The sequence below is a fragment of the Solanum lycopersicum genome, chromosome 1 (genome assembly GCF_036512215.1).
Source record: "Solanum lycopersicum chromosome 1, SLM_r2.1".
Lineage (NCBI taxonomy): Eukaryota > Viridiplantae > Streptophyta > Magnoliopsida > Solanales > Solanaceae > Solanum > Solanum lycopersicum.
In genome coordinates this window covers 73,147,572-73,219,660 of record NC_090800.1, presented here as the reverse complement: position 1 = coordinate 73,219,660, position 72,089 = coordinate 73,147,572, and the positions used below count along the sequence as shown (strand labels likewise).

At 33.4% G+C, this 72,089-nt stretch overlaps 3 protein-coding genes and 1 long non-coding RNA gene across 4 annotated transcripts; 2 read left to right on the top strand and 2 right to left on the bottom strand.

Annotated features, from left to right (window-relative positions):
* Positions 1-6,475: 6,475 nt before the first annotated feature.
* Positions 6,476-9,099, bottom strand: LOC101262652 (xyloglucan 6-xylosyltransferase 2). Its single transcript, XM_004229139.5, has one exon. It carries the CDS (start codon positions 8,084-8,086, stop codon positions 6,692-6,694), a length of 1,395 nt encoding a protein of 464 aa, XP_004229187.1. The 5' UTR covers positions 8,087-9,099; the 3' UTR covers positions 6,476-6,691.
* Positions 9,100-20,897: 11,798 nt separating this feature from the next.
* LOC101262952 (heat shock factor-binding protein-like) lies at positions 20,898-24,335 on the top strand. Its single transcript, XM_004229140.5, has 5 exons — positions 20,898-21,257; positions 22,940-22,993; positions 23,651-23,674; positions 23,760-23,802; positions 23,989-24,335. The coding sequence occupies exons 1-5, from the start codon at positions 21,255-21,257 to the stop codon at positions 24,129-24,131; spliced, it is 267 nt and encodes an 88-aa protein (XP_004229188.1). The 5' UTR covers positions 20,898-21,254; the 3' UTR covers positions 24,132-24,335.
* A 1,650-nt stretch (positions 24,336-25,985) lies between these two features.
* Positions 25,986-26,393, bottom strand: LOC101263243 (rapid alkalinization factor). The gene has a single exon (XM_004229141.5). The coding sequence runs from the start codon at positions 26,391-26,393 to the stop codon at positions 25,986-25,988; it is 408 nt and encodes a 135-aa protein (XP_004229189.1).
* A 10,133-nt stretch (positions 26,394-36,526) lies between these two features.
* On the top strand, positions 36,527-57,081 carry LOC112941373 (uncharacterized). The gene is made up of 2 exons (XR_003246553.2): positions 36,527-39,699; positions 55,542-57,081. It is a non-coding gene; the product is annotated as an uncharacterized lncRNA (long non-coding RNA).
* The last annotated feature ends 15,008 nt before the right edge of the window (positions 57,082-72,089 follow it).

Sequence of the window (72,089 nt, the reverse complement as noted above, 5' to 3'; positions counted from 1 at the left end):
AAATGGAAGGTTGAGCGAAGAGAATGTGAGATATCTAGAAAAGGGAAGGAGAAGGTTGTAGAAGAGGCCCCTAGGAGAAGACCTACCACTAGGTATGCTGCTCAAAAGTTGATGGTCGATGCCTTGAAGGCCAGTGCACGTTCTACTGCTGCAGTTAGAAGTGCCAGAACCTTCAAGGTATCAAATTTCAAAATGCCTGAGACTAATGTTGTTGAGTTGTCTGGTGAGAAAGTGGAAAAGAAAACTAAGAAGAAGAGGTCAGAGAAGAAAAAGGGAAAGGTTACAAAAAAAGGTTGAAAACACAAAGTCGAAAAAGAAGAGTTCTGAGGGAAAAGGGAAGAGGTCACAGGGACCTGGTTCCCAAGCCAGGAGAGATGAGAGTGTCAACATGCAGGAAGTTGTTGACAGCCTGAGAAACCAAGTCGTCTTGGCAGGGAGAGTTTTTGATATGGGAATCATAACTCTTCCTGGCATGGACTCTCTTCACGATATGGTAGAGATCCAATCTTGGCTACACTTGTTCAACAAAAAATCCCCCATCCTCCATGAAGAATAAGTGCGCGAATTTTACTATAATGTTCAATTCAAGGAAGATGAGAGCATCCTCACACGGGTAAATGACATTGTTGTACATCTAGATGAGGGTGTGTTGAGCAAAATTCTCAGGGTGCCTAGAGAGGGGACCCGGTCTGTACTGGGAAGAACTTGCTCTACTGAATTTGCTTCTGTGATTTCTAAGACACCCACAACCAAGATTGCTGGGATTTATAAGAAAATCATGAAGAGCGAGTACCAGTTGGTCTTTGAGTTCATCAACAAAGTTCTCCTTCCTCGCACTGAAAAGAGGACAGTAGCAACTGCTCCTGACTTGTTTGTAATGGAGATGTTGTGTAGCTTCGAAGCCCTGAACCTCCCAGGTCTAATGGTTGAGCATATCCACAAAACAGTCATTGAGAGGAAAGGTGTTCATGGAATGGGCTACGGATACTTTCTCACGGAGGTATTCAAACATTTTCAAATTCCTCTCAGTGTTGGAAAGGTTGGGAAGGTTAAACAGACTATCTCCGAGAGTACCTTGGTTGAGTGCGAGTGCATTGAAGGGAGAGGCTACCCAAAGAGCAAGATTGCTCAACTTATCAAAGATCAGGATCAGCTTAAGCACGAGGTTGAGGAGCTCACTGTGCATTTGAGTGGTAAAGAGACCGAGATTGCTATACTTAAAGCAGAACTGCTTACTGCACAGAGTGAGGGACCTGGTTCTTCAATGGTACAAGCTCTGGAGAGAGAGAATGCAGAGTTGAAGGCAAAGATCACTGTCTTGCATGAAAAGGCTATCAAAGATAATGATGTTGCCAATGCACGACTCACTCTTGTCATCCAGTCCCTGTCTCATCCTCCCCCCTCTTCCTAGCCTGTTAAACAATCTTCCCCTGTGTCATTTTTTTTGTGTGGCTTATCTTTGTGTTGATGGATATTCAGTTTGATTTTAATGTATTAATGTTATGATGGCTTGTTGGTTAACTTATTCCTCTGTTGTTCTGATTATCCTCTTTTGTGCATGATTTTCCCTTACTGATTGATTGCTCTTTAGCTTTGATCTTGTTCAGTATTTTTATTGACATCATTGGTTTACTGCATATCTTTTTTATGATGCCAAAAGGGGGAAGTAAAACTGTAAGTAGCTAAATGATTAAGTAGCTAAATGATTATTCATGTGGGGGAATACAGTGAGGGGGAATATACAGTTAGGGGGAATATAAAAAGGGGGAACAAAGTTGGAGAAAATCTTAGATCATTGTTTGTCATCATCAAAAATGGGGAAAATGTTATTTGTAGTTTTGATGATTTGACAAACTTAGGGATCTTGTAAAGGAACCAGGTTTCTTACTTGAGTGTTGAAGATGAAACAAACCCAGGGACCTTGTAAAGGTACCAGGCTCTCATGGTGACGAGCCAGTTGACTGCCAGCTAGGGACGGTACAGAAAGTAGGTGCATACTTTCCGATGGCGTCAGAAAGTAAGACTTCTCCAACAATGGCAAAGAGTTTAAGGGAAGTGACTTGTCCATATAAAAGACACTTTCCTAAACATCTTTGGTAGTTTTTGCAACTTGACATAGAACTCTTCAAGAACATTTGCAAAGGCTGCTAGTAAACAAAAGGCAGAATTATTCCAAGAACAACAGTAATCTCTGGAGCTTTTAGTGTAGCTGTTTAGGAATATATTCTCTTGTTCTTATATTGTAAACTATTCCTGAAACTGTAAAGGAATCAGTGGGTAGTGTTAAAAGACTAGGTTGTCCAAGTGGGATAGCTTAGTGGGTAGATTGTTTTCTACTTAGGCTTGTTAAGCAATAGAGACTATTGCTTAAACGTGAGATTAAAAGCTTCTTCTCACATGTGTTGTAATCGTGTTTTACTTTTGCTTTTGAAGATTAGTGAAAACGATTGATAATCCTGTGAGACAGGTCGTGGTTTACTCCCTTAAGCAAGGAGGTTTCCACGTAAAATCATTGTGTTGATTTTACTGCATTTAACTTTCTGGTTTTATTCATTAGTGTAGTAAGGGACCTGATCCATTACTTTGTTAAGTGAAGGCATATATTCTATCAGGAGTCAAATGATGTCTATTTTGATATGTTTTTAGGCCATATTAACATTTACAAAAGAATACAGACGATTCTCAATAAGTTATTTCCTTTTAATGAATCCCATAACCTTAGATTATCCTAAATCTACTCTGTATGATTGATCGTGGCCCGTGGGTATGATGTTGCCAAAAATGCTTATAAGATGGTTACTCTTTCTGATCTTCGGTATGATATGGCTAACGATGATTATAAGATGATTACTCTTTCTGGTTATTTATGATCTTTCGTGTACATTTGTTGATATATACTCTGTGAGATTGGTTTTTGGAGAAGACTTGAGACTGTATCACTTGATGCAGTATTCTGAGATGATGCTATCTATACTCAGCTATTATATCATCTTTTCAATGGTTTCATTCATTTTTCTGTTCCTCGTATTTGGTTCAATAGAATTCTATTGTCCTCCATAGAGTTTTGTGATGGTAATTCTTTGATCCTGTTTCTTGATGTTTTGACAGGAAAATGTGAAAACATTTATCACAATAACTAGGCTGTTGAGTTTCTTCCACTTCTATTATGAAATGAAACGACAATATGTTATGTATTTGGCTCTTTGGATGACTTGTGTTTATATTATTTCTTATATATATATATATACATCCCACAAAAGTGATTACTCTGCTGCAATTTTGATCAATTTACTTGAAGTCATGAAGAGCTCTAGTTTCTTAGTGTGTTGCTTCTATCATCCTCAAACTGGATTTAACCCAGTTAATACCTAATGAGGCTAAAGTAAGGTGATTTTTATTTCTGTGTCCAAGGATAATCACTCTCAATAACCGCTAGATCTTTGCTGACTTGCTTCTCTCAGACATTACTCCAGTTCCAGGGTTCTGTCAAGAATGCAAGTTTTCTGTTTGTATATATTAACAGTTCTTTTAAAGTGTCACACTCTTATTGCATGTCAAGAATGCTAGTTAGCGGTGCCTCATATTTTTCATCTTATACTACCAAATCCCAAAGAAGTTCTGTTGATGCAGAAGTATGTTGCTAATTTCTGCTTCATTTATTTGCCAAAATGGGATGATTTGATACTGATCGCGTTGCTTTTGCATAGGAGGGGTGTGGTAACATCTTTGATTAGTAACAGTTTCAGCAGAAGTATTATGAAGGCTACACTTTTAGCCAAATCTATTGCTTATAGTCTACAAAGGTGTTGAGTGTATGCCACAACTAAATTCATTTTCAATCCATTAAAAATTGAGTTGATATGTCAACCAAACTAAAATTAAGTTGACAAGACTATATAAAAAACTAGAGTAATTTTGATAGTTTTCATAACTTATGAGAGCATGTTATGTTTACGAGCAAAAAAAAGAAACATCCAAAGTATATATTGAAACAAAACTTCAACTTCGTTTCGATAATTCTATAAGAGGATTTCAAATTATTAAGAGTATCATTTATAGAGAAATTACCTGTAAAATCTGCAAGAAGCAATGAGCGAAATGCTAGCTGATGAGATCATAGAAGACATAGTGAAGGTGAATACTCTTTTCTTATTATAAAGGTGATCTTTTATGTACTTCTGTTGATGTCTACCCTGTGAGACAGGGCTTTTGGAGAAGACTTTTGAGTGTATATCTCATCTGCAATTTCGGGGTTTTGCGTTGGTTGGCTAGTGAATATTATGATACTCCATCTGCAATTGTTGCTTTTGATCTAAATGATATAGAGAAATTTGTACCTACTACCACTACTCTTGATGATGACGACTTTATGCAACTTTTATGATCTTGTGGCTCTTAGATGGTGTTGAGTATTAGAAGAAGTGGAAACAGAATTGATGTTTGGATAATGAAAGAATATGGGGTTGCAGAGTCTTGGACTATAAGGAACACTTGCCCTTATGGCATCACACCCCTGTGTTCAATACATCTTTGCTGACTTACTTCTCACAAATCTCATTCAAGCTCAAGGATTCCATTTATGTTTCATGGTTCCTAGATTTGTTTCCCCAGGTACTTCTTCAGTTCTAGGAAAAAACTAAACTTTTCAGGGCTTCTCTGGTTACTCCAGATGTCTCTGTACACTAACCATATCTAGTACAATTTGACACTTGTTTTGAGCCTTATGCAGGGATATATATCTGCACTGTATGGAATAATAAATTGTCAAAGAATGTGAATTTAGCCAATCTCAATATATTTTACTTCTTAATCTTTTATTTTTATGATGGATACTATTATAGATCACTTTGATTAGACTTGCATTTGTATACTTACAGGAGAAAGGGACTTTGATAGTTCACATCTCAGTTGAAGTTTGGTGATCTGACTTTAAACTATTTTACATCAAGTCTTCCTTCCAATCTTGTAAACAGATTAATATTTTGCTTTACTTTCAGAGCCTAGAGGCCAATACTAGATAACATGACAGATTAATATTGCTTTACTTTCAGAGCCTAGAGGCCAATACTAGACAACATGTTATCTATGTACATCTAACAAAAGTGGAACTAAGCCCTCCACCAAACTCAATCAACAATACTTTAGTCCCAGACTAGCTGGGGTGCTATATGAACCCTCTGTTTGTAGAGTTGCATCAAATTCATATTTCAAGCCCAATAAAACTTTAAAAGAACAAAAAAGGATGAAACTATATTAAATTTCATGGCAGACATGGAAATATGGACACTAATGCTACTCAAATCTAGCTGAATACTCACTCCATAACAAGATTTCAAATAAATCCAGTATTTGTTAAGAGATATTTAAGCTTCACATTTCCAACAGGTTTAGTGGGTACGAATCATCCTTCTTGCCCCTAGTAGAATGGATCTTCACGATAGATACTTTTCGAACTGTGAAACCTCTAATACCTTTCTCATAATTTGCGAAATGCCTTGTCAGAGAAATAGAGGATCCCTGCATGAAGTTCCTATTAAGCGGCCAAACAAAACTTTGGATATCTGGCTTTGACCTTGTTTGATAGGAGGTGCAGTTCGCATTATAACTACCATCATAGTTACTTCTCCAAGAAAAAAAGATTAGCAGCCTATGAGGGACTCATTAACAGCACACTAAATGGTATTCCAACATACAGGCTATCTCTATTTCGTGTACCTACAAAGATCACTAAACAGAACAATTTTTTTGTGTGAAGAAAAATGCTGATAGAAAGAAGCTACACCTAACTAGGTGATCAACAGTGATGAAACAGTAAATATAGGAGGCCTTGGAGTAAAGAACATTAGGCTCCATAACAAAAGCAACTTAGTTCAAATGGTTATGGAGATTCAACAACGATAAGCAGGTGCTAAGCTATAGAAGGTGCAAACATATATCTAGATGTATATAGTCTAGTGCAGCACTGCTGACTGCTTTAATGCAACTAACTGGAATCTCCATTTCAAAAGAAACCTTCAGGATTGTGAACTAGAGAGTGCAAGAATGATCATACCTAGTTTGGACAGTGTGGTGATAACAGGGGATAGATCTGATTCTTGGAAATGGAATTTTCATAGTTAACTCTATCTATGATTGGCGATCTAAAGCAGTGGAGTTCGTAAGGCAACATTGGTCCTAGAAGTCGGTATGGAGAACTTATGTCCCAACAGAAGTGGCTGACTTTTGATGGATAACGTCAATCAAGCTTGCCTTACACTGTGAGAGAAACTTAATGCAGAATGTGGCAGTATAATAATTGACCATGAAGGTTAATTGAAATGAACTATGTGAAGCACTAAGAAACCATCCTTCAGCGGCATCCAATACAAAATGAGAACAAGCAAAGTTTATAAATTCAAAGAAGGAACAGCGCACCAAAGCCATTGCCTCCAAAATCACAACGACAACCAAATGTGAGCAAGGAGAACATATAATATGAATTAAACTATGCCTTCCATTGAAATTTATATGTAACTTAAAAAGATTATGTCACAAAACACTATGACAAATGAAGGAATACAATAACCAGTGCTCTAAGACAGGCATAATAACAAGTACAGCGTGGCACATATTGTGATCAAATGGTACAAAAATTTAAGGTTAAAAGGGTATCCCAATCTTGACCTTAATGCATGATCCCTTTCATATGCATTCAAGAAGATGGTACCTTGACAGCTTTAAATGGAGGGTGAAGTAATCCAAGCTCATCATTCACTTCAAGTGGATTGCTTGTTTCATTACGTGTTCTCTTCACTCTCCTACTACCAAGTGATTTATGAGTGAATCCATACATCTGCAGGATCTGGTTGTCACCAAAGTTGAATGCACGATCCATTTGCTTCAAGCACCTCTCTACCGAATAATCTCCAAACTTTGCACAAGGCTTGCAACCCACAAAGTGAGTAACAAGTGGCCACCTATGGTCACCAAGACCAGGGTGGTAATTCTCAATCATCTCTTCATATTTATCTACCAGAATTCCCCAGTAACCGTGCAAGTAATAAGCATTCTCAAGATAAACCTTATCACCCCATATCTCCTTCTGTGTTGCCAATATATATACCATTGCAGACTGATCATCAGCTTCAAAAACTGGTCTATCTTTAAGCTCCCGAGTAAGAAGCGCCCCGGCTTCCTCCCTTACCTTTCCCTTTGGTCCCATAGGTGCCAACACATCAAGTAAATCCAATGCCCATTGAGTATTCCTCAATAAGAAGCTACCAGTATTCAAACCAATCCAATTCTTCTGATCATAAACCATCTCATTCCATCCATGCATCACAAGATTAGCATCTTTATACCTCTCCCATGGAAGCTCAAAAGCCATATCAGTAAACATAGCATCACTATCCATCCACCACAAAAACTCAACCTCAGGATGTGATAGCAAAAGCTTCCTAAGCAAAGGCAATTTAGCCCAAAAACCAGCCATTTCAGCATCAAGCAAAGCCATATTATAAAAAATCTCAATCCCATGAAGCCTACAATAATCAATCTTATTCTTTATTGACTTCAACAAGTAATGATCACCAACTGGATTCTCACATGGCTTAGGAGATGAACCAGTAACCAACAACACCCTTGGCTTATTTGTTCCAACAAAATTAGGAAAATTAGGATTTTTTTTCAACCACTCCCCTCTTTGCTCATCCCAATCTATTATCTTTGGACCAAGAGCATAAGGTTGATTTGGATCTCTCTTAAACTCAGGCTCACCATCATCCTCATCAACTAAAATCTTCTTTAAATCAAAAGTAGCATAATTATTACTATCTGATGATGATGCACCACCATCACTTACAGTGCTTGAAGATGATACCTGTTGTGCTTCTTCAAGAACGCGTCTGGGCTCCACGCGCTTCCTGTAATAGCTAAATGTTTCACGAATTTCCTTCAAATCCTGGCCAGGAGTACCAAATCTTCCAGCTCCCAAATTCCCTCTAAGGACAATAACGGTAAGAAACAAACACAAGAACGTAAGCTTCCCATTTCTCATAATTCTCCTGACTTGCCATGCTCTACGAGCACTCAGAAATCGATCTAACATCTTTTCCCTCAATACCCACAAGCTGAAATGGAATAAAAATCAAATCTTTATGATGAAAAATCAAATCTTGGATAGTTTTAGACAAAAAGGGCAAGTTTTGACATTGATTTCATTGTTGGGGTTGTAGAAAAGGGGGGTAAAAATGAGGATTTGGGTGTTGAAAAAATGGAGATTTAGAGAAAGATCTGATGGTGGGTTTATGAAGAAAGAAAAAAAGAAAGGTGTCGGTGGGAGAGTGATGGGAGGAAATTGCCTAAGGTAAGGTAGATGTGTAAGAATGGAGATGAAGATGAAAAAAAATTAGGAAACAATGTGTAATCTTTTTCACATTCAGACATAAAAGTTTGTAATAATTTCTTACATAATAATAATAATAAATGTTTAACTTATATCTTCTATATATTCTAAATTTAGATGTATATAAATAGATATTTAAATACGCATAAAATTAAATAAATAGTTATATGCTTTTACATATTATCTTTAAATATAATTTTTATTTACTACACTTTATTTAATTTATCTATGCACGCTTAAAATTGAAAAACATATTATTATTTTTAATGATGATTTATTAATGAATTACAGACTGGATTATAGTACGCGTAATGGGAAAGTAGTGCTGTGCTGTTTCCATTTTTCATTTTTATATTTTTTTTATTTTACTTTTTAGCTAGTAGACAGAAAAAGGTGTATTAATTAAAAAATTATTCAACATTTAGCATACATAAAACATTTGTCTTGCTAAGATTATGACATGTAGGCTAGCGGGCCTTTTGTAAAAAAATATTAGTTTCTTGCATATAATAATTTCTTTATTTTAGATGAAAATTTCGTGGAAGATATATTAAGTAGTTGGTTTGCGATCTAATATATATATAACTACACTTTTAGACATTAATTATGTAATGAGTGGTAATATTGAGATTACTGTGTTGATCAAATTAATAGATAGATTTTGTTATAATATTATATACTCCAAATAATTTGATTCTCGATAAAATTAATTTTTTATGTTATATTATATTTTTATAATAATATTTTGCATATAATAATAATAATATTCATTATATCATATGCTCTTTGTAAAATTATTTTTCTATTGCAACCATAATCAAATATGTTAAAATCCAATTTTCATTTTGAAGAGTCACAAAAAATTTTGATTCCTGTGTGGCCCACAAATTCATTTTAGTTTATTTTTAAAAATCAATTTGTATTGGTTTAATTATAATAATAATGTGAAAAATATTTTTACTTTTTATATTCTTGATAATTTGAATCGTTCATCTTGTTTATTACTATTACAATGTATTCAGTATAATTCTACGATCGTCCATGTATGTAATTTCCTTTTAAATTATATATAATGTTTTTTAACCATAAGTATTTATATAGTTTTATTTAACCTATTTTATCTCTAAAATAATATTTTATTTTATCTTAATTTTATGTATGTAATTTCCTTTTTTATATTACATATAATGTTTTCTAAACATAAGTATTCACATAATTTTATCAAACCTATTTTATCTCCAACATAATATTTATTTTATCTCTAAAAATTGTGACTTAAATAGCACAATTCTAAAGAGATAAAAAAAAGAATATAGAATTGATAATGTAAGAATTGACAAATAATGATCGCATAATTTTAGTTTAAGAAAATACATAACCAATTAACGGGATAAACTTTGAAATAGTATAATATATGGTACCAAAAATTAATTTGTCATAGAATTATATATTATATACTTAGGAAATTTCCACATTAGATAAACTACAAATTGACCTTCATATAATAGTGAATTGCACTTTTTAGTCTTGATTTCTACTTCTTACAATCTTGAATTATGATAAATTAGTGTCAATCGTCGAGAGTAAAAAACATATTAAATATTAGATTATAAATGCTTTAAAATTTATAAATAAATATTTTCTCAATTAATATCAATACTTGAATTTCAGAATTATATTACTTTATTACATTATTTATATTAAAAATTTTTGGTTATTATCAACTAGATATTGATTAAAAAAAAAACTAAAAAAGCATACTTGTGAAAAAGGTTTCGCATTTTCATTTTAAATTTTGTTATACAGAAAAATAGTTTTTAAAAAAAATTAACTAAAGTTTGTACTCACTCAATTTCGATTTATATAATGTTTATTTGACTTAAAATGAAATATTTTTTTTATAAAAAAAAGTACTTTTAAAACCCGTGGTCTAAACAAACCATGGACGTTCATATGACTATAAATCTTCTTACTAAAAATAAAATGTATATTTTAAAATCAAAATGTTATTAAATATATTAATACATAGTTCTTTTGAAATTGACGGCAGAGAAAAATATCACATAAATTAAAGTTAAAATGACATAAATTTTGATAGTTTTAAGAGTTAATCATTATATCTCTACTCTTTTTCAAATTATAAAAAAAAATCTTAGAATTAAAAAAAAAATTATCAGCAGACATTCAAATATATTGATCATGATACATTGTTATTCAGGAAACTTGTAGACATATTGCTCACGGATGAATTCGAGAGGAGAGAGATATATTTAAGAGGGAATATAAATGTATCCGAGAGGAGAGAAATGTATCAAAGAGACGATAGAGATGTATTCAAAAGGGGATGAACATTTATTCGAGAGAGGATATGTATGTATATGTATGTTTTCGATAGGAGATAGTGATGTATCTAATAGAAGAGAGAGATATTTGATAGAAAATTTTTGTTTAACTAGTAGAAAATTTTAAAAATTATTAGAAAATCATATGTGAATTTAGGTAAAAAAGAACTTAAAATTATACAAATAATTAATTATATTAGTCCCATAAAAATATACAAAATTTAAATATTTATTATAATCATCATCAGTGTTATTCACATAATAAATTGTAAGTAGGAATATTTAAAAGGAAAAAGTTATATTTAAATGATACATATCAGTTAAGTTCATGGTTTCACGAGAAAATGTCACTGGTCTTTGGCTTTTTTTATATTTATATTTTTTAAAACAAATTAAACTAATTTCCAAATGCAATTCTTTTTTTGGCACACAAAGTTATTAATTTAATTTATTGTGTATTTTTATTTATAATTTAAACGTCAAATATTAATATACTTATATAACAATATTGTTAGGACCGAAAATCAGCAGGTGTAAACGCAGAAGCTAGCAACGCAAACCTCAAAATACCATGAGTAAGAACACAACGAGAAATATACCAAAAGACACAGAGTTTTAACGTGGTTCGGTCAATCGACATACGTCCACAAAGGAGATGAGCAATCCACTATAAATATGAGAGTACAAAATACAGAGGGAAACAACCTCACCAATTCACTCAGAATATATGGGAGGTTCACACAAGTGATAACGTATCAAGCTTGTGACCCACAAATTCTCCCTCTAACCAAAACTCTCAAAGCCCTTAAGACTACATTGTGAATGCTGATTAAGTTAGAAGAAACATGCCTCTATTTATAGAGTCCTAAACCTTTTCCTACCAAAAAGGATTAGTCAATTCAAAACCTTTTCCTAAGAGGAAAACTTATTTATAGTAAGAAATCAGGGCAAATAAAGCCCAACAAATCTCCCCCTTGGCCTGAATTTCTGACAAAATAAATTTGTTCACCTTCTTCACTTAATCTTCAACAACTTGCTTCTTCTCTCCATAATCTCCTTTGCAAAATTTATGTCTCAACACAAAGAATCTCTCTGAAACAATTTCTCCAACAAAATCTTCATTACTGTCAAAAAGGTTACTGCTAGAACTACACCGCCAAGATGAACACATCTTTCTAACCTGGTTCAATCATCGATTATCGAACCACTGAACCTGACTCCGTCATTGAATCTGGCTCTGATACCACTTGTTAGGACCGAAAATCAGCAGGTGTAAACGCAGAAGCTAGCAACGCAAACCTCAAAATACCACGAGTAAGAAGACAACGAGAAATATACCAAAAGACACAGAGTTTTAACGTGGTTCGGTCAATCGACCTACGTCCACAAAGGAGATGAGCAATCCACTATAAATATGAGAGTACAAAATACAGAGAGAAACAACCTCAATCAATTCACTCGGAATACATGGGAGATTCACACAAGTGATAACGTATCAAGCTTGTGATCCACAAATTCTCCTTCTAACCAAAACTCTCAAAGCCCTTAAGACTACATTGTGAATTCTAATTAAGTTAGAAGGAACATGTCTCTATTTATAGAATACTAAACCTTTCCCTACAAGAAAAGAATTAGTCAATCCAAAACCTTTTCCTACAAGGAAAACCTATTTATGGTAAAAAATTTAGGGCAAATAAAACCCAACAAATATCTCATTATAATAACCATAAAATTTGAGATAAATAATTGTTCCCATAATTCATTTGACTCTATGATTAATAACAATAACGACCATAAAATTTGAGATAAATAATTTTTCCTCGGAATAGTACGTTTGACTTTACGAATAGAAACAATTTATAGATAATTAAAGAATTTTTTACATGTTACAACTAACTTATGTATATATATTCACCATTAGCAATAAATTAAATGTTTAAAATAATTACTCCTATTTATAGGCACACTTTGTATTTAATAGAAAATTAAAAAAAGTCTTATAATCTAAACCTAACGGTGGTCACCCTTCTTCTTTCTTACCCTACTTTCTCTTTCTGTCTATTTAAAATATCTAATTGAAAATTTATGAGTTTAATCAAATTGTATATATGATATTTATCATATTTTCACGTAAGAACATATATTGTAAATAGATCAATATGAACTGAATAAGATAAAAAAAGTGTCGTATGGATCAAAGGTTAATCAAATTGAAAATGTTATAACTTGTCTATATATAGAAAGATCATAATAAAATAAGAGTTCGGAGCCTAAAGGATATAAAATATTAATAAAATTTTTAAAATTGTATATAAAATTTTATATTAACTAAAACGGTAAAATCGTTGGAACAACAGCGATTTCCTCCACCGAAAGCAAAATCGCTGTAGAAATGTGATTTTTTTAAAAAAAAATAAAAATCGCTGCCTAGATTTTCTTTTTAAAAAAATAGCGATTTTCTAAAAAAAAAATATTTTTTTAAAAAATGGATAATCTCTCATCTGCATATAAAAAATAAAAAAATATTTTTTTTAAAATCTATAATAAAATAAAGAATATGAAGAATGTAGTAAACTCACCAATGAAGCTAATGATTGGTGATGAAAAAATATAAACATTAACATTATATGACATTGTGGAAATATAAATAAGAAAGGTTAAAAAGTTAGAATTTTATTTGAACTCAAACATCATTTAAATTTAAAATTCAATATAATATTTTTTTTAGAAAGAAAATATTTTTGTTACCTTACTTATTCTTAATTTTTTTTAAAACAAAGCATATTTTCTTATAAGCTATATATTTGAATTTCAAAAAAATATTTGAAAATCAATAAAATTTGTTTTTCCTACAATTTTCTTTTAAAAAAAAATCACATTTTGCAAAATCCATGCAGTAGGAACAATTTTGCTTTTTCCGATGGAGGAAATCACTGTTGTTCCAGCGATTTTGCCGTTTTGATTAATATAAAAAAATTTATACCGTTTTGAAATTTTTGTTAATAGTGCCCTTTGGACTCAGAATTCAATAAAATAAAGTAATATACAAGTGTATATTTTATGCATCCTCAATATGAGGACTATTTCAGTCAACGATTGTATTCCTTAATACAACTATTAAAGAGAATAAAATAAATATTCATTAAACTATATGTGAAAGTATATATATTTGAGTCATTTTAAGTATAGTACTTATATCAGAACCAGACAAAGTACAATATAATTAATTATTGTATTTGCTCGATGAAAAATGGAGAATCCTATTGAGTATTAGAATATGAAGATCTTCTACATCATGAAATTTGACTAACTGGTATGTTGATACAATCTGATTGTATATATTGATACTTGCAAAGGTAAGACTTGCTTTTTCTTAGGTCACCGAGTAAATTTAGTATCATTTATATAGATATGGGCTAGAGTTTTAGAGTTGAGTAGCCTCCAAAAGATTCATTACAAGAAAACTGTGAATTACATGAGGATTTTCATGGGAATTAGTATGAAAATTCGCATGAAACTTATTTTTCTGCAAATTTTCATACTAAATTACTAATTCCAAAAAAAATCCCCATGTTACACTCTGCTGATAATGAAATCAAACTAGAACCAAACACACATTCTAAAGTCTCAATTCAAATTAAATAGAGTCCCACGAAATTTCAAATATTTACTATATATATATGGTTGATGGTTATCTTGCAACAATTACATTTCATATATAGAATTACTTGTAAGCTTTGATAAAATTTAAAAGGTTATACATTAAATGTCACAGTCCGTGAATTAGGGGTGGGGGGCCTCACATGCATGGATCTACGCCTATTATCGAACACATGCATAACAACTATGTTAATGTGACATATTGTCTACTATACTCAATCGAATATTCTAATAAAATATTCGTGCAAATATTCGAAACTTGAAAATTAATATAAACAAATTAAAATTTAATATATTAATTAAAAAATAGTTAAAAGACATAATAACGTTCTAGTGTAGGACATATTCTCCACCGTTTAAAACTGACTTAACATTTGGTGGCCCTCCTTTATTATATTAGAGACAATATATTTATATAATTTTTAATAACTAGAGACGATATATATATATATATATATATAAAGCCATTTTTTCTCAAAATGTATTTGTGATTGCTAAGTAGTTTTGTTGATTATGTTAGAGACAAAATATATATATATATATATATATATATATATATATATATATTTATTCTAAAAATAATAATTTATACATATATCTTATTAAAAACGACTTTTAATTTGATAAAGATTGGTCCCAGCATTAATATGTATTTTAATTTGTTCATTTTTTATAAATAAAAATAACAACCGGCGAAGAAGTGGAAGTTTCTGTTTGACATTAAATAGCACACATGCATTGTTTATTTATTTTATGTGGATTGCTGATCCGATTATTTATGTATATCAAATATCTATGGCTTAATAATACAGAGACAATTTTTAAAATTTGTTGAAAAGATTTATTTAGATGTCTAAATTTTAATTTATTCTAGTTGAAGATTGGAATATAGCATTTTTATTGTCAGCAGAGTGTCAGTTAAATAATTTAGTTAATGAAATAAAATATATATGTTATCACATTTATTAGTTATATAGATTAGATTCAATTATAATATGCATGTTTTTCTATGGCTTATTATAATGAACGCGTGTAATTTTTTTTAAAAAAGTGATATACGTGGTTAACTTGTTGATGTAATGATAATTTTTTCAAAAACAAAATTAACCAAAAATGTTCTAATATGAGCACTTTAGCATACGTTGAGGGTTAATATTAAATCAAGTGTCCAAATAAAATTTATTCATAAATTTAAAAGATTTTCTTTTATATATTAAGCCAATATATTTATTATACTAAACACTATTATAACATGAATTTGTTTTAAATACGTCCTCTATAATTTAATTAAAATCCATATATTAAAAAAATCTTATACTTAGACCGCATGTAAGATTATTCATAATTAAGTATATTAAAATATAATTACTATTAAAAATATACTAAAAACATAATAATTTTTAAAAATCTAAAACTAAGACATCGTATGTGAACATATAAATTTCGATAATCAATTTTTAGAAGCTTGTAATTAGCGCACCTATTCGAAGGGCTTGATTGTTATTCGCGCAGACTTAAGCAATTAAATTTAGTTTAATTAATAGATACGATATGACATGTATTTACTTTTATATAATCAGTTGATTCTTGTTTATATTCTTGTATTTGGAATATAAGAAAAGAAAAATATGTACTACGGTGTATATGCATAAATATATGTATTTGATATTAAAGATGCATTGATATATCCAATATATCTATAGATACATACATAAAAAGAAGATTTTTAGATGCAATAAGTTCTTTCGCATATATAATTTGTTCAAAAGGAATTGTTTCATCTTTAATTTCATTGTTGACATTTTTTTCGGTGAATCTTGAACATATATTATTTTTATCCTGAACATGTATCATTTTCACCCAAGTAAACTAACATGTTATTGAAGTTCATTTTATTGTGGCAATCAAGATTATTAATCATGACCTCAACTTCAGAAATGACATTTTCACAAGCGGTTCATTCAAATTTCTCTGAGATTTCATCTCCCAAACAAAATTTGCAGTGTCCAAAAGTATTTGCTATTGTCTCTTATTTAACATTTGTCCAAGCCGTCATTGCAAAATTGACAACATCCAAAACATTAATCTCGTCAACGGATAATTTAACAAAAGTATAATAAATTACAATAAATTATACACACATTGTACTTTATGTATAATTACTTTATTTTGTGTGTGTGAATTCAATAAGTATGATATATAATGTAATATGATACAATGATTAATTATGATATATAATTTAGTATGATACAATGATTTTGATGTATTTATTGTACATTATGTATATTATATTTATTTTTATGTGAATTCAATAAATATGATACATAAATTAGTAAGATATAATTATTTTTGATGTAATCAAATTAATCTTCGTTGAATCTCAAAATATTTTTTAAATTAATAATATTAATTTATAGATTAAATAATATCTCTATATAATAATAATATTTAAAAGTTTCACCTATATAAATTTATTAAGATTTATTGTATTTGATATCAAATATGCATCGATATATTCATGAAAAAAGAGATATAATTCATATATATATGTTCAGTATCAATTATGCACGTATCCATTCATCTCCTTCCAATGTTTGCAGAAGTTTTCATCATCCACTACAAGAAAAAGCTAATTTTGCGGAGGTTTAATTACGGAGGTTGCAATAATCTCCGTAAAAATATATTAATTGTGAGAGTTATCTCAACCCCTTTTGAGAAAATCATTGTCAACAAATATATATGAAGGCATAAAAGAGTAACTAATTCACTATGAATAAAAACATAATCAGCAAAAAAATAAAGCTAAAAATCTGAGTTTACTATGTGTAAACTAAAAAATCTTAAACAAAATATTATGCTATAAACAACCTCTGGATTATATTCTACCAAAAGTAAAACAAAACAAAACTTTGAATAACTGTCTCTCCAGACATCGTTTATAGTGTAAAACTCTACAAACTCCAAGTCAACCAGTAGATTAGAGACCTCTTTGTTATCATTTAGAAATGCATATATGCGACAAATAAATTTAAAATACATACAGATTCAGTAAAGCAAATCCACCATAAATGAGGTGGGATATGAATCAACACGGCCACTTTGCCTTTGAAAAGGTTCCGAATATGCTGAGAATTCCTTAAAATAGAAATGATTAAATAAAAGAAGAATTTGTAGCTAAAAAGAGAATGATGCATAAAGAATAAGTTTTAGTCAAAATTGATATAATTTATCAAATTAAACGCTTACCATTGTAGGATCTGCATTAAAGAATGTTTCACTGCTACTGAATTTCTCTTCGACATTAGTATGTGAACTGCAAATTAAGCAAATAATTGAAACATGTGATTTAGTCAATGAATACGCCTCAAAATTCTAAATTTATTGAAGTAGATTGAGAATTAAACATCGAACTATAAAATTACCTTACTCCATCGCCCTTTTTTATTATTTTGATTTCCCTTTTTGATTTCTGCGAAGAGTTTCTTTTAACCTTCTGAGAACTTTCTAAAACACCTTTTCATTCTCAAAGAATGAGGACGTCCTTTAGTAACCACACATGGAGGGTCAAGCAAACTAAAATTTTCCCTATGTTTACTTGAGTTCAAGTTCATATTTAACTCGTTAACTTGATCATCACATACATTATCATTCACTTCCTCATACAGAAGTTCATCTAGTTCTTTACGTAGCTACAACAATCTTTGATATGTATATTTTATAATGTTTTTCTGATCGAGTAGCTTGTTAAGAAAGCCTACGAGAATGCATCATAATGTTATTAAACCATATGGTGTGGAAGACTTCAGATTATCCACAAATGATCTTACACTTGAAATGTCATTAATTTTTTCTGTGATTGCATACCTTGTCCATCAATCCAATAAATAACATGGTGGAAGTGAGTAATATGTTTCTTTATAAATATCATAAGCACATGTCTACATAATATTTCCATGAACTCAAACTTATGACAAGAACAAGTAGCATTTTTCAATTCAAGATTCAATCTAACAATATATGCCGGTGTTTGTCTTTGAAACAAATGCACTTTGTAAATATGTATGCCATCCTCAACCTCAATTTTTTTTGAAATAAATTTTTGAGATTGAATCAACTCCTCTTGAAATTTTTGAAATACTTTTCTGGTATATATTTTGGCTGCTTCATCCTCCATTGGATATAATGTTTTCAATATAGTCTTTGAATGATTTGTCTTATAATCCTTTTCCCTTACTTAGTCATACGTAGCGTCAACATCTTAATTTATCATATTGTGTCACAAATACACTCATTGGTGTACTAGAGTTAAGATAATCTTTAAATTATTTATTTATACATTTTGAGTTGTTGACATTACAGCACAAAAAGTAGTTCGCACATATGCTGGAATCCATTTCTTGCGATTTGCATATATCCTATGCAACCAGTTATGTTCTTCTAAATTGTATATTTTTATGATATCAATCCAAGCAGTTTCAAATTTCTCGAGAGTCGCTGTACAGTGTAAACACTTACTAAACTCACTTTTAGAATCATCAAATTCGTGAAAAACATGACTTAGATATTCAGGAATCTTCTTCTCAATGTGCCACATACAAAAATGGTGCACACTATTTGGGAGCACCTTAGCAACTACATTTGTTATTGCAGCATCTTGATATGTGATTATTGTACGAGGGAAAATACCAAACATCACTTCTTGCCAAGTGTGAAGTAACCACTGAAAAGTTTCTTCTGTTTCATCCCAAAGAAGAGCACATCCAAATAAAATAGATTGGTGATGGTTATTAACTCCAATAAATGGAACAAAAGACATCTTATATTTGTTTGTCAAGTATTTAGGATAAAATAGGATGACATCTCCAAAATTATTGTAAGCTATTCTAGACCTAGCATCCACCCAAAAATAATTAGCTAAATGACCCTCTACATCTATGTGTATTGCATAAAAGAATTCGGGGCTATCAGATTGTCGCTTTTGAAAGTATTTCAACATTAATTGTGCATCTCCTTTCTAAAGACAATTTTGCCTTTTAGTGTTCAAATAATTCTATATATCTTGTCCAGTTAGATTGAGATTCTCTACATCTCCAGCCTAACTAATGCAATTTTATTCGGACGAATACCAAATTCTTTAAGAGATCAATAAGATTCTTCTGAGCCTCTGATTTTTTTTTTGATCGCAAGAATTTTTGACTATTGAGAGAAGCAAGTTCATGAATATTATTTGAGACAAGTCTAGCTATAACCCACTCTTCGTCCTCTTTCTTTGACATATATATCATTACTTTGCACCCTTCTCTAATCTCATCTCTTTGCTTATTATTTTCAAGATTTTTTTTGAACGAAATCCTTCTTTTGAATAAATGAACTCTTGACCAATAATTTATTTATCTTTTCTTGATCTACTAATTCGATTTTTACGCACACTAAAATCATTATGATGAGCATAACCAAGATAAAATTTAAAACTCATATCAAATGATTGAAATTCTATACCGATGTAAGGCTCTCTTAATTCTTGATCACCTGATTGAGGAATAAAAGGTACAACAACATTCATGTTACTTTCTATATCCTCCAACAATTCTTCAATTCCTTCTGCATTTTGCTCTTCTAAATTAGAGATTTTAAAAGTGTCCTGCAATACAATTATTAGATATTAAACTGATAGGGTAATTAAGTTAGCTTAAAAGTTTAAAATTTTTTCCACGGCTAATGTATTGAACTTTTCCAGTTTGCTGGAAAGTTCTAAAACGTATTCTTTATTAATCCTTGTCACCACAAAACATAAAATTCTTCATACATTGAAATAAGAAATTTTGTTTGAAATATATTTAATTTGTTTTGATATATTAACTTTAAATTGAAGCACATATAGTGATATATGAATAAAAGTCTGTTTCAATTAATTTGTTTGTTGTGTTGTTGATTGAATGAGAAGAGAAAACTAAGCTTCTAAGCTTGAAGCAATGAAAATACCTATATAAACACTTTTTCATGTTGCGAGAAAGACTTAATAAGTTATGAAAAAAAATATGCGAGAAAAAAGAAAGCTAATTTTTTAATTTTGGCAAGAGAAGTAAGAAGTTTAAACAAATTTGTATAATTAATTTAGAGTCCTAGTTACTATATAACACTCTTTTATTATTTTTATTTAATATAAATAATATTTGAACATATTAAAAAAGTTAAGTATTTCTAAAAATGAGGTACCAGTGTAAATCTCTTGTCCACCGTCTGTGCATAGTAGTTAAACTCTAAAAATTTTAAAATTATAATTAGTTTTCATAAATAAGTTGTAATTTTGACTAGTTTCATAATTTTTTCTAAAAAGAATGTCTCGATAGGGAATAGTCCAATATTTTAAAACACCAACGCAATATGAAAAAGTTTTATAGAATTTCTTAGAATACGAATAAGATAAAAAAACGCTATGTCGCCACTCAAGTAGAAGAAGGGATACTTGATCTATCCCGTCAATTTCACCTACAAGCTATTCATTTTAACTTATCTTTGCCTAGCAAAATACGTCTAGTTCTTCCTCCGCTTGCCTATCCCAATAGAAAAATAAACTCTCTTTTTTTAAATAAATAAATAAAAAGAGCTTAGATTATTAGTTCCTTTCTTACACATGAAAGCATAATTTGAGTTTTTAGATATTTTAATAATTGGATCCCTTAATAAAAAAATCTCCCTTTTTTTTCTTACACATGAAAGCATAATTGGTTTGGGGGCCCAGTTTTTGGTTATATCAAATTTCAAATATATTTGTTTCAAATTTTGAACCCTCGCCATTTTTGTGCTCACAATCTCTTCTCTATTCTCTCTGCGCCGATTAACCTGAAGCTTCTCTCGCCGACGAACAAATGGTAAGGATTCATCTCTCTATCGCTCTCAATTTTTTCCAGAAGCAGAATGTTAAGTAAATTCCTACCTCATTTTCTTCAGATTTAGGTCCTTTATTCCTATCGAATTCCTGATTTCCTGTTTTTACATTTCGCATCGCGATCTATATATACTTTATCGCACAACATAAGGTAAAGTTTCACTGTTTAGCTGCTGATTTGTTGTATTTTGTTCACCTTTTTGACATTTGAGACTCAAATCGTGCTTGTGATCAATTATTTTGAAGTATTAATCTAGTCGCAAATTTAGAAAACAAGGACGAGGGATGGATGGAGTACGAGTGTGAAACTGTCTAATTTTTGTCACGAATTGGATATTCATGACAAATAAGGTAGTGGTATAACGTACTGAAACAGTTTCAGTATGTTTAAATGAAGTAGAATGAGGTTCTTATAAGAACATAGGGTTGGGAGATGAATTGAAGTGTTATTAAATGTTTTATATCTTTGATCTGTTGGATTATATGGTAGCAAAATAAGTTAGAACAATGTTTTAGTAACGGCGCATAAAATGTGGCGCATGTATTGCTTTGTTTAAGCAAATAAGAGAGCACTTCTGTGATGTTTGTTAGGTGGGAGTCTGTATAAGAGGAAGGTTTAAGAATACATTGAGGGAGAGGGATATGATAGCTTCTTTTGAAGTTGGAGATATGGATATTTGCTTTTGTTTTAGTATGTAAAATAGAGCTGAATCAGCACAATGTATGAAGATTCATATGCATGTGATAGGATTCACTCTATGTTCTTTGGGTGAGTTGCCTATATTTGGGATTGTTTGACACCCCTAATAACAACTTTTAAACAAACTCCACCTACTTACTCAACACTCTTTTGACTAGATATTACATAACAACTCACATAAAACTGCACCTTTGTTGTGGTGATAACACATAGTTTGGAGGCTAAACTGTGTTACTTTGCATTCTTGACTGATTAAACTTGGATTTATATGATTTTACTAATAAGCTCGGGCTTTGTGTACTTTGAAACAACTATCGTGGTAAACTTTCTTGGCACTTAAGTTGATCTACAATCAGTTGAGTCGAAGCACTAACTTAGAAAATGGCAGCGACTATTAACTCAATAGAACACCAATTGGCGTCAACAACATGCTTTGTTAAGAGCCACTATAGTCAAAGTTTGATTTACATATGGAAGGATGTCCACAGTAACTTTTGTATTAACATCATTAATGTACTAGGTCTGTGCAAAAATAATTTTAGAAACATACATCTCAAAACGTGGTTTTCTCCTTAGCATTTTTGTTAGGTATAAGACAATACCTAGACTCCAATTAAACTTCTTAGTATCTGTATTCAGCAGCATTATCTGTGGGAAATTATATTCACTAATTCGTTAGTTTACATCTTTGTCTGTCAAACATTGATCAGAAATATAATTGATTAAGAGAGGGCAGAGGTTTAGGATTATTGTGCTCTGAGAACTTCTGGTTCTGTTCTTCTAGCTGAAAGCTAGTTTTTCTGGAAAATAAGATAAATAGTACAGTAACAGATATTTGGATTTTAAACAGAATTTGTAATATGGAGGTTTGGAAGATCAGTTACATACATTTCTACTTTTCTTTTGCTTCATAAGCTTCTTAGCTTAGCTCCCTTTTGACCCATAAGAATTGAATCTTCTTGCAGGATGGACATGATGCAGATAACACAAAGCAAAGCACCGCTGATATGACTGTATTTGTAAGTTTATAACTATATGGATTTATTGATTGATGTTAAACACTGGATTTTCCTGTCTTGGAGATTTTTTATATACGAGTAGAAAATATTGAGAACTCTGGCGCCTTTTATTTTTATTTTACATAATATTGGTCTGAGAAAGCTTAAATGTAGTGACATGGACGGTGGGGATTCACATAGTCAATCCCAACTTGGATGGGATTGAGGCGTTGTTGTTAATTTTGTAGGTTATAGATTGAGGTTTTACCTTAGTCGATACTCAATGATAATCTGGAAAGGTTTATTATCCATATCAATCTGCTAACCTCTCTGGTACTGAAGTTTGAGTCTTAAAAGTTGGATCCAAGGAGTCATTAGTTTTCATTGTGATATATTCATCATTAAATGTAATCTTAACATGCTAACCAGGCCACTTATAATCTGTCTAAATTAAAATTTAAATGTGGCTTTATGATGTTAGGACAATGTCATCAAAACCAATTGTGATACGATTCTTGGTGGCTGACACATGATACATTTGGTTGTGTGCTAGTTCTTCCTTTATTGGCCTTATAAACAGCTTAGTGTTATTCGCCAGTGCGATGTTGTGTATGACATCACAAATAAACACATCTATTTTTCTTGCTAACTTTTCCTACTTCCTTTCTGCTCTTGCAGGTACAGAATCTGCTTCAACAAATGGTGAGTCTATCTCTCTGCACTACTAGGGTCCTTAATTAGTTTTTATTTGATATATCTTCTAAAATGGTTTGTTCTCTCTTTGCAGCAAACCAGGTTTCAGACTATGTCTGAATCAATCATCTCAAAAAATATCCTTTTCTGATCTGTTATTCCTTGTTATCTAAGTAACTAATCATTGGTCTTAATCTAGTTTAATTAGTGGGTGCATCAGTGTCATCTAATAAATGAAGTAGGTTGTATATAGCATGTCATATCATACAAAGTATCTGTCTTTGTTTTGTGAGATCAATTTGGAGTCCTTGACAATGCTGCACTAGATGATATGGGAAACCGAATTGATGAATTGGAGCAGAGCATCAATGATTTGAGAATTGAAATGGGCCAAGAAGGTTCTTCATCACCTTCGGCCGCACTGAAGTCAAAGGATGACACAAAATCTGCTGATGATTCTGCCTAAGACGATGCATCCAGGTGGTTTATGTGGTGTTTGTTACGACTGTTTATCTTTAAAAAAGAGTGTTATCCTTTTCTTGGTTGTGTGCTATGACATCTGCTATTGGTCATCGATGCGATTATCAATTTAACAGTAACATTAGCTTTGTTTTAGATATAAATCATATGATACATTTAAAGGGTGTGTAACAAAGGGTTATTTTTCTGAGATTTTAGAAATACATCTTATCCTTGTTCAAAAAGTAAAAAAAGAAGAAAATATTTGCGAATTGTATGAAAAGGAAGTGGGCATAAAAAGAATGAAGGGAAATTGGTTGGATCACAGTTGTGAATGAACTAGTGTATGGAAAAGAAGATAATGACAGGATTCACTTGTGTATTGTCTTGTCTATGAATGAGTAAAAAGTAAAGTGAGTTTACTCGTGAGGTTTGAATTTTGATTATAACACCTGTCCCAACACACACAAATCTTTTTTTCCCCTCTTTTTCTTCTCTTATTAATGTGGTGCACACATTCAGATATTAAATGCATGTCTATGCGTAGATGTGCTATATTCCACATTTTCATCATTTATGTCCCCTTTGAATTATTGGGATCCAAATAAATCTATTTCTCCCTTCTTCCGGTAAAGTAAAATTCACAATTGTGCTCTAGTTATTTCTAGAGTGTATTTAGTCATGGGTATTATATAAAGGGTAAAACTTATCTGTACGATATGTATACACCAAGCTAACATGCTTATTTATTTAAATATGTAATTTATTTTATTTAATCATCATTAATTAATATTTGTTTTATTTTATTAAATCATGTAATAATGAAAATTGCATTAGTTTGATATAAACACTCGATATAGATAAAAAAATTTCATATAAACCCCTCATCAAAATGTAAATAAAATGAACATACAAACTCCTTTTAGGAGCCTTGTGGTAGATGAATAAGAAATGCGTTATAATTTTTGCATAAGTACGTCTGATCATAGAAAGAAAATTAATAAATAATACATAATTCATTCACAACTAATTACAATATTACACAACCCTAACCAGCTACTGAGACTCCATAAATTAAGAGTAGCTAGTAACTTTACCATTCTAATGGATACTTTTCAAAGCTAATAATTCTCAGAGCAAAATAAAAAAATAATATTATTTATATATTCATTTTGAAAAATAATAACAAATATTAAGTTACATAAAGACGTGTAAATAGAAATGGAGTAACTAACAATAGATAACTAGGCTATTTATTAGAGAAATAAATAGAAACGGCAGAGCTATTATTTATATCATAAATTCGATGCTAAACTTATTGACAAACATTTAAAATTGACATAAACATTTCGTTTACGCATCTAAACTTAAGGTTATTCTAATTAAACGTTCAACCTATCAAAAAAAAAAAATCATATCATACATAGAATAATATCAAATATATCTACATATTTGCACATTAATATTTATCAAACAATTGATTTGCTATTCCAACTTAATCTCAAATAGACAATATTATGAAAAATTGCCAAAACAAATAACCACAACTTAATTATTATCCCACCGAAACAATTAAAAAAAATTCCTCAACAAGTGCTAAAACATCATTTATTTCAAATAAATAGTAAAGATTATAGTGAGTGACATGATAAATTAAATACTATTACAACATCATCACACAAAAAGCTACTTCTCTACCACAATTCACAAATACATTAATAATAAGTAACCATACTGGATAATAATGATAGTAGTAAATAGATCACACAAAGCTCAAAAAGAATTTTTTAACTTTTTTACCACTCTGGTAAAAAAAAAATGTAAATACAGTAAATCAAGGAATTTACTGTGTAGAGGGTTTTCAATGACGGCAGCGCGTGATGGCACTGCATCCACGTTGATAAGGATTCGCCTGAGCTCCGGGACGGCAATTGTAGTACGAAGCTCCTCTCCTTGAACACGGCACTCTGTTACTACTAAGCGCGCCGTAGCTAATGTATCTCCGGCGGTATGCTAACATGCGCCGGCTGCTCTCCGATTCCATCCCGAACTCATTCTCGTCTTCTTCAGCCAAACAGTCCCCGATCGAACCGTCGCAGATCGGTGAAGAAGAAGAAGATAATGTCATCGGAAAGTAACTCAGCTGGTGGGACCCAGTAGCAGCTACTGCCGCCGCGGAACCAGCGGCGGCCGGAGATAAAAGCGCTACAATAACGACGGAGAAAATGGATGAGATGAAGAAAATAGAGAGAGATTTCACTTTCGCCATTTTTTGGGGTAGGGGTTAGGGAAAGGAGGAGAAAATTAAAGGAGATTTTTGATAAAGAGAGAGAAAAGTGGGATTGGAGTAAATATATAAGGATTTAAAAGGGTGTTTTCTCCTCTTCTTTTTTGAGATGTGGAATAATAAGGGGAGAGGCATGTGATTTTTGTCATTTTGTTATGTAAATAATGCAAAGGGAAATTTAGGTTGGAGAGGAATAATGATTTTAGTATATGGACAGCTATAAACCTCAAGTTTTATTTATTTCTTTTTTGGTTAATCTAGATTCTCTCCTAAGGTTGTTATACAGTCAATATTATTTATTTATTTATTTATTTATTAATATACAATCCACACATAGATATTCTTGTGATAAAATGCTTCTAATAGAACTTTCAAATTCAAAATAAGATATATATGTCGTGAAAGAAAAACTTAATAATAAGGGAGTATTTGTTAAGTGTTGAAAACAATTTCGATTGTCGAAATTGAATTTATAAGTAGTATAAAAGTATGACATTTGAGCCTAACTTTATTCTAAAAGTTAGCTCACGAGAGAGGTTTATCCAAGTCCATATAAGGAGATCAATTTTTCATCTCTATACTACTGATGTGAGACTTCTTAACACTCTCCTGCATGCTCAGACCTCAACGGGAGCATGAACAATTCTAAATGGGAGCCCAACATCGGTGAATAGCAATTTGGGATAGGCTAAGTCTGATACCATATAAAGATATGACACTTGAACCTCATTCAACCCAAAAGATAAGCTCATGAGAGAGGTTGATTCAAATTCAAATAAGGCGACTAATTTCTCATCCCTCTACTGATGTAGACTTCTTAACAAGTTGTTACGTGTTTGGGTAAAAAATACTAAAATTGATAGTTATAATAGTAATTCTAGTCAGTCGTTTTAAGATGCCCAATATGTTAGAAGAAGAATGAGGGTGGAGTATGATGGTTTTGTAATGCAAGAGTAAGGGTGACATTCAGAATTACAATAACTATGTAGAGTTATCAAGCTGCTATTTAAGTTACATTATAAAGAGTTGAGAGAGAATCGTGGAAACAAAGGTGAGGAAGCATATGTATATTTTAGTTTGAATTTGTGTCAGGGGTGTTTAACTATATAAGCCAATCAACTGAGGTACTAAACTAATGGAGCAATACAAAGAGTAGAAGAAGAAAGACTTCACATGTTTATTGATCTAGAATAGGCTTATGATATAAGTTCAAAAAATAGGTTCTACAGAAATGCTCCTTTCGTATGGCATAAACCTGGGCTATTATGGACATCTACGATGGAGCTAAGACCTGGATAAGGACAATTAATAAGGACTGAGAGCACTTTCGAGTTGTGAAGAGGTTGTACCAAGGATCAATTCTTAGTCTATTTTATTTGCCTTAATGATAAATGGATGACACATGAATTGAAAATGAGGTGTTATGGTGTATATTATCTGTATATGACATAGTATTAATCGATCAAATTGGAATAGAGTTAACACTAAGTTTGAGGTTTGAAGACAAACCTTGAAGTAAATCTTAAGGCAATTAAACAAGACCAAGCCAATATACTTATTGCAAGTTGAGTGAGAAGGAAGGCTTGATGCACAAGTTATCAATACGAAAGGAAGTTTTAAGTATCTTGAATTTATTATCTAAAGTATCTAAGAAGTTGATGATGATATTACACACCATATTGGAGAAGCGTGGACAAAATGAGGACACACATTTGGAGTCTGATGTAATAAAGTGTCACTAAAGGCAAGTTATATAGAATAGTGGTTCCACTGACTATGTTGTGTATTGAGCAAAATGTTACTAGTCAAGAATTCTTATGTTTAGAAAATGAAAGTTACGGAAATGGTAATGATAAGCTTGATGTGTAGGTATATTAGAAAAGAAAATATTAAAAATGAAGATAATCGGGACAAGGTAGGAGTGACCTTGATAGAAAAAAAAATGTAATTAATGAGATTAAAATAATTAAGATAAAAGACTAGTTAGGTAATTGAGAGTTATCTCACTATTCTTTCATACTAGTTGTTTAAGAATTACTCTTCAATTTCTTGTTATTTCATTTGTGTTACTATTTAATGTTTCTTGTACATCAAGCATCATATTATTTTATCTTAGCTATTGTTCCTTTTTAAATATGCATTGTAATGTTCCTTTAGCAATTTGTCTTGGCTTCTTTCAATTTCATTTTTTTTATTGATTTGTTATGCAGTACTTTTAGTTGAGTTAAAGGTCTATTAAAAGTAATTTTTCTATCCCAAAAATACATGTTTCCCTTCAAACACACTTATAATAATTATAATAAGCGGTGAATGTATTTGGTGAAAAAATTGACGATAAACACTTTTTCTATTAAAACAACTAAAATATCCTTAAATTTATTTACACCAAAAGTACTAAAAATGGTAAAGTTATTTCAGCTTAAAATCATAAGAAACTATATAAGCTAATCAAAGATTACGGCACAAGTAAATTTAATCATAGTTATATCTTAATACTACTACTTTATTAATGAGCACATTTGAGTATTTGACCACATTCTGTCACGAATCCGATAGTAATGTGTGACGCTTAAACTGTATCACTTGATAAGAGAATAAAAAACTAACTCAAATTACGCAATACTTTATAAATAAAAACAAATTTAGCTTAAAATAAAATAGTTTGGTTAACTAGAGATTTGAATCCTCATAAACTCAATCAATAGTCAAAACATTTAACGTGTAAATAAATCGCCACGAACTGTAAGTCGTCATAATCAAAACACTAAAATAGTCAAACTAGGGTTGGAAGAACTAACATAAAGCTAAAACTAGTGTGTCTGAAAAGATGGACAAGAAAACTAGAAGAACTCATAGATTCTTGAAAGATGTAGCTCACTCTTGGATTCGAAAATTAGGCGTCTCTCAACTGTGGACCATGCCCGCACGCTTGAGCAGTGTAGCCATGCTGCCTACGGGGGTAGCGCCAAGAAGGCCAAGCCGGATGACTAATTTAGTGGAGCCCGTCCTAGCCTAGGGATACTCAGTGATGGATTGTGTGCACCCATTAACAGTCAATGGACAGTAAGAACAGAGTCAGCATCTACTATACGTCAACAGACCAGGTCCCTTGACTCAGCAAGAACAGTAGCTGAAACAAATTTAGAAAGTAAATGGTTGTAAGTAAAACTTGCACAATGATTTTACGTGGAAGCCTCTTTTGCTCAAGGGAGTAAAGCCACAACCTGTTGCACATGATTTTCAACCGTCTTTACTAATCTTCTCTAGCAAAAGCGAAATTCGGTTACAACTAATGTGAGAAAAAGTTATTAATCTCACGATCAAGTAATCTACCTATTACTTGAAGAGCCTAAGCGCATACAACACCACCCACTAAGCTATCACCCCTTGATAACTTAGACGTTCCTAAGCGGATACCATATCACCCACTAAATCACCACGCTCCGGATGATTTAGAATTTGCTAACCGGATACCACACCACTCACTAAACCACGTAACTCTAGATGACTTAGAATTTGAGTAAGAAACAAAACAATGTTGCCCACTAAATCAGTTAACCTTAACTGATTTAGACTTTTACAAACCCAAAACAGATATCTGAATCCTTTATAAATTAGAAAAAGATTTACAATGTAAGCACGAAAGATATAATACTAAGACAACTAGATAGCTTGCAGCTCTATCAGGTCTCTATTGCTCTTAGGATGACACTTCTTGAAGATGACCTTTGCTTTTTGAGCTTCTGGATTTTCTGAAATCCAAAACTTTATTTGCCAAAACTTAATGTTTGTGTTGTTGGAGAAGAGACTATATTAAAATGAACACAAACCTTAGGACTTGTACACAGAGACTTGTTGGCTCTCCCTCTCTTGAATGAGTGAACATCATATGTTGTTTGTCATGGTGAGAGTATCAACCATAAAGAGTTATCAACAGTCGGACAAACAACCTCTTCCATTCTAATTGATTTGGTACGTTGGTGCCTTACCTACCACTAACAAGACAGCTTTACAATTGTACACCATTATGTATCAGATGGAGAGAACTCTGTCAGAGACCAGGTCCCTGCATTTGTGAGAATCATCAAAACACCTAGAATATAACACTCAAGACTGGTTACGTCAGAGGTTCCAGCCAAGGCAGCTTAGTCACCCATTTCAGGCATCATTGTAGTTATCAAAGGGTGACTAGCACCATCAAGGTGGTTATAGTCCCGATCTGAGTCAGGGTCGAGGTGGATTTCAGAAAGATTTGTTGGTCCCATTTGTACAGAGCTAATATCTAGTGGAGTTTTGAGGATCGGCGCGAAGACGTCTGTGACTTATCTTCGCGAGGCTACATGATGCCCTTAGGGAGTTTTCCTATTTTGTATCATTTTCTTGCGTTGTTGTCCAATTGGTTTCATGGAATCTTACTTGTTTCATTGTATCACACGATGGCTCGCACAAGCAACAGAGGTCGAGGCCGGGCAGGCGTTAAGGTCTCGTAACAACAACTAAAAAATGTCATGTACTCAGCAAGGAAAAGAACAATTATTTGTGTAGAGACAAATGTTAATGTCTAGTTCTTTCACGAAACTCAAACCCAAGTTGTTAGTGTACCAACGTGGTACCAGAGCCAACCAACAATCACAAACAATCATGCACAATTAGATAGCACAATGAACAAGACTGCTTGAAAACCGCAAGTAAAAATCACAAGTTTATTGCATGAGATTACCTACATGATGGCATTCCGTATATTTTCTACCTTGCATTGCACAAATAATATTATGTAGCAATAAATATACATATATGAATAAGTCACAAAACATACAACCATTGCCATCACATACAAGTCCCTTGAAAATTCTAAATAACGCGAGCTAGCTTCCCCTAGAGAAGTGTTGTGGCTTGTTTTTTTTTTTTAATCTAAAACAAACAATGTATATATATACCAACAATCAATCACTACTGACCTATTAATTTACCCGAATTATTAGTAAATTCTTACCTTAGACCAAAATATGATCATCTTCCCCAACTTAGGGCTCCTTCCCACCACGGAATCATGTCAAAACCTTCCCTAATACCAATAACCTAGAAGGCTTCAGAATCAATGCACAAGGTTGGGGAGTCGAATTCTTACCCTTATCGACATGTTTTGTGGGAAAACCGGTGTTAAGTACCCAAAATCGCCCCTCGCAAGTCCAAGAACTTCAAGTGCAACAAATAGGAGTTTTGAGGTTTCTGCACTAAAACTCGATTCGACCCGCTATAGCGACACCAGAATAACAACAACTAACCTCGCTACAACAATCTCTACACTTTTTAACCCCCTCCCGCTATAGTGGGATAGACAAAAGTTCAAAAACTCCAACTTTAGAAAATGTCATTTTTACAACACAAACTCTTTCCTTGATGTCCAGACCTATACCTTTCACGCCATGTTCAACTTCGAGAGTTCTACCTTCCCGAATTTTATTCCGGAAAGCCATATGGACTTCTTAATTTGGCAACAAAAATATACCAATCAAACCTCAAAATCACTCCCTACCCGTTCCAGGATAGCCGTTGACCTCATCTAGCCCGAACTTCATATGAGGTTGGCCTAGTAAAAAATTTTAAGTCACTTTTGGCCAAAGTGTTTAGTTTTCTTGTATAAATAGAGGGCTTTCCCTCATAATAAAATCACCCCTTTCCTCTACATCTCTCTCTCACTCTTAATTCCGCTTCCACTTAAATTGAGGCTTTCCCTCATAATAAAATCATCCCTTTCGTCTACATCTCTCTCACTCTTAATTCCACTTCCACTTAAATTGGAACTCATAACGATCAGTTCAGATCCTTGCACACTATTTTTAATTCTTTTTTTTTTTTTAGAGTTTTATGATCTATATTTTTGATATGGCGTTACATATGTTTTTAGTATCTAAGATAATTATTTTTTTGGAAAGCGACTTTAAGGAACAAATTATATTCCTCCTTGCTTTGTGGAAAATGTTTTTGAAAGCCAGCCATATTACCAACATATAGTAAAAATATATATGATTCAACGTCACTATAATAATCATCTTTTATGACCATATTTCATTAAAAGGATAAAAATATTAAATATAAAAATTGACCATCATATTATGTTTTCAGAATCTAAATATAGAAGTTCAAAAAATTAGAGGCATTAATATTGGGGAGTGGGACACCAATTAATTTAAATGGAAGAAGAGGAGTACAAATAATGAGCTGTGTTTACTAATTAATGAAGCAATTGTTGGTACACGTGTCTTGTACTCAATGCATATATTTATTCTTTATTTATACTTTTAAAAAATGTATATACCTATTCGCCGTTTTAGTCATTGAGTTAATTTCGGCTTTATTTGCGGCATTTTTTTAAAAATAAATAAATATATAATAATAGTAATCTATTACCAAAGACTTTAAAACTAATCTTATCTTGGTTATTAACTAACTTGAGACAATGAAAGTGGAGGTTCAAGATCTATCTCCTCCTATTAGCTTCACATGATCTATCTCCATTTTAACTAATCAATTGGGTGTTTTCAACGTTTGAATATATGATTTTATGTTGATTTCATCTTATGAGATGTGATATCATATTATTTATAAATCATGACATAAAATTATACGAGAATAGTACCATATTATGAAATGAGTTATTTTAATATAAAAATTGATTCATGAATTTATATTTTGTTAAAACAATCTCATATTTACATTTACTAACCACTTATTTCACATGTAAATAACATTTATAATCACATCATTACTTTTTAAAAATATTTCACTGACATAAAATTTATTATTCTCACCAACATATAGTCACAACTCACGCTTCACGATTGTTGAATAATAAAATATTAAGAGTCCGTGAAAGGTATCTCATTTATACTCAAATATATTGATGAAATAATTACTTAAGTGGAGAACAAATAACTTTGTAATGATTTATTATATGATTTTTGTTTATTTGATAATATTGAATAAACAACTGGGGCTATTTTAATAGTTTTAGAATTTATGAAATTTTTATGTTTATGACAAAAATATACAACAACAAAATTTCATATCACATGTCCAAACAAAACTTTAATTTCATTTCATGATACCATATTGCATGGTTAAACGGACTCCAACTATTGAAAGTGGAGGTTCAAGATTTTCTAAAACTATGAAATTTTATTGATAAAATTAGTACTGAATTTTAGAGTAGTATTTAAATTTATGATATGTTGACCAAGTCAGATTGATTAGTCAAATTGAATTAATATTTAAGTTCAAATTATATAACTCAAATGAAGTTTAAATTATATTTGAGTCAGTCTATTAAAGTTAACAAGATAGTTAAATTCATGCTTTTCAAGCCTACGAATTTCTAAAATTTACTTGAGGACCAAAATACCCCAAAATCCTAAAACCTATACAAGTGATCTTTATAAGACCAAAAAGAGAGGAAGAAGAGAAATACATAGAAAAACTCCGCAAATCTTCCACATATATACAAAGGATTCTTTCAAGAACAAGTATTCATTTCAAGAACGAAGTAAAGATTCTTGAGTTGATGATTATTAGGAGAAAAATCATAGTATAACATCTATTTTCGTAGATTTCATAAAGATCGTAATCTTTGCACAATCATTCGAATATAAATATTATTCTTTACTTGTTATTCCCTTTGTAGATTGCTATATTCCAGTAACAAAACTAAATCGCTTATCATAATCACATTAATATCAAACATAAAAATAAAATATATATATCATCAAATGATGTAGCACAAAGGTACTTTAATACAATGAAATGTATTAATATGTAAAACAAAATTGACTATATTATATAGTACACATATATAATAGGCATAATATATAAATGGTATCATTAAGCTTCAAATTATAACTTTAGTTTTTAATTTTGACAGTGCACAAGAAGACACTTTAACTATCCGAATTTTAAACAAAAAACACTTGATTATTTCAGACAAAACGTATGATACACATATGCTCTGATGTGGAAAAGTGAACCACTAATTGCTATTAACTAACTAAAATAAATACACCTAGATTTTAAAAAATAAATTATAATATAGAATAAGGTGAAAGTGAAAACAAATTCATTTTTAGGAAAAAAAATAGTACCTCTTCTCTTCTTCCTCTAAAAAAATCCTAATTTAAATTTCTAAAATTCATGCTCCTTATATTCAAATCAAAGAAAAAATTGTTAAGATATTTGTTGAAATTTCATATTTGGTTATTAATTCTTCTTTCTCAATTTAGTCAAGATATCAAGCTTGCAACATTTTACAAACAAGAATTTGCATATTGTTGGTCAAATGTTCAAACTAATATGAAAATCTCTAGAGGAAACTAATGTTTCAATTTCAAAATTATTTAAGAGCAGCCCATAAATATGGGAAAACATGAGAATCAATGAACTTCTCCTTCTTTTATTCAGTTTGAAGTATATTTATACTTTAAGTTGTCAACTAATTAATGAAAAAAACAGGGTGTTTTGTGTATTGTGATTGTCATAGTGAAGAGAACTACAATTATGAATTTTTGAAGGCCAAAAAAAAATTTACAGTGCTAAAAAATGTTATGTAAAATGGTGAGTTAAATTGTTTGATATATTGTCTTAAATGATTTTTTCAGAGATTTTAATCAAGTTTAATAGCAATCTGATATCTAATCAAAAAATGTAAGGAGTCCTTTTAATTGTAGATCGGATTCTTTGATTGAGAGCCTTCGAACTTAAGTTGCATTCAACTTTTACAAGTATATACTCACTCCATCTAGCAAAAAACATATGATAATTTTTTTTTTCACAATAATAAAAAAAGTAATTAAATATCACTTACATTTTGCAATGAACAACAAATAATGCAAAAAAAAGGGGGAAATTGTTGAAAAATTAGAAAGAGGGCTTAACTATCCTTTCAGTGTTTTTTTACTGTTGAGAGCCTCGATTTAATTTGGGTGTATTTCACACAATTTGTCAGGTAGGATCCGAGTGTTTTTTGGCTTAAGTTTTGGATAATTAAAATGTTTATTTGTGTACTGATAAAGTTAAAGATCAAAGTTATAATTTGAAATTAAGTTAAGAGTTCAATTTATGTATTATATCAATATAGTATAGTTGATGAATTTTGAATTTGAATATGAAAAATATAAATACAATAAGTGAAAGGCCGAGAGTCAAGACGAAAGCAAGCGAGATAATCATTTAACATTCTCCAATTAATTAATATTATAAAATAAGATTGAAACTGACACTTTAAAATATGTACTGAGAGTAAATATTTGTAATACATCATAAATTATTTCTGCGTAAAAGTTTGATACTTTTTAAGTTAATTAATATAAAGTTTTTTATTTGGAGAGTTTGATATGATCAACATACATGGCATGAGATTATGATGTCTAATTTCTAATCCTATAGATATAGGGGGAGCAACTCTATAACTTATTGTTATTGGGATATAGAACCTGATAACCCTAAACTAGAAGGTCTATTAAAAGGACAAACTAGTTAGTCAATCAGGTAGGAGTCCTTTAAATTTTAAAAATTGGATAGAAGTGACAAATAATATATATGAGGTTAAAAGATGTTTTCACAATAGCCTCAAATTTTTAATTTTTACACTTTAGTCTAACAACTGTCGTAGTTATGGGGACAATTTTTTTATTCATCCGAAAAATGTCATAAACATTGGGACAATTTCTTTAGTTGTCCGACAACTGTTGTAGTCGTCGGGATATCCAACAACTGTTGTAGTTATCAGGTAACTTCTTTATTCGTCCAACAACTGTCCTAATCATCGAGACAACTTCTTTAGTCATCCGACAACTGTTATAGTCATCGGGATAACTTCTTTAGTCGTCCGACAACGTCAATAGTTGTTTGAAGGAAAAAGACATAAATTTCGCCTTCAACTTGTATCGAAAAGTCAGTTTCACACTTTAACTATAATGACAACCTATTACACACTTATTCTTGTTCAAAATGTAATTAATACCACCCCAAAACTAATGTGGAAATAATTTTTAAAACAAACATAAATTAGGCGCGTTCAATTTGAAATAAAGTCAAAAAAAATATTTTGTTTTTTCGACCCCACCCCCTGTTTTCTTCTTTTTCATGTTCTTCTTCTCTTATTTCTTTGAGAAATTTTCTTCTTTATTTTCTTCTTAGCACATTTTTACAAATTGTCACTTAATTTCATTTTCTTCTTATCATATTTTTATAATATTTCACTCAATTTCATCATTATACTTGGAAAAAGTAATTTTTAATTTAAATTTCACAATGATTTTAGAAATTTGAGACTTTGTTGTCCTAATCTTTCAGTTCTTCCTTCAAATTTTTGTACAATGGTATTTGTCAATGATCGATTTAATGTTTTGGGTGGCTGTTTGTGGTAGGTGAGGTAGCTGTTTCGTGGTTGTTCTTTGTCGGAGATGGGTCGGCTATAGGAAAAAAGGGGATGACGTATGGAGGTAGGTTTGTGATGGTGGTGGGTTGGTTGTTCTTCGCCGGAGAAGACAAAGAGAATTGTGATATAAATTCAAATGAATAATTCTTTTTAGTTGAGATAAAAATGGATAGATTTAGACTAGAAGAAGATATGATTCTTAGAGAATTTTAATAATTAGTTAGGAATTAATTAGTGTAATATAGAGTTAATAAATGAAAATTTAATTAATAAAGAAAAGAAAATATAAAAAAATTACAATTTCTAACGTGGTGCTGATGTGGCAGCGAGTATAACATACCATATACTATGAGAGTGGTGCTATGCTTCTCAAGGTGGTATTAAATTTGTTGACACCCATTTTGTACCCAGCCTATTCCTTTACCTACTTAGGCCCAACATCCATCCCATTTCTATTACTAATCCTGGCCCCACCCCTCTTAATTTTCAGCCCAACTCCCCTCCAGCCCAACACACTTCAGCAGCCCACCCTTTCAAGCAACCCAAACAATCCCAGGCCCATCCCAATAACCCCTTAACCTGACCCCATCCCAACTCCCCTTCTTCTTCCCAACATCCACACCACCAGAAAACGCAGAAAAGAGCAGAACCCAAAAACGCAAAACCCCTCTCTCACCCGCGTCTTCCCCCACGCTCTCTCCCCCTCTCCCAAACCCCCTCCCTCGCGCGAACCCAACGTGAGCCAATCGCGTACGCTTCTCTCTCCCTCGCGCAGAAACCCCCTAGACGCAAACGCAGGAGAGACAGAACCTCCCAGACGCGAAATTAATTCCCCAGAAATCGTCAAAATTCCCAAAACTCACGCGCAAGGAGTTCTCAGAAGATGCCCAGCCTGGTTTGTCTTCTTCTTCGCGTGTCCCCGACGTCGCGCGTCTCCTTCCCTCTCTCTTCGCGCTCGTACGAGCGCACAGTGGAACAGTAGCCGTCCTCGCCTCAACAGCCTGGAATCGTCCTGCTCGTCCTTGCAACAACGAGATGATGACACGAAGCGCGCAAGGACAACGAACGCATCCCGACCCTCCACCTCGCCATCAACCCGTTTGAATGGGATATTCTGAAGCATCTAATCGGTACATTCCAAAATTTCGGATAAGATTTTGGGATTTTTGAATTTCGAATTAGCAGATGGGCCGAAAATTCCCTCAAGCCCTTTTACCTTTCGAAAACCTAGCCTCCCTCTATAAATATCCTCTCCCTCAAACGTTGAGGGGGTTGAAAATTTTGGAAGTCGAATTTTTGTTTGGATTTTTTTCTTGTATCACAGCAGGTCCTTTCCTTTCTGGAAATTTTGGTTGTTTCTAAGTTCATATCGTATAACAAAGCAAGTGTCCCGTCTCTCTTTTTTCGAATTTTCTATCGAGCTTCGAACGTGGAGATATTTGGATCTACACAGTCTCTTTGCTTTTCATCGCATCTGTACTGCTCATTGGAGCTCTTAAACTCGCGTCGTGGTGGAAGTCATTGTTGAAGTCGCTGCTCGTAGCCGTTCCAGTATCGCTGCCCAGGAAAAGGTATACAACTTCGCTCCTCTTAGTTTTGTTTGGTTTTCTACTTGTTCGAGTATGTAGTGGTTCGTTCAGTTGGTTATGTCGTGCTGATAGTTTTCTGAAGGATGATGGTTCTTTGTGTTTTAAGGCTGTTGGTTAGTTGTCTATGGAATAGGAGATAAGCATGTACGTGCAGTCAATGTATGTCTCGAGTTTACTTCCTAGTTCGAATCTTATTGTTCTTGGTATATTTTGGGTTTCATAGCTACATTCGGTATAGTTTTTTTTAGATCATTCTTTCATCTTGATTTATTTTTATTCATTGTGGTTCTTCAATATTGTTTGATATTCGGCATCGTATCGTTATTTCTTTCGCCTCGAGTTTAATGAGCGAACTAAGATGCCAACATTCTGAATCTAAGCGACTGCATCTGCTATCGTTTTGAGTTCCCATATCGCATATTATTGTTCATGTTGGTACTTTGGGTTAGGCTGTCCTATAGGGTTTGCTCGATAATGGTATTACCTTCTGTTTGATCTCTTAATGTTGTAAAGTTGAGTTTCTTTCCGTTGATTTAGATTTCATTTGTTTATCCATCAAGCCTTCAAATAGGCCTTTGTCAGTATGTTTTGTGGTTTCTCTGAACTTGTCGGTTAAGAAAGTATGTTTGTTCATATGTGTTCTGTATCTATGTTATATAGTAATTTCCTCGTTTTATTTCTTCCATATGACAAATGAGTCAGTTTGCTTATTCGGAATCTCGTTTAGAGTCCTGTTTGGTCCCATTTCTGTTGTGCTCGCTATCATTCTTTATGTTGGAGCTTTGGTAGTCTGTGTTGTTTCTTGCAACTACTCATTACGGAATACCAACTAGGCTTGTTCAATGCCTTGTTTGGCTCCTGTGAGTTTGGCGTTTATCGCTTTCAAATTATAAGTGAGTTTGAACTATCTGTGGCTCGGGTCAGATTCTCATGTTTATTTGGTTTGGTTTAAACTTTTGAAGATCTCACCTGATGTTGGTAGCAAAATTTTACGTATAGTTGAGGATGAAAGAGCATAGTTGTCAATTTGGTGATTTGAGCTACTGTTTGTTTGCTACTTCAGCATGATGCAAATCCCTGAATGTTAATTTATTCACGTTCTGGAATGTTTCATTATTTGCTGTTTGTATTTGGTATGGCTTTTGCATGTTGGGAAAATCTAATGACTCTTAAAAGTTAGTGTGTTTGCTAATCTATTCGGCTTTCTTCAGAATCGTATGTTTATTTATTTTGTTTCATTCGAAATACATCTGATTTATTTTGTCGTTGTGTATGCTAATGTATTTCTACTTGTTTGCATGGAAAATCTTCTCTCGAGTCCATTGTGAGGCTCCCCTTCTCCTCTTTGCATTTCAAGAGGGAGCCATAAAGGCTCTAAATGTCTTTCATCGAGTCAATTCATCAAAACCGGCGTATGAAGTTAAATTCAGAAGTGTCGTGAAGAGTGAAGAGATTTGAAGGAGACGGATATGAAGACCTTTTCTTTATTTTTATGTTATATTTTACTTTGTAATGGGCATAAGCTCTTGTCCTTTTTATCTTTCTTGTAACCATTTATGTGTTTAGATTAGGACAGGTGAACGGGTTAAAAACCCAAAAGCAGGTGGGTCCAACATTCGGTCAAGGCGGACAGAACCGAAGTTGGACCCAAATCTCTCCCTCTCTCTCTCTCCCTCTCTCTGTTTCGCTTTACTACTTGTTTATATTTTTTCTTTAAATGCCTTTTAGTCTAGGGTTAGAATGACTCCAAACCCCCATCAAACGCCTTTTGCTTTATCCGACCCGAAACTAAAAATTGAAACTTTAAAACAATAGATGTTAAAATTTGAAAGTTGCTTAAAGTTTAAAAAGTTAACTTTAAACGGAATTTTTGAAGCAATAATGTTTTATTAAGTTCGTTTAAGATTTGAGAAATCTAACTTTAAAAATTCACAAGTCTTTAAAACAAAATAGTCAAGTAGAGTTAATCGTCGGAAAACCGTATTTAACGGAGTGTCTTAGGTGCCTTCAACACCTTCCTAAGACACTAATAAGAATCCCGAACCTTTAAAAGTTTTCAAACGATTTCCTGTTTAATTATTTGAAAGCAAGTTTTCTTAATTTTTTTTAAAATTAAGTGGCGACTCCTAAAAGTCAAAAATATCTTTAAAAATAAAACAAACTCTTTTCGAAATCATTTTTCGATTAAAAAAATGGCGACTCCGCTGGGGAACTTGGAGGATTCTAACTCTAAGACTAACTCTATTTGACTAACTTGTAATTAATTGTTTAATTGCTTAGATTACTTAGTTTTTGAAAATTGCATTTTTTCATGGTATAAATTCCGCCAAATGGCAATTAGTTGCATTAGGAAATGGAAGTTACGCGACTTACCGCAATTTCTTTCAGAAATACCCCAAGAACTCAGTTGGGAGTATCGAATAAATAGTCGAAATGCGGTCATCCGGCGTTATTCGATAGCTCCACCTCGATGTTTATCCGACTCGGGTACCGTCTATTTAAAAACAACTCAAGAAAAGCCTAAGTTAGAGCGAAACCAAAACCAAAATTAGGCATCAGCCTAGGACGGCTTAATACCCAAGACGTATTAAGTCCATTTTAGTAGAAAACCACCAAAAATCACGTCTAAGGTCTTCGACCTCAAGATGCATCATGTTATTTGACATTCGAAAGTGTATGTGTGAAAACCAACTTGGGGTAGGGGAAAAATCTAACGGGTTTCTGTTTTTCAGATGGATCGTTTCCCAAATTTCAACATGGTTGTTTCAACGCCGCCTCAACTTACAATGTGGCATAACGACCTAGACGGAGATCATAGGCGAACTCTCAACAAATACGTAGGGGCTTTGACCGAGCTAATCAACATGGACGGTTGGCCAGAGTTGATCGAGGTGCTCACGGGGTACTGGGACAGTCAAAGAATGGTCTTCCGTTTTGGAACGGCCGAAATTACCCCTACGATAGAGGAGATAAGGGATTGCTAGACACCGTGGGCACGGGCCTAGAGAGAAAAGCCCGATAACAAGAGGACGTGTTTATCCCCAACAAACCTTCCGTTGAGAGCATCTCGGATTGGTTAGGGCTAAGAAAGGACTTCACCTATTGGTGTCAAGACTCCCACGTGATGTTTAGAGACCTCTACGTCAGATTCGGACACGCGAGTTTCTATGTCGCATATAATCGGGAATTCAAGATTTCCTACAGGGAGTGGAATGAACTCCGCTCGTTGGCATTTGCCGTAGACTTGTTGGGAACAATGGTCTTCCCGCACGGCCCTAGTCTAAGCATCAACGCCAGAGTCATAACGCTCGTCCATACGTTGTTCAAGGGATACGAAAATCAAGGAACAATGAAGTACTACTCCGTAGCTCCGGTCATATTGTCGGACAAGTATCGCGCTTTGGGTAAGTGCAAAGAGGGACATCGGTACTTCCAGGGGTGTAATATGCTCCTCCAATGGTGGATTCTCAGCCACTTGGCGAAGGGTGCTGGAACTTGAGAATTACACACTCTCGACAACAAGAACACTCTCAAAGACTTGAATGACTTACTATTCTGGGCCAACATGAACAATCGGAGAACGAGAGGAAGATGGGCCCAGATTTTCTCCGAGTTGAGAGAAGAGGACCTCCAATGGATGCTCGACCACTTCATATCCAAGGAAGTTGTCGTAAAAAGTCGAAAATGTGTCGTGCTTCCCCTACCTAGCATTCGAGGAATTCGCCCTTACGCGCCATTCCGAGTCTTGCGACAGTTCGGAAGAAGACAGACTGTGCCCCAGAGAAGCGTATTATGGAGCTTATGTGTACGACATTGGGGACGACAGAGTGGACGACGCTACAGAGATGCTTAGAGAATGGAAGAATGCCAAGCGCATGGGCAAAGACACTATCGCCCCTGACCGATTCAAGCTGGATACGACGAAGGTTACAAAGAATGGTTGAAAAGGGATATACAAAATATCTCCTTCCAGATTCCATGTAGCTTTCGCAGTGTGACACACAAAGAGGCCAAAGCAGTGGCCGAATAGCGAGAGCTAAAGGAAGAGGCTAATGAGATCTATGCCAAATTCGTAGAGAATCAAGACGCACTCGAGAGGGCAACTCGAGAGATCGAGAGACTGAAGCAAGGGTATGACGAGTTCGACAGCTGGATCCAGCAGAAAATCGAGAGGATGCGATACGAGAGTCTGGAAGACAAAGGTCGTCTGGGTGAGGGGTTTTGCTGATGCTGAGGTACATGTTCCAACAGCACAAAATCCGGAAAGACGACGACGGAGCGGGACCATCCGGAGCAGCATAGTGGACATCGCCCCTTCGCGGGTTTTTCTTTGTTTGTACTCGCATTATTTTTGCCCCTGCGTGGGCCTGATATTATAGCACTTTCTAAATAGCCCTTGCGTGGGTTTGTTTATTTCCCTTTTCGAACATTTTACTCATTATTAAATATTATTTTGGGGGGAATCATTTAATTGGTTTAAACTCACACGTAATCATTCGAATGCGTTAGGCCTACCCTTGGCACAAAAAGGGTCCACATGCATGATTTGGATACGTTATCTATGTGTATTTAAATGCTTATGTGTTACGTTGCTTTGAATGAGGATATCGTAAACCTACACCAAGCCAAAATCCCAAAAAGTATACATAAGCCACTATTACAAATGTCCGACCAAAATTCCCAAGTCTCAAGTTTCTCACACAAAATCCATCTTCCATACCACAAATCCTGAATACCGCTCTATCGTCTTAGGAAAGGTGAATCACCACTATGGACAGAGGCAAGAACGTCCAGACGAAGCTCACTGAGGAGGAATTACGAAGAAATATCGAGCGAATCACTCGAGAGATTCAGAAGGTTAAGGAGGAAGGGCTCAAAGTAGACATGACCACGACGATCTACAAAGCTGCGGTCACGACCTTGGATGAAGATCTGGCGTCGCAGATAAAAAGAAAGAAGGAGGTTGAGATGGAAACCGAAAGCCTAAGGAAAAGGTTGAACTTGCTTCATTTGGAGATACACGAAGGAAAGGCGAGAGAGGCGAAGATAGATATCGAGACTGCCGTGTTGTTGGCCAGAAGTGCGGCGCTCGACGAGGAATTGGCGACCCGCAGCAACTCAAAGGGCGGAAAATACCTCGCCCGTGATTAGGGAGCAGATAACAGTGGCCCTAACCGTGAAGTAATTGAGGAGGACGATGAAGAAGAAATCGTCTACAAGCCTCCATTTCCGACTGTCTGAAAGGAAAGAAATGACGCAGCCACAAAACAAGAAATCGCCAAATGTTGTCTTCTAGAAATTTCAATGTTGTTTTTCAATTCCCTTGTAATCACAATGAAAGAATGAATGAAAAATTTTCATCCTAAAACTCGAACTACGTTGGGCCTGAATTCTCCTTGTGAGATACGTAGGCAGCCTTTCCCGGCCCGACCCCTATCACTGAAGATTCAGCTTTCCCGAGATAGCGCTAAACAAACAAATTCCTGTTTGTTCAGAATATATTTCCGTCCTCATTCGTGGGTTAAGATATCCTCAAACAAAGCGACTTGTGTGTTTATCTGTTTTCTGTGCGATATTATGCATTTTGTACTCCGGATATGCACTAACAAATTTGCCTTTGAGTTGTTTCACCTCTCAAGTACCTTTAACTGATCTGTGTCGATAAAGCTGGCAGATCACCCCTACTTCACCAGATCAAAAGGTCCCGCAGATTCCTTCCCCGGACCAAACGCAAATACAGACATGGGAGACAACAACGAAGAAGTCAGCCTCACAGATGTTGTGGTGGCCCAGCCCACCGTGGCAGAGCAGAATGAGCTAATTGCGCAGCTGATGCAGCAGATAGCTGACATGAGGGTCGAGATGCAACGAAGGCAAGACACGCCTCTGCCCGGGTTTGGCCCCAACTTTCTCGACGCGAGACCTCCTACATACTTCCCCTCGTCCAACACGGATCCTACTCAGCACTGTCCATCGACACCCGTGCACAACCCGTCTAGGGTAGATATGGCAACCCAAAACCCCCAATACGCGTCGGTCTCCTATCAAACTCCCTCACCACTTCCAAACAACCCCCCACAAATGCCACCACACCCCCAAAATACTCAAATAGCCTCACCACCCTAAAATCAGAGCAAAAATCCCACCGCCTTCAACTCCCAAACACCACATTCCCACTTAACCCAAAATACCAATCCACAAAACTATCAAACTGCACAGAACGTCCTAAGCCCTTCCATAGCTCTACCCCTCCCCAAAAGAACCACATTCCAAGTCCCTATCCCGGCCGAGCATGAGGTGTACGGCTCCGAGTTGGACCATTACGAGGAGCAATAAAGAGAGTAGAGGGCGAGGGAAGAAGCGAAGGTAGACATAAAGGAGGAGATCAAGAGGGCAATGAGAGAATTGCAATGCACTCCAGACGTCGCCGGGTTAAGCTACGCAGAACTATGCATCCACCCAGACTTGAACCTGCCTGAAGGGTTCAAGATCCCGAAGTTTGATACCTTCGGAGGGGTGGGCAACCCCATGGCACACCTAAGAGCGTACTGCGACCAACTCGTGGGAGTTGGCAAAGATAAAGCGCTGCTGATGAGGTTGTTCAGCCGGAGTCTGTGCAGTGAGGCCCTGGAATGGTTCACGTCGCACGAAACTCGACAATGGTCAAGTTGGAGCGCACTGGCTAAGGATTTCATCGACAGATTCGCATACAACGTCGAGATAGTCCCTGATCGGTACTCCTTGGAGAAGATGAAGCAGATTTCCACAGAGAGCTATTGAGAATTCGCGTATAGATGGAGGAAAGAGGCAGCGAGGGTGAGACCTGCGATGACAGAAAAAGAGATTGTAGAGGTGCTCGTATGGGTGCAAGAGCCCGAGTACTACGACAGGATCATCTTGTTAGTCAACGCCAAGTTCGCCGAGATAGTCAAAGTGGGTGAGACTATCGAAGATGGCCTGAAGTCGGGGAAGATAGACCGAGTGTCTGCATCACGTGGGTCTTCCGGACTGGTTAGGAAGAAGAGAGAGGAGGTTGCCGCTATCTCATACGAGGGAAAAAAGGCCCCCAGAAACTTACCATGTCCCCAAGGCCGCTCCAACCCTCCATCAAAGCCTCATCAATCCTACCGACCACAATAAAATCATTCCGGCCACTACAATGCTGCCCCCTTATCCAGATGCCCATATTTTGTCGTATCAGAATACGCCCCAAATTCCCCAAAATTTTCCCTCCGTATATCCAAATTACCCCAAGCTTATCAAGTCCATCCCCCTTACCAGAATGTCGCTCCTAGCTGCGCTAATGTACAGGCAAGTTATCGAGCACCTTCCCCTGCATATCAAATACAAACTCCATCGTATCAAAGCCCCCTCCAAAATTACCAAGCTCCAATGCCAAACTACCAAACAAATCCCTACCCCAGAACCCAAGCTCCACGCCCAAATGCCCGCAGTTATCGACAAGTCCCTCCCCCTCAACAGAGCGGGTATGATCCCCCTCGCCCCAGGTTTGAGAAGAAGCCCTCCAGAAGCTTTACCGCGTTGGCTGAAAGCAGAACTAAATTATTCGAAAGATTATCCGCGGCCGGATACATCCACCCTGTGGGGCCCAAGACTGTGGATGTCAATTTCAGATTCTACAGACCGGAGCAGAGATGTGTTTGTCATTCCAACAGTGTTGGACATGATACAGAAGACTGTATCAATCTCAAGAACAAGATCCAGGACTTGATTGACCAGGAAGTGGTCTACCTTCAACCTGCGGCGCCAAACGTCAACACGAATCCGTTGCCAAATCATGGGGGTGGAAACACCAACATGATAGAAACAGGCGATGATGAGCGTGAGGCTAAGAGGATTACTCCTGTTGAGACACAAGACTTGGAAAAGGCCGTCGCTTCTTTGAGCGTCAGGGAAAAGGGAGAGTTCGTCATTCTGACACCTGCAAAGGTTGTTGCCTTGGTGCCCTCAAAGACTCTCGCCAAACCCAAGTTTGTTATAGAAACGACCGTGGCTCAAGGCATGACTAGATCTGGCAGATGTTACACTCCTGACGAGCTTGCTCTCAGAGGACAAAAGAAAGATCATGCCAAGAGACCGATTAGCGAAGTAGAAGCCGAGGAGTTCTGGAGGAGAATGCAACCCAAAGATTACTCCATTGTCAAGCACTTGGAGAAGACTCCAGCCCAGATTTCTGTGTGGGCCCTATGGATGAGCTCCTGGTCTCACAGACAGGCTTTGATGAAAGCCTTGGATGACACGTATGTGCCCTCAGGTACGAGCAGCGACAATGTAGCTGATATGATTCACCGAGTCATTCGGGGACACCGCATCAGCTTCTGCAATGATGAATTGCCGGCCGAAGGGAGGGCCCATAACAAAGCTCTACACATCGCTGTGACATGCCGCAGAAAGATCGTCAACCGTGTTTTGGTAGACGAAGGATTTGGCCTGAACATATGCCCCTTGTCCACACTGAAGCAGCTGAGGTTTGACCTCGGAAAGTTTGAGCAAAACCAGGTCAATGTGAGAGCATTCGATGGTGTACAGAGAGATACGTTAGGAGCGGTGAACTTGACCATCCAAATGGGCCTCGCGGAATTCGAGGCGAAGTTCCAGGTGTTGGATATCGACACCAGCTATAACCTTCTTTTGGGAAGGCCATTCATTCACATGGCTGGAGCCGTCCCCTCCACTCTCCACCAAATGATGAAACTGGTGTGGAAAAATGAAGAACTGGTTATTCATGGTGAAAAGGGCCACTCAAGAAAGCAGGTGCCGGTCTTGGACGAGACGCCGTAAGGTTCGGAATTCTACACGGTGGAGTTGGTAAATGCCACCGATGAGGGCTTGGTCACGCAGACTCCCACGCCGGCCGTGTACAGAATGATCGTCACAGTAATGCTGCAGAGCAGATTCGAACCAGGTTTCGGATTAGGAAGGAACACCCAAGGGATCATCGAGCCAGTTCCAGTCCTTGCTCAAGGATCAATGTATGGTTTGGGGTACATCCCCACAGATGATGATGTGAAGATGAAGAGGAAAAAGGATCAAGGGTTGACTAAGCCGATCCCGCATCTCTATCAATCCTTTCCAGTCCGGGAGCATGTCGAGCCTAAATACGATGGGGAAGGAATCTGTGACCTTTTCAAGGAGATCAATGCCATCATCGAGGAGGAGGCTGAGCCAGCTGGCATTCGTGATGCAGAACAAGGGGAGATGCTGCAAAATTGGACGTCCACGCCGATCCTGATATCCCGAACTCTGTGGTAAAAAGGAGTTATTTTGTGCATACCCAAATCGGTGGTCGTCCGAAAGAGGCCCGAGACCCACCATTTCTGCATTTTTCTTGATTTTGAATTTTGTTGTGATGTTTTAAAGGCGACATGGCCCTGTGCCATGACCCAAGTTTGCATTTTGTTTGGTTTAAATGAAAGCATCATTATTTTGACTTTGTTTATTTAATTGCTTGTTATATTTTGCTTTCCTAATTTTGTCTGTTTATGATTTCAGTAACGTAAGTTACAAACCTGCCAATGTCATGTCATGTCGTGAGCTAAATGAGCAAAATGAGGCAAATGACGACGAGGTTGATGACTACGACGAAGAAAGTGGGGAACCAGACTATGTTGCAGAAGAATTTCGATAGTTCGAGAATCGACATAAACCGAATCTGGAGGAGACAGAGACGGTGAGTTTGGGAGATTCAGAATGTGTCAAAAAGGTTAAGATCAGCACCCACCTGAATGAAACTCAGAAGGAGAGCCTGGTTCATTTGATTGCTGAATACATCGATGTGTTTGTTTGGGAAGTCGGTGACATGTAGGAGTTGAAAACTGACGTCATATCTCATAAGCTACCCATCAACCCAGGGTTCGAACCGGTGAAGCAAAAGACTCGAAAATTCAAGCTTGAATTGAGTTTGAAGATTAAGGAAGAAATCACAAAGCAGATAGAGTCTCGATTGGTGGAAGTAACGCAATACCCAACCTGGTTGGCCAATGTCATCCCGGTCGCCAAGAAAGACGGAAAAATCAGGATTTGTGTTGATTACAGAGATCTCAACAAGGCTAGTCTAAAGGATAATTTTCCGTTGCCTAATATCCACATCCTGATTGACAACTGCGCCAAACATGAGATGCAGTCATTTGTGGATTGTTACGCGGGTTATCACCAAATATTGATGGTTGAAGAAGACGCAGAAAAAACGGCCTTCATCACACCTTGGGGGGTATATCACTACAGGGTAATGCCGTTCGGCCTCAAGAACGCCGGTGCTACTTACATGAGAGCCATGACGACTATCTTTCATGACATGATTCACAAGGAAATTGAAGTGTACGTGGACGATGTCATAATCAAATTCCGCGAGAGTTCGGATCATTTGACACACCTGAGAAAATTCTTTGAACGTTTGCATCGGTACAACTTGAAGCTAAATCCCGCCAAATGCGCTTTTGGAGTCCCAGCTAGGAAGTTGTTGGGGTTTATAGTCAGCAGAAGAGGTATTGAGCGCGACCCCTCGAAGATCAAAGCAATTCAAGAGTTACCTCCGCCGAAGATGAGAAAGGAAGTGATGAGTTTCTTAGGGAGGCTAAACTATATCAGCTGGTTTATAGCACAATCGACAGTGGTATGTGAGCCTATTTTCAAGTTGCTGAAAAAAGACGCCCCGACAAAGTGGACTGAGGAGTGCCAGACCGCTTTCGACGCTATCAAGAACTATTTGTCTAACCCACCAGTATTGGTTCCTCCGCGAGAAGGGAGTCCTTTGTTGCTGTATTTGTCTGTTTCAGATAACGCCTTTGGATGTGTACTTGGTCAACACGACGAGATAGGGAAGAAAGAAAGGGCTATCTACTACATCAGTAAGAAATTTACTCCGTACGAATCTCGGTACACTTTGCTGGAGAGAACATGTTGTGCTCTGACGTGGCTTGCCCAGAAGCTGAGGCACTATTTGTCATCATACACTACATATCTTATTTCCAGAATGAATCCGTTGAAGTACATTTTCCAGAAAGCAATGCCGACTGGAAAATTAGCTAAATGGCAAATGTTGTTGAGTGAGTTCGATATCGTATATGTGACTCAGAAGGCAATAAAGGCACAAGCCTTGGCTGATCATCTTGCGGAAAATCCCGTTGATGGAGAATATGAGCCCCTCAAGACCTATTTTCACGATGAAGAAGTGTCATTCGTGGGTGAAGATATTTCTGAAGCGTACCCAGGTTTGAGATTATTCTTTGATGGAGCGGTGAATCACCAGGGTAAAGGTGTTGGAGCAGTCTTGGTATCAGAATATGGTCAGCACTATCCTATGGCAGCTAAACTGCGTTTCAACTGCACAAACAACATGGCTGAATACGAAGCTTGTATTCTTGGTTTAAAAATAGCCATCGACATGAATGTTTATGAGTTACTGGTTATTGGAGATTCAGACCTTTTGATTCATCAGGTTCAAGGAGAATGGGATATGAAGAACCCGAAAACTGTACCTTACGTACAGTACGTGCAAAATCTGTGCAAAAGGTTTCACAAGATCGAGTTCAGACATACTCCCAGAATACAGAATGAATTAGCTGATGCTCTTGCCACTATCGCTTCAATGATCAAACATCTGGATACTAATTACATCGACCCGCTGGATATAGATTTGAAGGAATATCCAGTCCATTGTTCACACGTTGAATCAGAACCAGATGGTTTGCCTTGGTATTTTGACATAAAGAGATACTTGGAGTCTGGGGCATATCCAGAAGACGCTACATCTAACCAGAAGAAGTTGATACGTCGTATGGCTCTCAATTTCTTTCTGACTGGAGAAGTCCTGTACAGGAGGACTCCAGATTTGGGTCTTCTAAGATGCGTGGATGCTGTTGAAGCTGTGAGACTTATTGAACAGATACATGCTGGAGTTTGTTGTACACATATGAATGGGCTTACTTTGGCAAGAAAAGTTCTTCGAGACGGTTATTTCTGGATGACTATGGAGAATGACTGTTGCAAATTCGTACAAAAATGCCACAAATGTCAAGTGCACGGCGATTTCATACGGGTGCCACCTCACGAACTTAATGCTATGAGTTCACCTTGGCCATTTGTAGTTTCGGGAATGGACGTCATCGGTCATATAGAGCCAGCCGCTTCCAATGGACACAGATTCATTTTGGTTGCCATTAATTATTTCACCAAGTGGGTAGAAACAGCTTCTTACAAATCGGTAACCAAGAAAATGGTGGCCGATTTTGTCCGCAATAATCTGATATGCAGATTCGGAGTTCCAGAATCCATCATTACTGATAACGGTGCAAATCTCAATAGTCATTTGATGAAAGAGATATGTGAACAATTTAAGATTATCCACCGAAAGTCAACTACTTATCGCCCCTAAATGAACGGAGCTGTAGAAGCCGCCAACAAGAACATCAAAAAGATTTTGAGGAAAATGATTGACAAACAGCGGGGTTGGCATGAAATGTTGTCGTATGCTCTACTAGGTTATCGAACGACGGTCAGAACATCGACTGGGGCTACTCCATACTTGCTAGTATATGGAAGAGAGGTAGTCGTACCTGTTGAAGTCGAGATACCATCATTAAGGATCATCCAAGAAGCTGAATTAAGTAACGCTGAGTGGGTTAGCAAATGAATTGATCAACTAGCTTTGATTGATGAGAAGAGGATGGTCGCTGTTTGCCATGGCCAGTTGTATACACAGAGAATGACTCGCGCTTTTCACAAAAGAGTAAGAGCCAGAAATATTGAAGTTGGTCAGTTGGTTCTTAAGCGTATTTTTCCTCATCAAGACGAGCACAAAGGAAAGTTCGCACCAAAATGGCAGGGTCCCTACATGGTTCGTAAAGTACTATCTGGAGGTGTTTTGGTCTTGTCCGAGATGGATGGCACTGTATAGACCAAGCCTATCAACTCAGATGTTGTCAAGAGATACTACGCGTGAAGCTTCACTTTACATTTTTCCTTCGTTTACTTGTAATCGTTCTGTTTGCTTGTATTTGTTCAATTTGAATTATTGTCCCTCTTGTAACGAACTACGTCTGACCTGAATTCTCGAAAACGAGATACGTAGGCAGCCTATGTCATCCTCGGTCAGTTTTCTTTGTAAATTTTATTCTTGTTAATCTTTAAGGGGAACTACGTTTGACCTGATTCCTGCCTCAACGGGATACGTAGGCGCCACAAGGGCTCGGTCATATCTCTCGTAAGATTTCTATTCCACTTTACAATAGAAACTGGGACAGAATTTTTGAAAGGGACTCAAAAATTCTCCGGAAGAAGTCTCCTCATCAACAAGTCAGACAAAAGACATTTCGAGATTTGCGACTGGGACAGAATTTTTGAGAAGATCTCAAAAATTCCGCGATCTTTTCGGTTACAATGAAAAGATGAGCAAGATAGTAAACTGGGACAGAAATTTTGAGGATGGCCTCAAAATTTCGCCATGGGTCTTCCCTACAAGTCCGGAATGCCTCTGAAACTCATCAGCAAGTGTCAGATTCAAAAGAGCTCGCAAAGCCTGATATGACATGACTTGGCAGTGACTTTTTCAACATACTATTTTTTAAAGATTTCTCATTTCTTTTAAAAATTTTCCCTCTTATGTTTCATTTGTTTTGGCGTAAGATATATTTTCTTATCTATCAAGAGTCGGGAAATCGGGAAATCAACCGGAGATATAAAGACCAAGAGCAAACAACTGAAGGAATCGACACAGATCAGTATGTTTTAAAACTGACAATTCTCCTGTGGATGCAGTTTTATAGTTTTGCTTTGAAGTCGGCAGAATTATCTCGACGGATGAATAAGGAGAGCTCACGAAGAGGAGAAAACTATCTCCAAAATCAGTGATCTTATTGAAAGCAGGAGGCAATTCATATAGTTTGTGTCAAGATGCTTGTGAAAGTGTTTGTTTATTTCAAACCATTCTCAACAATGTGAAAATTGCAAAAGTGTCTGGCCAGATTCAAAGGTGAATCAAACAGGAATCTCAGCAAAGATTTCACGATTTCTGTAGAGGACGCTATTTGCATTGCATTATCAAAGCAAGATAATTATTATCGATCAAGACAATGTATTACCTCAGAAGAGATGCTTATGCTATTATTATTTTACCATTATCGATCAAATCGATATATTATTTGGAGATCGCCTTGCCGTTATTATCCACGGGGGTGATATAAATATTCATGCATCGCGGAAGTCATATACTGCCGAAGAATCATGCATCGCAGAACCATGCATCGCAGAAGACATACATCGCGGAAGTCATATACTGATGAAGAATCATGCATCGCGGAATTCATACACTGAAGAATCATGCATCACGGAATCATGCATCACAGAAGTCATGCATCGCGGAATTCATACACTGAAGAATCATGCATCGCAGAATCATGCATCGCGAAAAAGCATGCATTGCGAGTCAACAATCATGCACGACGAGAAGATTTCATGTCTCGTAAAAAATTATACAATCATGCACGACGAGAAGATTTTATGTCTCGCTGAAATTTAGACACGACGAAAAGATTTCATGCCTCATCAAAATTTATACATCGCGAGAAAAATTTATACCTCGCTGGAATTTGTGCATCGCGAGAAGGATCCATGCCTCGTTGAAAATCATGCATCGCGAAAGGTCATGCATTGTGAAAATCATTTATTGCGAAAATCATGCATTGCGGAAATCATGCACGACAAGAAGAATTCATGCCTCGTCAAAATTTGCACATCGCGAGAAGATTTTATTCCTCGCTGAAAGTTATGCATCGCGAAAAGATTCATATTTCGCGGGAATTTACGTATTGCGAGAAGATATTTATGCCCCGCAAGAGGACATACACGGATAAAGAAAGAGCAATATTTATCCATCGGCCTCAACCGCATTCTTTATTTTGATAAAAGAAAACATCAAGAAGAGCATCGAAGATAGCGACAAAAGAGACATCAATATCGCATCAACATTTATTTATTTATTTTAGCATCAAATGAAGAGTACACTAAAGATTTTATTTACAAAGCACAAGGCATAAGTTTTATTTGCTAGATGTCAGACCGATCGAGTCGACGTCGAATATTGAGGAGAACAAGGAAGTGTCGACATGGTAAAAAGACATTGTCTCCCATCCTAATTGCATTTTTAAGCTAACGAGTTTTATCTCAGTCTTTGTCGAGAGCATCCAATAGGATGAATTCTCCAAAAAACCACAGGTGCGGACGACATCAAAAGGGATGCAGCACAACGTGGAACTCTTTCTTAGCAGCGAACCGGGACACAGTCCAAAGAGGAATATCACACTCTTAGGACGCGAGCAGAGGAGTGACTTCCACCACAATCGAACCACCCTCTCGAAGCATGCGGGTTTTTTCTTAGTTCTGTCAGTTTTTGTCTCGCATCCGGAAGTTTTGTTTTATCGGAAGCAAGTTTCCAATCTGAGTGACAATACGCCAAGAGCTTTGGAAATTATGTCCGTGTAAGTTCTTAATTATGGGTGTGAAGCGCGCCACATTCATGGCTAAGAGGTTACAAGCCTCTTTTTCATACTCGTTTAATTTGTCACTTATCCAAAACCAAAGGTTATCTAGCGTAATAGATTTCCTTTTCCACCGATCAAGTCGAACTACACACAGCTTGATTCAAAAGGCTTAAGGATATGTAGGCGGATTCAATGTTGAAAACTCGGATGTATTCCAACATTCGCTCTCGAACTCTATTCTTGAGCATTTTGATACTTTCATAATTCGGTATCGAAGTGGCTTTTGATTCTTTAAAAATCACGCGGTAGATCAAGCTTATCGAACTACAAATGGCCTGAACTCTTTATCGAATTCTTCCTTTAGAAAATGAATGGGGTTGGTAAAAATGGGTTCGGTCAATTTCATTTTTCTTGAGTTGCTTGTATCAACCCAAGAAAAATGAGGGACAGTTGTTGACACCCATTTTGTACCCAGCCCATTCCTTTACCTACTTAGGCCCAACATCCATCCCATTTCTATTACTAATCCTGGCCCCACCCCTCTTAATTTTCAGCCCAACTCCCCTCCAGCCCAACACACTTCAGAAGCCCACCCTTTCAAGCAACCCAAACAATTCCCAGGCCCATCCCAGTAACCCCTTAACCCGACCCCATCCCAACTCCCCTTCTTCTTCCCAACATCCACACCACCAGAAAAGAGCAGAACCCAAAAACGCAAAACCCCTCTCTCACCCGCGTCTTCCCCCACGCTCTCTCCCCCTCTACCAAACCCCCTCCCTCGCGCGAGCCAATCGCGTACGCTTCTCTCTCCCTCGCGCAGAAACCCCCAGACGCAAACCCAAGAGAGACAGAACCTCCCAGACGTGAAATTAATTCCCCAGATATCGTCAAAATTCCCAAAACTCACGCGCAAGGAGTTCTCAGAAGATGCCCAGCCTGGTTTGTCTTCTTCTTCGCGTGTCCCCGACGTCGCACGTCTCCTTCCCTCTCTCTTCGCTCTCGTACGAGCGCACAGTGGAACAGTAGTCGTCCTCGCCTCAAAAGCCTGGAATCGTCCTGCTCGTCCTTGCAACAACGAGATGATGACACGAAGCGCGCAAGGACAACGAACGCATCCCGACCCTCCACCTCGCCATCAACCCGTTTGAATGGGATATTCTGAAGCATCTAATCGGTACATTCCAAAATTTCGGATAAGATTTTGGGATTTTTGAATTTCGAATTAGCAGATGGGCCGAAAATTCCCTCCAGCCCTTTTACCTTTCGAAAACCTAGCCTCCCTCTATAAATATCCCCTCCCTCAAACGTTGAGGGGGTTGAAAATTTTGTAAGTCAAATTTTTGTTTGGATTTTTTTCTTGTATCACAGCAGGTCCTTTTCTTTCTGGAAATTTTCGTTGTTTCTAAGTTCATATAGTATAACAAAGCAAGTGTCCCGTCTCTCTTTTTTCGAATTCGCTATCGAGGCTTCGAACCTGGAGATATTTGTATCTACACAGTCTCTTTGCTTTCCGTTGCATTTGTACTGCTCGTTGGAGCTCTTAAACTCGCGTCATGGTGGAGTCGCTGTTGAAGTCGCTGCTCGTAGTTGTTCCAGTATCGCTGCCCAGGAAAAGGTATACAACTTCGCTCCTCTTAGTTTTGTTTGGTTTTCTACTTATTCGAGTATGTAGTGGTTTGTTCAGTTGGTTATGTCGTGCTGATAGTTTTCTGAAGGATGATGGTTCTTTGTGTTTTAAGGCTGTTGGTTAGTTGTATATGGAATAGGAGATAAGCATGTACGTGCAATCAATGTATGTCTCGAGTTTACTTCCTAGTTCAAATCTTGTTTTTCTTGGTATATTTCGGGTTTCATAGCTATATTTGGTATAGTTTTTTTTAGATCATTCTTTCATCTTGATTTATTTTTATTCATTGTGGTTCTTCAATATTGTTTGATATTCGGCATCGTATTGTTATTTCTTTCGCCTCGAGTTTAATGAGCGAACTAAGATGCCAACATTCTGAATCTAAGCGACTGCATCTGCTATCGTTTTGAGTTCCCATATCGCATATTATTGTTCATGTTGGTACTTTGGGTTAGGCTGTCCTATAGGGTTTGCTCGATAATGGTATTACCTTCTGTTTGATCTCTTAATGTTGTAAAGTTGAGTTTCTTTCCGTTGATTTAGATTTCATTTGTTTATCCATCAAGCCTTCAAATAGGCCTTTGTCAGTATGTTTTGTGGTTTCTCTGAACTTGTCGGTTAAGAAAGTATGTTTGTTCATATGTGTTCTGTATCTATGTTATATAGTAATTTCCTCGTTTTATTTCTTCCATATGACAAATGAGTCAGTTTGCTTATTCGGAATCTCGTTTAGAGTCCTGTTTGGTCCCGTTTCTGTTGTGCTCGCTATCATTCTTTATGTTGGAGCTTTGGTAGTCTGTGTTGTTTCTTGCAACTACTCATTACGGAATACCAACTAGGCTTGTTCAATGCCTTGTTTGGCTCCTTTGAGTTTGGCGTTTATCGCTTTCAAATTATAAGTGAGTTTGAACTATCTGTGGCTCGGGTCAGATTCTCATGTTTATTTGGTTTGGTTTAGACTTTTGAAGATCTCACCTGATGTTGGTAGCAAAATTTTACGTATAGTTGAGGATGAAAGAGCATAGTTGTCAATTTGGTGATTTGAGCTACTGTTTGTTTGCTACTTCAGCATGATGCAAATCCCTGAATGTTAATTTATTCACGTTCTGGAATGTTTCATTATTTGCTGTTTGTATTTGGTATGGCTTTTGCATGTTGGGAAAATCTAATGACTCTTAAAAGTTAGTGTGTTTGCTAATCTATTCGGCTTTCTTCAGAATCGTATGTTTATTTATTTTGTTTCATTTGAAATACATCTGATTTATTTTGTCGTTGTGTATGCTAATGTATTTCTACTTGTTTGCATGGAAAATCTTCTCTCGAGTCCATTGTGAGGCTCCCCTTCTCCTCTTTGCATTTCAAGAGGGAGCCATAAAGGCTCTGAATGTCTTTCATCGAGTCAATTTATCAAAACCGGCGTATGAAGTTAAATTCCGAAGTGTCGTGAAGAGTGAAGAGATTTGAAGGAGACGGATATGAAGACCTTTTCTTTATTTTTATGTTATATTTTACTTTGTAATGGGCATAAGCCCTTGTCCTTTTTATCTTTCTTGTAACCATTTATATGTTTAGATTAGAACAGGTGAACAGGTTAAAACCCCAAAAGCAGGTGGGTCCAACATTCGGTCAAGGCGGACAGAACCGAAGTTGGACCCAAATCTCTCCCTCTCTCTCTCTCTCTCTCCCTCTCTCTGTTCCGCTTTACTACTTATTTATATTTTTGCTTTAAATGACTTTTAGTCTAGGGTTAGAATGACTCCAAACCCCCATCAAACGCCTTTTGCTTTATCCGACCCGAAACTAAAAATTAAAACTTTAAAACAATAGATGTTAAAATTTGAAAGTTGCTTATAGTTTAAAAAGTTAACTTTAAATGAAATTTTTGAAGCAATAATGTTTTATTAAGTTCGTTTAAGATTTGAGAAATCTAACTTTAAAAATTCACAAGTCTTTAAAACAAAATAGTCAAGTAGAGTTAATCGCCGGAAAACCGTATTTAACGGAGTGTCTTAGGTGCCTTCAACACCTTCCTAAGACACTAATAAGAATCCTGAACCCTTAAAAGTTTTCAAACGATTTCTTGTTTAATTATTTGAAAGCAAGTTTTCTTAATTTTTTTCAAAATTAAGTGGCGACTCCTAAAAGTCGAAAATATCTTTAAAAATAAAACAAACTCTTTTCGAAATCATTTTTCGATAAAATAAAATTCACTTTTAAATAGTAAAAATGTGTAATAGATCATCATAATAGTTAAAGTGTGAAACTGACTTTTCGATACAAGTTTGAGGGAAAATTTATGTCTTTTTCCTTGTTTAAAAGTTCAGACAACTAAGAAAGATGTTACTAATTTAGTCTTTTTCTTATTATTCAAAGTAAAGAAAAATAAATGGTTGCCACTTGTCCTATTTACAAACCTTGAACAATGAGAAAACTTTGGTAACAAACAAGTTAAAATTACGATTGGAAAATGGAGACGATGCAAAACTCGTACTGAAAATCTCACACAAATAAAATAAATAGAATGAAAAGGTAAAAAATGTCTTATTAAAAAACCTTTTAAAGTCAAAATGGCTAGTTAAAAGATGCTATAAAAAAAAAGTTGAACCAGAAATTACTTAATTGGCAGTCCGAAAATAGAACGCCTCGTAAAGTTTTTACTTCCATGCGATTTTGAACTTATTAAAGGGTCAATTAAGTAATTGAATTGTAACATCACGAGAATCTTTAAGTTAAGATCTGGTTATTTTTTGGTACGAGATCGTATCGGGTGATTCTTAAATCATGCTTATGTGTAAGGTCAACTCTTTAACGAGAGAATAGATTTGGAAATGAATTAAGGTCACAAGAATCTCTTATTTGCACAAAGTTGAGTTGAAAGTTTCCTTACCAAATGAGTTTTGAAATAAAATTTTACTAAGGTCAATTTGAAAAGATTATATCACCCAGCATATGATGAGTTATTAGAAGGACCATGACTAGTGTCATAGCCACCCTTATGTCAGGTGTCCGACTGAGCACCCTTTGTCGAAAAATGATACTGTATATATCAGTAATATAATAAACAAAATGACTAAATAACACATTTTGGATACTCTTGAAATACCAATATGATGTAGCCTAGTGATTTTTCAAGCGTCTTGACACACGAACTTAAAGTGTTCGTGTGTCTGAATCTCACTATTAGCAATTTTTTTCACTGTTTAAGAAGAGCAAGTTCTCATTTTAGCACTTCGACACTCTTCGTGAAATTTTTGGCTAGATAACACATTTGGGATATCCTTTTCGTGAAAAAGTTTATTGAGAATAATTGATATTAATTATTTTGAAAGTAATATTAATTACGATTTAGGTTAAGAGTTCATTTTAAATCAAGCCCCATAAACTACATAAGCCACTGTTGGTCGTATCAATTTTAGGGTGACTCCTCACTGCCTCTTGAGAAGGCATATTGATGGATCCACAAATTATAATTGTTATCATATACCTCGGCAAAGTATAGGATGACTCTGACTACGTGAATAGGACATTGTATTATTGTTAGGCTCATATTAATGATTGTTGGTGAGAAAAACTCCCCAACAACGTAAAGCTTATTATTTTCATATCCTTTGTAAAGCATAAATGATTCTCATATCATATTTATGTCTTGATTCAGTTAAGTTTCTTTAGTCTTCAGTATTGTACTTGTTTTATTCTATCATATTACATACTATACATTCAACGTACTGATATCATTCGACATGCATCGTTTTATGATGCAAATACAAATATTATGAATCATTAATAGGCGCTTCGCTGAGATCATTGTACTTATTGATAGCTTTTGGTGAAATATTCTTACTTCCGGAGGCCTAGCTTTTGGTGAGACATTCTTACTTCCAGAGGACTCTAGTTCATTATTTGGTTTTAGCCTAATCTTTTGTAAGGTGTTGTGAGTCTTGCTACACCACTGATATTGATACTTTAGAGGTTTCATGGACAAACAGAGCTAGACAGTTTCTAATATTTTCTCAGATGTATTATCGAAAAGTTATTATTTATGTTGATTATTTTCAGAGAGTGTTTTAAAAAATTTTAAATGATTTAAATGCTCATTCATTAAAGTTTTTGTGTATCTATAGAGTAATGTCTACCATAGTTAGCTAAATCAAGGGTTCTCTTGATGCCTTCAATAGTCTCCAAATGCCGATTACGTCTAGGGTTTAGGCTCAGGGGTGACATGAACAAATGACAAATTATTTTCAACCAAAATAGTTCTATGTATGATATATCAATATTGTATAAAAAAATGTATAATTTTGTATATAAATCAACCGAAAATCACAATCAAATTTGCTCCAAAACTCTATCTTTTCTAATTCAAAATGAATATTTAAAAGTAAATACAGCAATTGAAACAAACATAAATGAAAACGAACAAAGAAATCCTACAGAAGCTACTATTGAAATGTCAATGAAATTCTTGACTGACAATCCGACAAAGAGGAAATTGTTCTTCAGGAAAGGAAAAAGAAAAAATTAGTAAACTAGTCAAAAAATCTAACTTAATTAGTAAAATTTTTTTATATACTTATAAATATTAATAGAAAGGTCAAAATGTCATTATTTTGAAAAAGATTTTGTATTCTAATTTACTTTCTATTTTATCTCACCTTAATTACACATTTTTCAATTAATCCTATATCATATGTTTAAATTAAAGGAAATATTTTCTCCCTTTCATATTTTCATCCTTCTTCTTTCTTTTTTTTTTTTGTCGCAACATATTTTCATCTACTAATTCTTCTCCTTTTTAAAACCCGCCTCTCTCTCTCTTCTTTCTTTTTTGTTTTTCCAAAAATTAAAAAATATATTTTATGAAGAGATTCACACTCATCTTTATCCGTTTTTTAAGATTTATTTTATGGTTTTATTTTTGTTTAAATCGTTTAAAATTGTTATTTATAGTTGAAATCACAATTAGGGTTTGATATACTCTAAATCACTCTCCAATGAAATACTGTAAGAGAATTTCTATAGGTATTAAACTTAATCAATAATTTTCTATTTTTCAATATCACAATTTCTACTTGGAACAAAAATAACGACAATTTTATATTTTAATTTGCTTGTTTTGTATTTCAATATCACTTTATATACAAACAATATCTACTTTTTAAATTTTATATTTATCATAATGATATACCAATAAAGTCACATTTGTATTTCAATTGAAATGGGTATTTATCGTGCTCTTTTTGTATTTCGATCTCATTTTTCAATGACAACAAGTCTGTATTTCTTTTTTATTATGTTTTCATCATAATTGAATACTAACAACTTTTATATTTTTTTGTTCTCACTTTACCATTCAAATTAAAATTGAATATCATATTGTGTTGCGTATTTTACTGTGATTATTTTTGTGTTTAACTCTCACGTTGTATTCAGAAAAGTTTTTTTTGTGTGTGTTCATCATAATGACATACAAACAAAATCAATTTTGTATTTCAATTGATATGAGTATTTATTGTGCTCATTTCATATTTCAATCTCAATTTCAATAATAACAAGTTTGTATTTCTTTTTTATTATGTTTTTATCATAATTGTGTATCAACAATTTTTGTATTTTATGTCCTCACTTTATCATATAGTGAAAATTATAAATTGTATTTGTGTGATTAAAATTGTATTACATAACAACCAAATATATTTTTCTTTTATTCATATTACAAAAATATTACTCATTGCATCACAATATAATCTAATCATACATATGAATACAATTAAAAAAAAGAGACAAATTCTGAAAAAAATATACAAATTGACTGTGAAAGAAATAGGATACATCTAAGTTTAGGAAATACAAATTAAGTTGCACACCTACTGGAATTACTATAAACTAAAGAAAAATACACTCTTCTTTATAAAAATATAAATGTTGAGTAAAAGAAAAATAATTGACAAACAAAAATTAATATGAATACAATTTTTGCAACATTCTTCTCTATTCTCTCTTTCTTTGCAACCTTCTCCTGTGATTCTCTCTTTTTTTTTCTTCTTCTTCTTTACGAAAGTGGATTTTTGCTCTAAAATCTGATCTAATGAAGTCGTGGTTGGATATTTAAAAAGTGATTTAATTAAATTTATTTCAACAAAAATTGAGTATTATCAATGAAAATTTAAAAATCGATACTATAAATTTGATGAACAAGTAGGATGATTCTCTCTTTGGTGTTTTTTTTTTAAAAAAAAAATTATATATAGTTTTGAATTTTTATAACTGATGAAACTTTTAAGCAATTGTTCTTTTTTCAAAAATTCTCTCACCTAAATTTCTCCCTTTCTTTATTTATAGCAATTGTATTCTTTAAATTAAAACAAATAATAAAAACTTCAATAGATACATGATAAATTAAAAATTTGATATTTTTACTAAATATTGAAAGTGTTGACAATCAGTCCTGTTAAATGTTAAAATATTGACATTTTAAAAAAAATTGCTAAATTTTGAGTAATAAGTGATGATTTAGATTATTTTGGTTAAGGAATTTTGAACCAATAATCATCTTGTATAACTTCTGCCCTTTTAAGTAGCACATTTATGGGCCCATACAAGCCCACATGCAAAATCTCTGCATAAATAGCACATAGATTAAATTTAATAAGTCTCCTTAACTAATTATAATTTGCCTACTTACATTTTATATTTATAGTTTCTATTTTTATTTGTATATTTTTCTTATCAATAAATAAACGCGGTAAGTATATAGAAATTCTATATTTATACAGTTAAAATTTTTTCAGAATTTATATAAATCAAATGTATCAATAAGTCATATACAAACATGATAAACAAATCGTATACAAATAATAGGATAAGCATATAATATACAAATTCTGAATTCATATAATTAGGAACAAAATCATACAAACTCTAGATTTATATAATTAGAAACTGAATTATACGAATTTCGAACATTGCCTACTTAAATCTTATTATATGTTAGTGGCAGAAAGTAATTTTTTCAAACTATAGTTATATTAAATAATTAACTAGTATATATTTATTTGGTCGTGTAATTTCCCTTCCCTATTTCCTAAATTCAAATAACTTAATATACCAAAATAGGGGAAGTGTTTGTATCACAATTGTGGTACATCTAATACAGAGAGACCACACATTGATCAGTACCCCTTTTGTATTGGATTTCTCACCAAAGAAATTTCCCTTATTATAAAAAAGCCTACAAGTTAGAAGAAATGTATCTTATAAGAAAGGTTACAATCAATTAAATGTATAAAAATATATAATTCGAGTTACATTTTTTCCCCATATATATTTAGCAAAATATATATAGTATTTCTTTAAGGATTTCAAAACATTATGACACTTGCCGCTTATATTTCATAAAGAAGAGGTCGTATCGTTTGATTGAAAACATGTTATTTTGAAATTATTTATCTCGATATAAGTTATCCTTTCATTATTAAGATATAAATAGTAAGATAATTAATCCTAGAATTAATATGTAATACCTTAAACTAAATAAAGGATAAAATAATCTTACATTTTATCTTTGAAATTGTTATATCTTATACCTCATATTAAACATTAATCCTAGAATTAATACGTAATATCTTAAACTAAATGAAGGATAAAATAATCTTACTTTTTATCTCTGAAATTGTTATACCTTATATCTCATATCAAACGAAGAACTATAAAGGTCTTATTAGTTTCTATTATAATAAAAAGAATTATAATATGTGTAAAAGGAAGTCTCAAAGACAAATATCTATTATATATACATATGCTATATATTATGATAAAATTAGGTCTGTATAGTATTCTTGTTAAATGAGAACCACATAATAATTGTGAGTTGTTTCAAATGGCGTTCTCCACTTTAAAAAGAAAGTTTTGCATTTCTAGTAGTACATCATTAATTGCTTTGTTTTTATTTTAGCTTCCATCAATTCTTCAAATATCAAACAAAGAAGTAATTTGGTACTACATCACTTTCATATTATTTGATTTTTATTGATTTGGTATATACTTTTCAAAATATTTAAATTTAATTGTTACAATTTTATATAGTTATTTAATATTAAGAAATTGTTTGATAAGATGTGTTAATATTCTTTGCACAAAGGACAAAAATCACACACTTTTAAGGTAAAATCATCATTTTGTCTTTTATAAGTTTATAATTACAAAAATTTCTCAAACTGATACAATAATATAAGTATGATACATTAATTGTTAAGTAAGATACATTACATTTTATTTATGATACACTAATCTGATGTACATTTTATACATGATACACTAATCAGATGCATGAGATACATTAATCTGATGCGCTAGATACATCAATCTGATGCGCGTGATACATTAAGTTGATGCGCTGATATGTTAATCTGATGCATGAAAAAAAGAAATTTTAAATATTTGAAAAACTAATAGGGAATAATGATAATTAGAAAATTTAAAGGTGAAATTTATATCTTTTATTCATATTTTTTTATAATGTCTGGCCCCACTGAATCATGATAAGAACCATGCATGATAATGAAAGACGAGATACATAGTCAAGTCATATGGAGAAAAGTGGAAACATATCAATATAATGACATTATACTTAAAACCCTATAATATATTCATCATATAATAATCACATAGTATTAAAGCAAGACAGAAGTTGCTCTTGCTCTTGAATGATATTAATTATATGTTGTTTATCATGAGTTATGAGGATTAATTATCGGGAATTGACTCATAACAATAATTTCTATATTTTGTAGAATCATTAATTTTTGTAAAACATCAAAGGATATTTCACTGAGAACTATCATTTTCTTTTCATCGTTATGTCATTACTTGTTTCATCATCACCTTGACTAGTTTGCTTGGTGATATCTCCAACATTAATAATTTGGAATTGGATCAACATTTCGATTGTACGTTGGTTAGTTATTGAAAGAGGGTTGATTCTTTTTTTTTAACATCAATCCCAGGCAGTCTACAATTCTTTGCAAACTTTAGCTTTACGCTCACACGAATTTGACTAACTATAGAAATTTTTTACTTAGTTTATTTAAGCAACAATAATCGTAACAACACAGCCAACGTAAGAGAACTCTTCCCTACCTTTTATTAATAATAAATCAATAAAGGATAAGACTTAACAAATTCATCTGAGGCCAGATTCGTTCCTCTTTGCTTTAGACGAATTTCCACCATTTATAAAATTTCTGTACATGGCAGTTACATGGGATAGTTACAAACGGCAGTTAAAAGCGACACCTGTCCGATACTTGTTTTCACATAATTTAAACTAATGTTTCCAACAGCTATAATTCGAACAGATAGAATATAATTCAAATTACATCCTTATCCAAACGAAATAACAATATTCTAATACTTAAAATATTTCAACCTACATTTCAACACTAGAATATTTCAACCTACTTCTAACACTTAGAATATTTTATCTGTCCTCCAACACTTAGAATATTTTATCTGTCCTCCAACACTTAGAATATTTTAGCTGTCCTCCAACACTTAGAATATTTTATCTGTCCTCCAACACTTAGAATATTTTAGCTGTCCTCCAACACTTAGTTTTATTTCAGCAATTATATTTTGATAAACGGTTTGACCAAACAACAATTACTTGATTGACTTTCCTTTCCCGTAAACATGTTACGTGGACGAACTTTCTAGTTTATCCAAGAGAAATCAGTAATCAACTATGATAGATATTAAAGTAATTATCATTACAATTTTTATGAAGTTGATTACCTCTATCTTATCATTATATATATATATATAAAAGAGAGAAATACAGATGAAGTAATGTGAGACCTCCGTATGTTTTCTATTCTTATTTTTTAATCCTTTTTTATTTTTCAATTATTTTATTTTGTAAATAATCTCCTTTAACTCATATATGGTTCTATAAATAAATTCGTAACTTTCAATTATTTAACGTACAAATTTGTAACAACTTAAAAATCATCTTGATAAAATTTATTTTGAGGTATATGTACCTCCCACTATAATTGCCTTCTTTATTAGAGTTTATAATATATATAATATTCATGTATTGTTCCTTCTTTAATTTTTATAATTCTTGATTTGTTATAAAATCAAGCTTATAATAACATAATCATAAAGGTAAGAAGAAAACAAGATAAGTAGATAGAAGAGAAAAATTTTCTTATTATTCAGTTCAAAGGTCACCTTGATAAATGTCAAATTAATAGATACATTGTTATCCACCAAGGTTCATATCACTTGAAAATACATATCCATAATAAGAATAAGTTACCTTGGAAATACACATTCATGATAAGGATAAATTCATGAATTATCTTAATGGACAATCCACTTAGTTCAATGAATTTATAGCATGATTAAGTTTTTAAAATTTTTATAATTCGATACAATCAACTTTTTACCTCTCACTATAATTAACTTCTTTACTAGAGATTTAATATATATATATATATATATGTATATATATGTACATATATATATAAAGAAAGTATTGATATTCACCTTCAATTTTCATAACTATTCTTAATTAATTTTATTAATATGTAGTAATAATGAATTAAGAGATGGGAGATTAAAAGACAAAAATTAACATATATATTTCACTACCAAACTATGCATATTTTATTTGTGCTTAGGAAATGCTTCAACATAATTTTTACTGTATTTTAAATTATTATTTTTTGAGTAGTAGAGATTCATCCAATGAGATCATGTATTAATGAATATTTATCTTGATTACATTTACTTATATATATTCTAGTCTTTGTAAAACTTCTTTATAAACTAAGATTTTATATATTTTTACTTCATTACTATTTTTTTTTATCAACATCTTTTAAACTTTAATGATTCATGATATGTCATTTATATCGAGAAACTTGTTACATAGAACAAATTTCTTCTTAAATAACTTTATAAACTCAATTTTAAATTCATAAAAATAAATTATGCTCCTATTTTATTTTAATTTCTTTTATGATGTATAATTTTCTTAGATTAACTTTGTTCTAGAATATGATTAATGATCGTATTGTGTAACTTTGAAAAATAATTCAAAGTTTACGACTCAATAATATTGACAAAAGTTAATTTCATAATACGATTATACTCATGTTAATGCATTTGAAATAATTTTTATGAGTAGTGTAAAAGTCAACTATTCACTAAGTAATTGTAATAATTTAAGTGTTTCTTATAAAAATTCATTCAAGTAAATTACTAACTTCTTTCTATTTAATGGTGGTTGGTAGTTATATAATTCATATTTCCCTCTCTTCTTTTTTTTTTTTCTAAATTTAATTTTATAATTATTTTATATACTAGATAATTCAATATTATTAATTGATGGTCCATCATTTTTTTTAGCTTCTTATATTTTGTTTATTATTCTATATCATATACACACATAACATTACACATATATTAAAAGATATGGTACTTTTAATAACAAACATTCATAGTTCTTTTCATATTTTCTATTAGCATTTTCATTTAATTGTTTTGGAGAATCTAATATCCATTACATATAAGAAAAAATCATTTAAAGAATAAAAAATTGATGTGACGCTTTTTTGTGGTCAGTATTTTTTAATTTCTTTCTTATTTTTTGGTCTTTTCTTCCATTTACTTATTGTATTAAAAGAAACTATTGAAGAAAATAAAGGAAAAAATAATGTCCAGCATATTAGCATGGTTATGCATATCCATAACTATAACACATAAATGTTAGAACTATAAGAAAAACAGATAATTGTTTAAGAGACAAAAATAAGTTTTAGCTAAATCATAATAAAATTTATGTCTTATCAAAAGGTTAACGATGATGATAGTGATACGATGGATAAATACGAAATAATAAACAAAAATCAGTTACTTGATTGACTTGATCAAATATCAATACATACTACTTTGATCAAATATTTAATCGTTTTTTTTTTTAATAAAAGTAGAATTTAGTACAAGATTGTCTTCTTGAAAGCCTTTCATATTAATTATATATCCTTATTTGGCCAAACATCAATTACTTGATTGACTTGCCATCCTTATAAACGGATAATCATCATAGACATTAATTAAAGTATTTAGAAGTTGATCATTAATTAATTACCCTTATCTTATAATTTTTAATTTCAAAAGAGAACATGACATTCTTTATTAGTACTAGTGTTACTTTATGCCCATCCTATACTGTTGTTAATTTAGCAAATTAAGTCCATTTAAGTTTTATGTAATTAATGAATAAACAGAGGTGGAGTTAACCTATGATATAGAAATTCACATTAATTCGATAACTTTTACTTAAAATTGATAAATATGTTAAGAATTTTATTAAATATTTATAAATACTTCATTACGAATCTAATTTTATATAAAAATCAGAATTAAATCTTAGATTCACTAGTTATAAGTTCAACAACAATTTGCTTCAAGACTTCAACCAAATGCTAACAATATATAGTATCCTAGATGGTTTACTTTATTGTGTCCCCTTTAACTTAATTAAAATTTAAAAAGTTTTTTTTCACGTTTCAAATATCATGAATAATTTTCCTTTTCCAGTTCATTTGCTATCATCAATTCATCATATATCAGTACAAGTTTTTTTTTTTTGAGTGACATACAGGTAAATCCGGTACGTATTTAGAATTTCGAAAAGAATAATATATCATTACGAAAAGATATATGTATCTAAAATATTAATCGGTTTGATCTTTAGATTTTAAACATTGAATTATTAAATATTAAAAATCATGGGTCCAAAATATATAATACTATTTCCTCTATCCCTAATTACTTATCTACTTTTAAATTGATACGTCTATTAAAAAAGAAATTGATATAGTAAATTTACCATTTTATCCCTTACAAAGTAGATGAATTAAAAACTTAAAGAGAAGTTCTTTCTTTTTCAAAGAAATTAATTGAGGATATAATAGGTAAAAAAAATTTACTTTCTTGTCAAAATGGACAAGTGCTTAGGAACAACTAAAAAAAGAAATGTGAATAAGTAATTAGAAACAAAGGAAGTATTTAGCTAGTTTTAAATTTTAATCATAAACATTTGATTTAATCATATAAAATTTTATAGTGCTAATTTGTATATAGAAAATTTTACAACACACTTGAGAATTTTGAAATATTTAAGAAAAAAAAAACAAAACAAGAATTAATTTAAACGTCAAAATGTTTAGAATAACAATTTAAAGATGTGTTAAAAGAAAACAAGATAGATATAAGATTAAAAATTTTATTTCATTTAAAAAAGTGCACTCAATTATTATCATATTATTATATGATTGCTTTGAACGAGGTTTCATACATATATAATTCTTTAAAAAAAATATAACACTAATAAATATGATTTAGAGAGAAAAACACGAGTTTACAATAACCGCGAGAACCCCTACCATACACGCCCCTAAGTAAGCACTAAGCACATTTACTTTACAAAATTTTCAACAATTATTTAATAATTTCGTACATTTTTATCCATATATATATATATATATATTTTTAAGTCCACAACTGCGTTATGGACCTAATAGTTATGAAAAGAATACTTAGAAGGATCGATCATTTTCCTGTCATTTGGGTAATCCGTATCAACTTAAATTAAGAAAAATATCCAATATCTTTTTATAAACAAAAAAGGCTAATTTAAGAAAATAATAATTATATAGTATTAACACATAAATTTTATTTTAAAAAGATAAGGAATTAAAAAAATACATCTAAATTATATCGTGCATTAAATAGTTCTAGCCATGAACAACAAGATTATCAATTCTGTTTAATTTATAACATCACATATCATAGTCGGTCGATTTTTTATACACGTGTTACAACTTAGAGAGGTAATCTTGACCCAAGAGAGATGTCAATCGTGACTAACTGGGCCCAATCGTGACTTTGGCCCAGTCATGATCAACACAATCATTAATTATTGTGTATGAGTAGTTGTTATGTGTAGGACCGTTCAAAATCAAACTGAAATTGATAATTCGAATCGAAAAAAAGTTATTGGTTAATAGTAATGAGTTATTGGTTTAGCAGTTCAAATTACAGTTTTGATTGTTTTTGTTATCGGATTATCATTTCTTAACGGTTTGAGGTTTTTTTTAAGGGAAAATTGTATAAAATAGCAAACTAATAACTTAAATTAAATTGAATAGCTAGGGTTTGATTTAATTGTGCTTCATAGCAAACATTGACAAAAATTTGCCAGGCGTCTCTCTCCCAGAAGTCTCGCTCGTCACTCTCCCATTCTCGCCTCTCTCGCTTTATACACAGAAGTGTATAATTTCTGTTTCTGTTTTGTATAAAGCGAGAGAAAATTGTATATACCCATGCAAAAATGTATATCTTCGTGTTATACACTTAATTATATAATTTACAAACATTTTACTTCAAATATTGCAGAGAAAAAGGCCAAAGAATTATACAATTGCGAATTATACAATTGCAGTGAAATACAATTTTTTTCTAGCTTTATACAACAGAAGTGTATATGTTGTGTTTCTGTTTTTGTATAAAGCGAGAAAACATATATCTTCTTGCTATACACTTATAATTATGCAATATACATACATTTTAATTTGATTCAACTGTATGCAAAGCTAATTATACAATTGCAGCGAAATAGGCCAGCGAATTGTACAATTTAGGCCAGCGAATTATACACTTTTATATGTATAGCGAATTATACAGTTTTTATGTTTGCTATGGAGCGCAATTATGCAAAGTTTGCTATATTATACAAATATGATTTTTTTGTTTGCTATATGTGAAAGTTGCTATTTTTTTAATAGGTTAACCGATAATCCGATAGTAAATTAAATAATTATATTTATACCATGTTGTATATTAAGTCCTTGACTTAGAGTCAGATTCCTACTTTTATTTCTGGCTATCTCAAAATATTAATTATTCTACAATGTAAAAGTGTTTGCTTTTGAGCAAGATGTAAATTGTGAACTCATGTACATGATTAATTCGATGTGTCACCTAAGTGATTTTCATTAATTTATTTTTGTGTCAAATCTTAACCGTTAAATCGATATACAAACCGATAACGATTAATAATCGATAAATCAATAACAGATAAGTCAATATTTTAATGATTTTATAACGATTAAGCATCTATATACAAAATGATATACAATAAGTCAAACTGATATACTTCAAAATTGAACCGAACCGAATCAAATGCTGACTGACACGCAGCCCTAATTATGTGTCAATTGTTCCTTATCAGATAAATGAAAATCTCTAATGAGTTTATAAGTTAAATGGTTCCACCTATCAAACTAGTGTTTTGAGTTGGGCCCTCATGTGTTTGGTATCAAAGTTGGTCTACTAGTGGTGGCCTAACATTGATATCAAAGTTGGTTTATTAGTGGTGGCCTAAACCCAAGAGGGGTGCCAACCATGAAAAATTAGAACAGTGGGATCTTTAATTGGGATCTTAAAGTGGGTAAGTATATAATTATGTGGATTTTTTTTTAATTTGAATTTAAAAAGATAAAAAAAATTGGGCAAGTTATTGAGATGGTATCATGTGTTGTTTGATTAAAGGGTATATAATGATTTGAAAGTATGACGGTAGGGATATATACGATCTTAAAGTATAATGAAAGGTATATACATACCATTTTTTATAATTCCAGGGTATATTTGACCCTTTTTTTTTTTTATAATTTGCATAAATCTCGTAGTGTCACTACAAAAAAAAAATAATTTTTAGTGGTAATAAACATTAACATTAATAAATAGTGCTGAAGTTTTTATAGATATTAGCTAGTTAAATGTCATTAGAATCAATGTCGCTAAAGGGTTAAGGACATATACAAAGAGTTCTAATTGTCACTAAAAATTAATTGTTGCTAATGATCATTTTTTATGTAGTGTGCAAAGAGTAACTTACATTTTATCCCTAGTTATTTTTTAATTACAATAATTCAATAAAAGTTGTACCTTCAGACTACATTAAAGAGTATCTCAAATACATTATAACATAAATCGGTTATATAATATGTGGGTCAGACACATTAAAAACCAGACCGGATACACAATATGTAGCTCGAACACATTATAAAATAAATCGAATACATAATATGTAGCTCGGATACATAAAATACTGACTCGACTACATTAATATGTAACTCGAATACATTAAGAGAGAAATAAGAAATTTTAAAGATTTTTAAAAATAGAAGAAGATATTGGAAATAAGAAAAATATAAAATATGCATTTCAATAATTTTTTCAAACAACAGAAAAATTACTTCTACTTCTATTTAAAAATAATTTTACAAATTTACCAAACACCTAATTTTTTAAAAAAATAATACTATTTTTTTCTCAAAAAATAATAATATTTTTTTCTTAAAACTAGTATTTGGAACACCGAAGAGCAATATCTAACAAACTCTTATTCTTCCATCTTACGTAGATTTTTTCCAGATATATGACCCACCATATTTTTCATAT

What these genes read in the sequence shown, in the direction of transcription:
- LOC101262652 (XM_004229139.5), bottom strand. Translation starts at nt 8,086, where the DNA reads ATGTTAGATCGATTTCTGAGTGCTCGTAGAGCATGGCAAGTCAGGAGA.
- LOC101262952 (XM_004229140.5), top strand. An exon ending in CCGCTGATATGACTGTATTT is followed by an intron (nt 22,994 to 23,650) that starts GTAAGTTTATAA and finishes CTGCTCTTGCAG; the next exon opens with GTACAGAATCTGCTTCAACA. An exon ending in TGAATCAATCATCTCAAAAA is followed by an intron (nt 23,803 to 23,988) that starts ATATCCTTTTCT and finishes ACAATGCTGCAC; the next exon opens with TAGATGATATGGGAAACCGA.
- LOC101263243 (XM_004229141.5), bottom strand. Translation starts at nt 26,393, where the DNA reads ATGGCGAAAGTGAAATCTCTCTCTATTTTCTTCATCTCATCCATTTTC.